We start from the raw sequence: 71,257 nt of genomic DNA, 5'->3' as shown, positions 1-71,257 counted from the left end.
ATTACACCTTGGTTTCCCAAACTGTTATTTTCTTAGAGCAGGAAAGCCCCATCTCCACGTGTTGCACACAGGGCAGGGCGTTGGAAGCTCAGAGAAGGGGAGGGGCTCACCCAAGGTCACACAGCAAGTCTCTTTTCCCTGCTCTAATAAGCTTTTCTATCCACAATACTGTATTAAGTGCCAAACTGTAGGCCACCCCCAAAGAAGAACTAAAGAACCAATCTCAAAGTCTGCATCTCAGCCATAGAACCTTCTGTGTTATGAGGCCCTAAGGAAATTCAGCCCCCTCCCTCCCAAGTTTGAAGTGAGGAGGCCCCCTCTTAAAAAATCAGTTAAAATGCCCTCCTTTATGCACATGCCAACTTTGACTTCAAAAAGACTTTATTCCCAAGGATAAACAACCCCATGTTTGTGTAATATAATTAAGTGAAGGCATCTTTAAATGTCATACTAGCTTGTGCCCATTTCAAATTGTTATGCATCAACAGAACTTAACGAGATAGCCAAGCCTTCTCCTTGCTGTGAGACTGAGATAAGCCACAGCACTGTGGGCCCTTTAATAGATTGCCAAAATAAAGCATTTTCTATGCAAATTATTCATGCAGTGGGACAGCTAATCGCTTGCCAAGAGCCCGCCCACCGCCTCTCTGCAATTAGTCGTGAAGTTGAAGGAGCTCCAAACTCCGCAGGCGCACTCAGGGCCTCCTGCTCTCGTGGCCTTTTTTCAGGTTAGCAAAAACTTTTTTCCCCCTAGAGATAGGGCCTGGGCACCCTCCCCCCCACTCCCCAAAGTAGGGATTGTTGGGTAATGAGGGGCAATAAGCAAAAAACTAATAGTAGAAGAGGAAGGGCTGTCCCTGTTATAGCTCACCTCCTGGTTCAATATAATAAACTATGTACTTGGGTAGTATAACCTGAGCCTCAGTTTTCTTATCTGTAAGACAGGTAGAGAGCAGAGTATTCTGGTATCTGCTTGTAATCTCGGCACCAGAATTAGTCTCCTGAGGGCTAATATACTCACACGGTAAGTGCATGTGGAGGAAAAAGGAAATGTTTTTGATGTCATGACACTTTCAAAGCTACTTGCTCACTTGCTAGGTTAGGGTTTGGCCTAACTCATGGGTTCTCAAGTCAGTGGTTCCCTCACCTAACAGAAAGCTCTATTTCTCATCAGAATTTAACATATCCAGATGTCTGTCCTTGAACCTAGCAGTGATGGCTGGTCGATATTTACCTTTCATATTCTTCATTCTGGGGAAGATCAGAAGTTCAAGTCATCCTGGGCTATAAAGGGAGTTTGAGGCCAGCCTAAACTACATAAGGAGAAACAGAACCAAAACCAAAACATTGAAGCGGACACTGAGCTGAGGACTCCAATAGCCTTGTGTTTTAAGAACTCGGGCCAAAGAGAATCGGGAGTCAGCTTAGCCTTTTCCCTACTCAAGGATCATTGGATCACTCGAAACTACTAGGTCCAGGTTAGGTCTTAAGAGTCAGGGCCCCAGCCCTTCATCACTTTCATCCTGGTAACTATTATTGTTGGTTTTGAAAGTCCCAGTGGCAGCTAAAGGAGAATCCCAGGTAATCTGAGCAATGATTGGAGCTCTTTGGTCTCTCATACAAGCCAGCCTGGTCTCTCCAGGCTTCTACTGTGTCTCTATCTCTTCAGTTTCCCAATACTCCCCCACCCCCTCTTTCCACAGCCATGTTCCATCATTACTTCTCACTTTCTTTCACCAGCAGCTAGCTCTGAGTGCCTTCTGGGACATAGCCAGAACAGATTGGTCCTGGGAGAAAAAGACTGACATATTTTGATCTCATACCAGGCTGTGTAGGGCAGTATCCATGAGCTGCTATCACATGCTCCTTCCCTCAAAGAGAATAGAGTCAAGACTCTAGCCCCAATGAGAACATCTTTGATGTCCAAACCCAAGTTGTCCAAAAAAGTAGCCTTGCTCAGTGAAGGGTACAGGAGTCCCATGAGGACTAAAGTCACATACGTGAGTATCTGTGGAACAAAGGGAACTTTTTTTTTTTTTGGTGACTGGTCAGCTTCAAAGTTAATTGCTCACTTGCTAGGTTAGAACATTAGCTAACACATGGATTTGAACAAAACCCAATGGTTTGCTTACTTAGCAGAAGGTTATATATTTCTCATTAGAATTTAACATGCCCAAATGGCAGTCATTGAACCTGGCAGAGTGATGCCTTTGATATTCTTCATCAGCTTGTGATACACCGAAAGCCCCAGGAATCATGAAAGGATGAAAGGCTCATTTGGTTAGGACCCATGACACCAGTTATGCTCTTCTCCAAGCTGATGGCTGGTAATTCTGACAGACCACACTCATCTGAGCATCATGTGGCTGATCCTCTGACGGTCTGGGGCAGCTCCAGAAGTTTCTATCAGTCCTATGCAGGGCTGAGGCATTGAAGGCCCTGCGCCTACAGAAGCAATAACCCAAGAGAAGCTTGTGCTTCTGCTTTGTGTTAGAGATGAAGGAACTCATCAGATGGGCTAGCATCGTTGGGATGTGCCCAGGGCATAGGAAAGAACTTCAGCAGTTCTAGCCTCTTATTTGAGCCTCATTTATGTCATATCTAGTGAGCTCTGGGACTTATAACTTTCTTTAATTGCTTAAAGACTCAAGGACTTGCTGGTCACATTCTTAGGATACTATTTCCCTCTGCTTAGAGCTGTTCTTGCTTAAACCAGCTTTGCCCTCCAGTGGCCTCTCTCTCATTCTCCCTGTAGCTGAGTCCTGTCAGCTGTTGATACTCAGACCTCTTTGCACCTGGCCCTGGCTCTAAGACAAGCCTGGCACTGAAGTCTTCACACTAGGCACCATGATCTGCAAAGTCTTCCTGTACTCTGTGTTGGATTGAATATACTGAGGATGAGCTGGGTTAGGCTTGGCATTTGCCCCTTACTTAGTGGTCCCCTGTTGTGGGATGAGGATGTGCTCTTCATACCCAGTTTCGGGCTATCTTGAGTCTAGATTCCCCTACAGCTCTTCTCTCTCCCTTTTCTACATACAGAGATGTGACCAAGCGGGTCCTCCAGTGCCTGCAGCTTTGTTCATGAAGGGCTGGGTTGAAGGGAGGCAGCATTGTGATACTCTGATCCCTCCCAGAGAGACCAGACAAGGGAGATATGGGTCACCACAGGAATATGGGCCATGGTGAAACTTCTTATTCAGAAAGTAGCGAAAGCCTGACCCTGTGCTTTGAGCCCAAAGGTAAGAGAACAGGGAAGCTTCTTTTCCTTTATTTGCTGGCTTTTTCTACTTCCATCTCCACTCCCTCTGACCCTATAGCCCCTCCTGTGAAAAATAAGTGCTCCGACTCAGCTTTGTGATGGGTCTCACGGTGACTGGAGACTAGCTTTGGAGCCTACCCTCTCACAGAGAACATCACTTATACAGAAAATGCATTATGGTTCCCAGTGGGTTTCTGGAGATGGAACTCTGTACTGCCAAAACTCATCTATACTCTTGGCCATGTGCTGTTTCATTCCACACTGGACAGAACCCTTGTGGGTATGATCATGCAGCCTCTTCTCTGCCTTTCTGCTAGCCATTCTCATGTTCCACGAGTGTCCTGTGTTCACTAGTGTTCACACACATTTCATGGCTGAGGGAAAAGGATCCTATTCTTCAGGACCCAGGAATGCGAGTAATCCTTACAACCCCAACCCTCATTCCATGGCCAAAGATAGAAACTCCAATCTTCTCAAATGCTTCTCTAGTACACATGTCTTCCAGAGAGTAGATAAAATGTAGACTCTTGCCCACCCCCTCCCCCCCCACAAACCCATAGGTTCAGGAGGTCTGAGACTCATATCCCGACCATGGAGTAACAAATGTCTGGTCCATCCTCTTGTTTTCCAGAGAGAGAGACAGAGACAGAGACAGAGGAACAGACAGATAGACAGACACAGAGACAGAGAGAGAGAAAGACGAGAAAGAGAGTAAACTAAGATCAAAGCAAGGCTGAGAGTGCTGACCAAATATCCAAGTCTGCTTGAGCTTAGGTACCCACGTTAGAAGGGCAACAAAAGTCATGCCAAACCCAGTGGGCCATGTTGCCACTTGTCAGGCCTCTGGCCTGGCTCAGATGGTTGGGACATAAAGAGTGTTAGCTACTGCCATTGGCTGATCCCTCATTGACAGGTTGTCATTGACGGGAGAAACTTGGCCAATGGCAATCAATCAGGGGGCCCGCACTGCCTTAAATACCAGCAGAGCAAACAGCCTCAGACAAAGCTGCACCATATATCAATTACCAAGAGGCTGCGTGCTCCTCTGGGTGGAGGCAGCCGGAGTGAGCGGCCAGGGCTGCTGCCCCAGCTGATAAGGGCCTGTATTGTTTGGGGACAGCTGGCAGCCCGATAAGGGCCTGTTCGCCTGAGATAATGGCAGTGGGCAGGCGCCTCACGGCAGTTTAGAATTTCTTGGGTCTCTAAGAAAGGTTCTATTAAGCCCACTGACCCCAATTGAATATTAATTAGCTAATTAACGGATTTATTGTTCCACGCCATTTCTGGAGAGGCCATTTTTTTTCGAGTGCCATTATTTTTGTAAATGATTTTTTTGCCTTGTGCATAATTGAATCTTTGCAGCTGCCAGCATCTTCTGCATGATTTGGCAAAAAAAAGGAAGCAGAAACACTTAGGGGCTTTTCTTTCTCCCCCACCCCTTCTCTGAACAAATGTTTTCAGCCCCTCCTGCTAATGCTGGAGGAGGGGGAGCAGAGGGCTGTCTCTGTTTCACAGGTTTGTTTTTTAAGCTCAGCTGCAATGTCCACACTCCTTTTGCCTGCCTTTTGTAGGCAGTCGAGGGCTGAGGTACTCCAGAAGGGCAGTCCTGCACCAGTCCTTTGTCTGCTTCTCTTCAAACTGGCCATGATTTAGCTTTGCACAGCCCCAACTTCTTAAAGAATTATGTCTTTTTTTGGGGGGGGGAGGGGTGTGTGTGTGTGTGTGTGTGTGTGTGTGTGTGTGTTTCAGTATTGGGACTTAGACTCTGCCTGGTCACTGTCCTTTAGCTTTTCCACTCAAGGCTGACTCTCTGTCACTTGAGCCACAGCTCCACTTCCAGCTTTTTGGTGATTAATTGGAGATAAGAGTCTCATGAACTTTCCTGCCTGGACTGGCTTCGAACCATGATCCAACGATTTTAGCTTTCTGAGTAACCAGGATTCCAGGAATGAGTCACTGGCATCCATCACTGCCTTCCATTAAGGGATGGAGAGAAGGAACAAGGCCTAAACCTATCCCATCTGGAGCTCTCAAGGGAGGAAGCCAACTCTGAAATGCCAGAGGAGGAAGCCCAAAGCAAAGCGTGGCCTGGGTGCTTGCCTCTATCTACCCCACCCTTCCTACTGGAGCCTACCTTGGTTCTGGCTGCTCTGAGGGAACAGAACCTCTATCCTTTCAGTGCCTCTCTGCTGCTCTTTAATAAGTCTTTGCTCCAAATTCTACACAAGGGTTGCCTGACTCCCCAGAGCTGGCCTCTGTCATAATAAGTTGACCCAGCTGGGTCCCACAGGCAAATGGGTGATTGAATGAAGTCCATTCTTCTGCAGAGGGTCTGGAGCTGGAGAGGGTGTGTGCCGGAGTAGGGTGGGTATGGTGTGGGCGGCTCAGCAATATTGTCACGCAGCATCAGGGAGTCCCATTGAACCTCTCGGCCCCTTCCGCATGGGTAATGAAGCCAGGGGCCGGCAGAGGCTCCAGGAATATTAGTCAGGGCCCCCCAGTGGGCGGGTCTAAGGAAGGCTTGTACCCAGGCTCTGCCCCTGGCCACCAGGGGCTGCAAAGCTTTATTGGGATTTTTTTATTAAGCCACCTCATCCTGCTCCCCCCCCCCCCCCACTTTCCCTGTCCTTTTCCTGCTGTTTGTGCACAGGAAGAGGAATTCTGAGGGCTTTGCTGAGAAGGGAAGAAAGTGAAGGAGTTCTTACGTCCTCTTGTACAGACAACATAGAAGACCACCCTACCCTTTTATTTTCCTTTGGACAGACAGACCAACAGACTGTCATGGGCATCCCCTACAGGTGTAAAAGTTGCCAAAGGAACAAGGTAAGGTAATACATATATTAATTAGCTAGATTTGGCCCTTCTACAATATACATGTGCTTCAAAATATGCCATATACAGTAAATGTATACCACCATATCTTTCATTAAAAAAATAGTTGTAGAAAGGACACAACATTGTCTAGGGAAGAACTGGTAGTGGCTCTGAGAGTTGCTGACAGGGTTTGATCACACCCAGGGCTGGGAAGCTCACTACCCACAAAGCAACTTGAGTATCGAAAAGGTTTATCTTTATATATTTATACAGAATATGCTTGCTCCTGTCTCTAGTTTCTCTCTCCCCTGAATAACAGTTAACAATCATAATAGTACCTAAATTAACTCAGTCACTATGTACACCACACACTGCACTAGGTACCTTCTAAGCATCCCCTCAAGTAGTCTTCTCAGAGATGCTGTGAGGCAGGGAGGTGCGGAGATACTGACACGTCATACAACTGACACGAAGCCATTGAGGATAGTAAGATCACTGGACATAACGTCAGCCCTGCCAGATACCACAGCTTCTGTTTGTGACCATTCTGCTCCATAGTGTGGAAAGCCATGAACCCAAGGCTACACTCCTGGGGCGGGGAGGGGGGTGAGGATGGGGATACAAGTTAGTAGATGTGCCTTATTTGGCACCTTTACTGTCTTGGACAGGCCTTGTCCAGAATGAAGTCCAAAGACCCAAGGTGGCTTTGACATAACAACAGAATATGTAGGCTGGGAATGTGGCTTAGGGGTAGAGTGCTTGCCTAGCATGCATGAAGCCCTGGGTTCGATTCCTCAGTACCACATACACAGAAAAGGCTGGAAGTAGTGCTGTGGTTCAAGTGGTAGAGTACTGGCCTTGAGTAAAAGAAGCTCAGGGATGGTACCCTGGTCCTGAGTTCAAACCCCAGGACTGGCAAAAAAAAAAAAAAAAAGAACAGAATATATCTGTCACCACCCAGTTTTGACCTTCTTAATTCACCTTGAATCAGCAATAAAGTTGTTAGCCAGCAGCCTCGCCCATCTTCACAATGTCCATACCTCCAAGATTCAGATGCAATGTTTTAAAAAAGGCCAAAAGATCATCTTTTTCAGTCCTATAAAATGTTTTGGTGCTAGTCCTGGGCCTTGAACCAGGGCCTGTGTACTGTCCCTGAACTGTTTTGCTCAAGGCTAGCACTCATAACACTTGAGCCACAGTCTCACTTTTGGCTTTTTGGTGGTTAATTAGAGATGAATCTAATGGACTTTCTTCCTGGCTGGTTTTGAACCATGATCCTCAGATCACAGCTTCCTAGAATTACAGGCCCAGCAGGGAAGAGCTTTGCAATGAGAAAGTCTAAATACTAAAGCCCCAGAATGGGGCATCAGGGGAAGGGAAAGAGACCAGATATGATGGCTCCTTCCATTTTGGCCAAGCCATGCTTTGAAGCTCAGGCAGGCTAGCAGCACATACTACCTCTAGAGCCTGCTTTTAAGAGCCTCAGCCCTAGAGAATGGTGCTTCTTGTTTTTACCTATCAGTGGTCCCCTTAGAACACTATGCTGGGGCCTTAGCTAGATTCTGGTCCTAGTTACAATCTGCAAGTTGCTGGCTTCTCTCTTCAAGCTATGGGATCAGGAGAGAGAGAATTAATGGAAATAAATACAGTGCCATGCAGAATTCTCTTTTCTGTCAGGTGAGGTAAGAACATGATACTAACATGGTTCTCTTGAGAGGAAATAAGGAAAATGGCTATAGGAGTTGCAGGTTTAGGGAGCTGTCCATGGTATGAGATCTATTCTGGATTGTGATGGCCAAAGGAAAGGCTAGAACATCACCCGTAGAAGGTCCTACCACATGCTGATTTTCCCCAGGTCTAATGCATGCTCAACTCCAGTGGATAGGGGTGCAAGAATCTCTTATATTGGGGCTTCAAGTATGAACAATGACTCAATCCAGAAGTTGGGAAGATCAAGGATGTAAGATTTTATGCATCCAAAAAGCTGGACTCCAACAAGGCACACAGTCTTCACCCCTGGAATCCTTTGTGGGTATAACGATGTTCAAGTAACACAACAGAACCCTCTGACATAAAGAGACTTAAACACGGAAGGCATCCAGAGGGAGGGCAAGCCACTAGCAGTTTAATCAAGCCACCATGGACATAGGTTTCCTGTCCCTCTGTTTTGCATTTCCTGGTGTCATCTTGATTCTAAGACTGGATATTTTGCAGGCGTGGATGACTGCCATTGAGGGCAACCTGTTTCCTTGTTCATATGAAATAAATCATAACATTTTTCTCCAGATATAGAGTATTAGTCCTTAGTCTGATCCTGGACCAATACTAGGTTCTAGGTACAGACTGGTCATTTAGGAGATGGAGGTCTGGAGTTACACAAATCTCCACCAGATGATGTCTCAGGTGGATGCTCCCTTATTCCTGTGCTTCAGCTCTGATTCAGCCTCCCAACCAGATATTGATGCCTTGATCTCAGGGACTTAGCTAACAAAAATTCACCACTTCCGCAAGCTTATTCTCATCAGAAGAATTCTTATTTCTCCTGGGTTTTTATTCCTATTTAATAATTATTACCTACAATTATTGTGCTAAGTATTTGCTTCACTTCCTCCTTCTCTCCCTTCCACCCTTTCAACTCCCCCCTCCACCTTTACCTCCACCTCCACCTCCTTCTTCCTTCTTTCTCCCTCTCTCTCTCACAGGTCAAGTCAGTCACACTAGGTAATGCAGGTTGGTGTTGAACTCATGATCCTCTTGCAGCTACCTTTCAAGTGCTGGGATTACAAGTCTACCACCACACCTACCTTTGCCTGTTTTATTGCAGTCAGGCCTTCCATTCAGAGAAAGTGCTCTCATTTGAGCTATTTGGGAATAGTGGCATCATTCTCAATTCATTGTTCAATGAGTTCCCAATGCCTTGATAGTAGAAGGCTGGGAAGATGACCACAGATACTTCCTCTGACAAGAAATTACTTTCCCCAATGCAAACATGTTTCCTTTAGCTGTTTTATCCTCTGGAATTAAAGGTTCCCTAGGAGCAGAAAGTGGGTAAATGTCCCCAGATAGAGATGTGAGAGCTGGGTTTTACGAAAAGGAAAAAGCAGACCCAGGAAGCTTTGATTGGATGAGAGCATTTTACTTCCATTTCTCCAAGTGAGAAATAGATACAAAAAATTTTGACTCATGAAGGGGGCTCATGAAGAGCAAATTGTGCAGAACTCATTCTTCATTTTGGGCAGCAGAAACTGCAGGGGCCCTCACCCTGCTGTCTTCCCTGTTCTACCCTGGGCCTCTGCTCCTGCTGATTCTCTATGTCACCCCACAGTGATCTTTCAAAAGGTGCATATCAGATCAGATTATATTCATATCCTGTCACTCACAAAGCCCTGACATTTCCCTGTTGCCTTAAGTATCAAGGCCCATCTCCATAGCCCCCATGAGAGTGCCTGTCAGTGGTCTTGCTGCTCTCCTCTAAGGCCTCTGTGTTCTGAGTAGCAGGACCTTGGAGGCCTGGCTCACCCTCCAACCAAACCCACTCTCCGCAAACCTCCCTGCCTTTAACCAATCCCTATGTGATCAGCTTCTGTGTTTGATGGCTCAGGCATCCTTTCCTTGGAAACTTCCTCCTCTCAAAGCTGTCAGTTCCCTTCAATCTCTTCTTTCTGTAGCCTCTGTTCAGAGTTCTTACACGGCACTGAGCATAATGAGCTATAAAGTGTGTGTATGTGTGTGTGTGAGAGAGAGACAGAGAGACAGAGAGACAGAGAGAGACAGAGAGAGAGAGAGGTGGGGAGGGAGAGAAGAGTACTAGGTGCTGTCACTTAGCTGGTCAAGGCTGGTGCTCTACCACTTAAACCACCACTCTACTTCTGACTTTTTGGTGGTTATTAGAGATCAGATATTCATGGACTTTCCTGGCTGGGCTGGTTTGAAATCATGATCTTCAGATCTCCTCTTGAGCAGCTAAGATTACAGGTATGAGCCACTGGTGCCTGGCTTGAGCTGGTGGTGTCCGACTCCCTTCCTCTCTGTGATAGACTTTGAATGCCGGGTCTTTGATTCATTTGTCTTTTGCCTTACATTAGACACTTGCTTCACTTCCTCCTTCTCTCCCTTCCACCCTTTCAACTTCATCGGATAATTAGAAACATGGATGGAAGGAGGGGTAGAGGGATGGGTAGATAGGTAGGTAGATGGATGAAATAAATCAACCTCACATGTTTTCTTCCATAGTCACTAGACTGATCTCAGGGCTGTTTTCCTACTTGTAGATGAAGGAATAAAGTGTGATGTAGATTGGTGGTGCATGGGAGAGAAAAGAAGTCAGTTCTCTGCTTCATGTGGCATCCCTAGTGTGGACCACTAAGGTACACAGTACATAGTGAGAGTGAAGAATATGGGAATTGTGCATTATAAGAGGTGATAGCCTATGTGGCAGAAAATATCTGAGAAGAGTGGGCAGATGTAGTGGTTCACACCATCAGCTACTCAGGAGAGTAGTAGAGATAAGGAGGATCACAGTTCAAGGCCAGCCAGGGCAAAAAGTTGGTAAGACTCCATTTCAACCAATAACTGAGTGGTGTGTGTGGCTTATGTTTGTCATCTCAGATACATGACAAGTGAAAACAGGGATGACCATGGTCCAGACTGACCTGGGGATGAACAAGAGGCTGCATCTCCAATATAGCTTTTTCGCAGAAATATTTAAAGATATGAGAGGAAGCCTTCCAGGTGAGGAGCAAATCTGTGATATTGACTGGTTTAAATAGAGGAGACATCTGGAAGTGGAATTTTTGTGTTTAGAGTTGCAGTGGGGTCAAGAGTAATGGGGATCTGGTCAACATCCAGGTTATGTCAGGAGACTGGAATGTATACCTGTTGGGGGGGTGTTAATAACTCTTCTTTCACATGGCATTTTTATACTTGCCCAGATACTTGCTCGCAAATATCTGCAGGAAGGTGCACAGACCAGGTCAAATGTAGTAAGGGGAGTTAGTGCCGTGTGTGTATGATACTGGAACTTGAATTCAGGGTCTCTTACTTGCTTGACTTTCTTGCATACAGCTGGTCCTCTACCATTTGAGTCATACCTCCAGCCCAAATTTTTGCTGGTTAATTGAAGTGGACTCTCTAGATTTTTGAGAGTACTGGGCTGGCTTCAAATTGTAATCATCTGGATCTCAGTCTCTTAAGTAGCCAGAATTACTGATGCAAGACACCAGTACCTAGTTAGCACTTCACTTTAAAAAAATTATATTGTAAACATATTGTACAGAAGGGTTACAGTTACATGAGTAAGGTAATAAGTACATTTCCTATGGAGCATTGTTACTCTCTCCTTTGTTTTCCCCTTACTATCCCTTTACTCCCCATCTCCTCAACTCCTCCCTGCCCCCCAAAATTATAAAGTTTGTTTTCAACATAGTGTCTTGTTGCATGCATGAGGACCTGGATTCAATTCCTCAGCACCATATAAGCAGAAAAAGTTGGAAGTGGAACTTTGGCTCAAGTGGTCGAGCGCTAGCCTTGAGCTGAAGAGCTGAGGGACAGTGCCCAGACCCAGAGTTCAGGCCCCACGACAAACCAAAAAAAAAAAAGAAAACCTAGTGTCTTGTATGTCTCGGTGTTATGATGGGTCAACCTGTATCCTTGCTTCAGCATTTTGTTTTTTCCCTTTCCCTCCCCAAATTAGAAAAATATATACTAGATGCAGGGAACTGTAAACAAATACAGTGACTATAAGGGTTATACCATGGGGGAAGAACATACAAAAGAAACAAAAAAATCACATAGTACATTAAAAACAACAGTGACAAAGAAAAAAAAAAACTCTTGTGTCCCTATCGTGGGGTTCATTTCACTTAGCATCATCTTATATGGTCATATGGACATCGCTTTTGACCTTTTCTGCTTGTCTGGTAAGATTATTCTAGACTTATACTAGTTATTGCAAATAAGGGAAACCATGGGACTTATGATTCTTTGGGCCTGGCTTACTTCACTTAATATAATTTTTCAAGTCTTTCCATTTCCTAACAAATAGGGCAATGTCATTCTTTCTGATGGAGGCATAGAATTCCAATGTGTATATATACCACATTTTCTTGATCCATTCATCTACTGAGGGGGATCTGAGTTGGTTCCATATCTTAGCTATGGTGAATAATGCTGAGATAAACACAGTTGTGCTGATAGCTTTAGTATGGTCTTGTTTGTTTGGATAAATGCCCAAAAGTGGGATTGCTGGGTCATAGGGGAGCTCTATGTAGAGTCTTTTGAGGAACCTCCATACTACTTTCCAAAGTGGTTGAACAAATTTACACTCCCACCAACAATGCAGTAGGGTTCCCTTCTGTCCACATTCCCTCCAGAATCTGTTGTTATTAGAGTTCTTGATTATAGCCATTCTAACTGGGGTGAGGTGGAATCTCAATGTTGTTTTGATTTGCATTTCTTTTCTGGCTAGAGAAGTTGAGTCTTCATTGTCTATTGGCCATTCTTATTTCCTCTTCAGAGAAGTTTCTCTTTAAGTCTTTAGCCCACTTAGTTATTGGGCAGTTGTTTCTTTGAGGATTTGTTGTTGGGGGATTTAATTTTTTGAGTTCCAGGTATATTTTAGATATGAGACCCTTGTCCGTTGTATGGCTAGTGAAGATTTTCTCCCAATCCGTGGGCTTTCTATTAATCTCGCCAGCTCTGTCCTTTTCCATGCAGAAGCTCTGCAGTTTCATGCAATCCCATTTGTCCAACCTTTCTTTGATTTGTTGTGTTTCTGTGTCTTTATTAAGAAAATTTCAGCCTAGCACTTCATTTTTTAAAGTACTGCTTGTGTTGAGGGTCACTAGAGGAAAAAACTAGTGGTGTAAGGCAGAGCCCCATCCCTGTTTAGCCCAGGCCTTATGCTGGCAAGGCTTTGAAGTTTCCAATGGAACAGATCTTGCCGCTTTTCTCCTTATGCTCTTCAACATGGCTTGATTATAAGCTAGACAGTGGGTATGTAAAGACAGATCACTCACACCACATTTCCCCTGTGAACTTCCAGAATGTGGGAGAAGGGTGGACCATAAGGACAGTGTATTCCAGCCTTCAATGAGTACAGAACCCGATGGAGTCCTGAGTCTAAGCTAGAAGCTCCAAGTTAAAGAAAAAAATGTTATAAAACAAACTTACATATAGGTTGAAACTAAGAATACACAGTCTTGTTCTTGTTGTTGTTGTTTTAATTCTCCCTCTCCCCCATTCTTCTAGTTCAAGTCAGGTGACAGAAAGGGAAAAGAAGATAAGGTTCACAGTAAGCAATAGTGTGGACACACTTTTCTGAAGTCAAAGGAGCCTGAGCAAGGGGCCTCCCTCCATGAGCTGAGCTGCCTCTGGAGATAGTGAACCCTTGTCTTCTAGGAGAAGGGCATGTCATCATTCTAGAAAGTTCTTTGAACCCCATCTTCTACTGTGTGCATGGGCTTAGGAGACAAAACAGTGCGGACTTGCAATTTTCAGGACCATGGAGAGCTCCAGGGACCCCTGCCACCATGATTACTGTAGTTCCCTTGACATTCAGCACAGTTTCAAGCATTGGATTTGGATGGGGAGAGTTATGGCAGCAGGAAGCCCTTGGAAAGATGTAAACCACCATTCTGATCTTTTTCCTTTTCAACACCTCTTCATCAGACCCTCTCAGCCTATCCTGCCTGTTTCTTCCAAGCTCAGCCTTTCTCACCAACCTGACATGGCTGACCTCTGCCTGGAGCGGGAGAACCCTTTGCTGTTGTCCAGGAAGGGTCTGTGGGGAGCTCCTGCCTGAGGTGGAGCTGAGTGGAGGACAAGAGCAAGGGCCAGCCCTCCTTGGATGGCAAGTATTAGTAATTAGCCTTAATGAGGAAGGAAGGGTGGCCCATTTTATTGCAGGAAAATGGGATTTTTAAATCATTTAAGGTCCTCATCAGCTCAAAATGGCCTGTAGTGGGGCCTCAGAGGGGCTGGTAATTAGCTCCCTTGTCTCTAATGAAAGCAGAGGGGCAGCAGGAGGGAGTTTCCTAATGAACATAGGGATTAACTTCCAAGTAGGCCCTAAATAAGAAAGCAGGTGCTATGGAGAGGGTGAAGAACAGATTGGGCCAGCTGAGCCCTGGCAGAAGGGCAGCCAGCTCATGGGAACGCAGAGAAAGGGTCCAAGTTCTACTGAGTCTCATGGAACCAGTGACTATACCCTAACTCCTCTTTGTGCAAAGTCAGCCTCATTCCTTCACATTCAGTGATCGCCTAGGAGTGAATGGTGGCCTCGTGGCTCCAGATCAAGAGTCTATTGTCACTTTGACTGGATTTTGGAAACTGGAGTTTGGATTTTTGCATGAAAGCCCAGGTAATGCAGGGATCCATGTTCATAGAAGATTGACCACACACCCTTCCTCAAGGGGACCTCCAGGGGGCGCCTGAGGAGGCAAGTTGTGGGCAGCAGAAAGAACCTGGTCACATATTCCAGTCTGTGGAACACAGCTAAGAGAAATCCAGCAAGTCTTTGCTCACCTCTGGACCCAGGTGCCAGGACCACTCAAGAGGAGTCCTCAGCTCAGGGTTCCTCCTCCATCAGAACAGATCATCCAGGCAGAGAGGGCCTGGAACAAAGCTGGTCCTGCCAGCTCCCAGTGTCCTGTGGCCCTCTGGGCATTGCAAATTCTTGCTTTTAAAGCAAATTGTCTTTTCCCCTAGAAAACTAGTCATGCAGAATCCTCAGAGAAACCTGCTTTCTGGATGCACCGCCGGTGCAGGGCAGTAATTCCAAGTGTTTAGAACAATCACATCAGAATCCCCACCCAGCAGCCACAGATCTAGTCAATGTGTCCCCAGCTGATGACACTTGGAGTCTGGAAGGCTTAATTCCTTGGTATTTTAAGGAAAAATATTACTTGTGAACCTGAAAAACTAAGGAAGAGAAGCACCAAGCAGGTGTCAGGACTGAGCAGAGCTTCTCCTCCAGCCTAATTGTGGGTCTAAATAGGATCCTAGACTGGAAAGCAAGTCACAGAGCCCTGGGCTAGGATGAGATCCAGGAGACCAGGACCCCAAGTCAGCCGGCTCCAGGATGGCCCTGAACATCAAGTCCTCTTTGGGTATCAGTTACCCCAAAGCAAATCCATCAGACAAAATGGTGCTAAGGGAGAATGAGTAGAGTCCCTCCCTGCCCACTCTATCTAAATAGGCTTCTCTTCTGTCACTCACTGCTATGGGCAACCTTGGTTTGCTATTAACTACTTATGGGTTTATTGTCTGACTTCCCTACTAGACTGTAGATCACCAAGGCACTGTCTTGCCCTGCTTACTGGCTTCCATTCCTTGATACACAACATCATGCCTAGCATGTGGCAAGCACTCGACTCCTGTTTGTTGACTGATTGATGGACTGGCAGGAAGAAATGTCCCGGGTCCTTCTTTATCCAAAGACCCAACCCTCAGCTGGGAGTGGGCTGTAGAGAGGAATAGGGATGAAGTGGGGAGTTCTAGGAGCTTTGTCAGGAGTAAAATCTATTTCTGGAGTTCCTGATCCTTCTATTGCCTGGAGCTGCCTTACAGGACAGTTTTTTTTTTTTTTCATAGCTACCTGCAAGGATTGTGGTTTGGAACCCATTCTGAGCTCAAGTCCAGATTTCTACTACTACGACAGTTCTCTGAGCCTCAGTTTCTCCCACTGGAAAATGAGGGATAGTCAATTCTGAAATGAAGACAGAATCAAGAGAGGCTTAAACTGAGTCAAATGTATTTTTTTAAATGAAATCCCAATTTACTAGTCTGAGATAATTTTCCTTCCTGGTCCAAGGTGTAGAGCCTTTCTCCAGAGAGTGCACAGGTGCCAAGAACAGCCTGCAGTAGTGAAGCTCCATGGTGAGGCCTGAGGCAGCCATGGTGAGGCAGGCCTCTGGCAGGAGGCTAGGCGCTGTTCCAGAAGTGCCGGTGGGCCTAGAGCAACGCCGCCTATGCAATGCGAGTGATCTCTGCATGTATGGGGCTCACCATGAGCCAGTATGGCTGAGTGCTGACTAGATCCTAATCTAACACTCGGGGCAGCATGGAGATGTAGGCAACATCATCATCCAAAGACACCCCTCCAGTCAGGTGCAAGACAAGTATCTGCCCAGGTTGCACAACTGCCAAGTTGGGGAGCTATGGCCCAAGCTCACAATACCTTGCCCCAGATCTGTGTACTTGAACTACCACCACAGGGCCCTTCCCACCATGGCCATCCTCTCCGCTTCCTGTCCCTGCCACTGAAAACTTTCCCCAGACCTTCCTCTTCCTCTTCTCTTCTCTTCCCTTCTCTTCCCTTCCCTTCCTTTCCCTTCCACTCTTTCTTTTCTTTCTCTTTTCTCTTCTCTTCTTCCCTCCCCCTCCTCTTCTTTCCTTTCCTTCCTCTTCTCTTCCTTCAGCACTCTTCCCTTCCCTTTCCATCTCCTTCTTTCCTTTTCTCCTCTTCCTTCCTTTCCCCTTCCCTTCCCTTTTCCCCTCTTCCTCTCTTCCCTTCTCCTATCCTCCTCTCCCTCTCCTCTTCCCTTCCCCTTCTTTTTCCATCTTTCACCTCCTCCCTGTTTCTCCCTCACCCCATATGCATTCTTATTTCTCCCTTTGTACCTCTCTGTGTTCTATGTGCCCTTTGTGTCTATCTCTGATCCCTGATCCGACCAACAGGGTGGCTGGGACAAGGGGTGAGGGGAGAGTCTGGGTTTCTGAGGAATCTTCTAACCCATGTGGGGTGAGCCCCGTTATTTCCCAAATGAAGAGAGGCGATCCACCAGAACCAGTAGCAGGACCCAGAACTACCTCTGTCCCCCATCTCCAGCCTCTGAGAGAAAACTTGAACTTGCTTGAGCAACAGGCAATTTCCACCCCTCAGCAGGTCCCCCACTCTGCTCACAGAGCAGATCAGGAAGCAAGAGTCTGTAACTAAGGTCTGGGAAGGATCTCTGCACCACAGCTTTCTGGAATCTGGTTGTGTGCAGACAAGATGAAGGAAATTGAGGTAGAGTGAGGAAAAGCCACACCAACCAATGCCTTAGGCAGCCAAAGGACTTCAGAACCCCTAAGGGCCTGGACTGCAAAGGCCACAATGCTTGAATATCCCAAGGTCAGCATCTGACTATTTGTTCTAGGCCCATAACAAATAAACTTGGTACATTGGGATCCAGGTAGCAGTAATAGGTAGACATCCTGGGATCTGAAGAGAGGGAGAAATTTGTTTGAGGTAGGGGGAAAGTACAGCAGCAAGGTTTCCACAGCTCTCATGAAGGAGACCAAACCCTTGGGAGAGACCAAATCCATCTGAGCCTGTCTCCCATCCATCCCATTAGAGACTCATTTTTTTTCAAGGCTTCCTCCTCCTGGGCTGCAGGAGTTCCCTCTCCCTGAGCCCGCCCTAGGCTCAGGCCCTTTCCCCCTTTCCTTTCACCTCTCTCCAGATCGTGGATGACTGCTCTGGGCAGAACTGCCTTCTCTCTTCCTGGTCCAAGAGGGAACAAAGGAATGACTCAAGTGTAAGGAGCTCCATCAAGGGCATACAGGTGGCAGAGGAGATTTTACAGGGTAGGAAGAGGTTTGACAGGACATTTATTTGAGCACTGGACTCAGTCAAGAGGAAAGATCTGTCTGTGCTGGTGACATGGGGCCTTTAAGGAAGCTAAACATAACAGTAAGAACCAAGAGATTCTGCCAAGTTGGAGACAGACCCATTGGTATGAACGGACTGACTCTTGCTAGGTAACAAAAATGACACCCAGAAGAGGAAGTTCAAGAGCAATCCATTTAACTGGGCTTGGTGTTGCATGTTTGTTAAAAAAAAAAAAAAAAAGATAGGAACAGCCTGGTACCTGTAATCCTAGCTACTCAGGAGGCTGAGATCTGAGGATTGCGGTTCAAAGCCAGCCCAGGAAAGAAAATCTGTGAGATTTTTATCTCCAATTAACTACCAGAAAACCGGAAGTGGCATTGTGGCTCAAGTGGTAGAGCACTCACCTTGAGCTGAAGAGCTTGGGGACAGCACCCAAACCCAGAGTTCAGGCCCAATGACCGACCAAAAAAAAAAAGGGGGGGGTGAGAAAGAAAGAGAGAGAGAGAGAGAGAGCGGCAGGGAGAGAGTGAGGGAGAGAGAGAGACAGAGGAGAGAGAGAGAGACAGAAAGAGAGGAGCTTCTCTGTTCGAGGCCAGTGTGAGTGAAGACCCCATTCAAAGAAGTGGACACAAAAGGGGTAGAGGTGTGGCTCAAGTCGGGGTAGGGCCCTTGTCTAGAAAGTGTGAGGACTGAGTCCAAACCCTAGAATGAAGGCAGGGGGGAGCAGCAACTACTCAGGTACCCAGGGTCTGAGAAGATCTGGGATACTATCCTTGTTGGGATAAAGCAATATGAAAGCCTGCCTCCAGGGCCAAGTGCAGAGATGAGGTTTTTGAGTAATAGCTCTTTTCTGCACACCCATCCCCGCTCTCTATGTGAACGTGTGTGTGTGTGTGTGTGTGTGTGTGTGCGTGTGTGTGTGTTTCATCAGAGTATTTTTTTTCATGATAAACCACGCTTGACCAAGTATTTTCCTGAACCAACCCATCTTCAATATCAGCTCATCTTTATTCATTCATTTTCAGGAAATTCTAGTCCTAGCAGTAACAGATAGCTAAATATTGACTCATGCGCTGACAGCAATCTCTCACTGGCATTTCTCTCCAAGGGTGACCCACAGCTACAGCTAGGAAGCATCCTTCTGGAGCCTTCTCTCCATGGTACCCACCCCACATGTGTTATGCTGGGGATCACTGAGTGCCAGAATATAGAAAGCTTGGTTACGAATGGTCTCCGACAGGATTAAGGGACAGAGCCGATTTGCACTTCACAAACATGATGTCTCACAGGCAGGCATATCACATGGCTGCTGGTGGCAGCCCATTCATGGGATGTAGGACAACATTTATGGGACCAGGCCTGGAAGGAGACAGGACCCCAGGACCCATGTGAAATTTCCCAATAAGCTTTGCAGCTTTTTGTGAAAACCAGGTTTCTCTCCATACTTTGGGAGTGTGTGGTCTAGTTTCAGACCAAGAGAAAAGCCAGATACTATATTCTGTGGAAGCCAGGAAGGGAGGGAGGAGAGATAGGTCCCGTGGGCTGGTTGTGAATAAAGAGGACTCCTTTGTGGCTGCAACATTTCACCAGCACCGATGTGTTCTGGGCTCAAGCTGCTGCAGCCTCTAATGGTTCCTGATCAGCTCTCTCTGGCCTCTTCCCCCTGAACCGCAGACCCACACAGAGTCAGGCCAGAACAAGGCACATCTTACCTTACACTGAACCAAGTTTCTCCTCACAGTGGCTGGAAGGATGGCCAGGCTTTACCGGGGCCATCCTTGAAGGGTTGACTCCTCTTCTGGTGTGTACCCTTCAGATCTTGGTAGCCATTCCAGCCTTGCCTCAGTTGCTTGGCTTAAAGGCAGAGTTTGGTGTCTGGTGCCCCTCTCCTATCTGCCTATTCATTTCATACCTGATGAGGCTAGGCCTGTGTAACTTCTTCAAAGCAGACAGAGAACTTTCTGCTGAGGGGTTTCCTACTCAGGCCACCATGATATCCACGGTGGGAGCTCTAGCTCAAGTCTACAGCACTTCACACTGTAGATGTGGGCCTCAGGGCTGACCTGGGAATCAGATTGTGCCCACTTCTTGGACAGAAGTAATTTGGTGCGTGTTGAACATTGGAAGCTCTCTGATGAGGTCTGGGGTGGACAGAGTGGCCAGCTCTGCTCCTGGGGACCTTTCAAACCCTGCCTGCTTGATTTTGAGTCTATCTCATTGTGAGTGAATTAATTGCACAACCTAGAGTGGTAAGACAAGTTAATTACATAATTACTGCAAAATGACATGTTATTTCATGGCTGCAATATGGTAACTCTGTTGGAAACAATTGTAATTGCTCAGAAACTGCATTCAAGTGGCTCTGTTATCTCTCCATAAGCATGTAATTAACTTGTGTTACAACTTTATCTGCAGCAAACTCTGAAGTTAGGATGGGGACCCTTTAGATAGACATAGGCATCCTCGGCCTAAGGGGTCAGAGAAGGTCTGGCTCTGGGGAACCTTCTACAATGCAGGAAATTAGGTCTGTGTTTGTGTGCACACGTGCACACGCACCTGAGTGGGTGCATCCGTATGTGTGCACTGGGGCTTGAACTCAGGGTTTTGTGTTCTTGCTTAGCTTTTTGCTCAAGGATGGCACTCTACCACTTGAGCTATACCGCTTTTTGCTGGTTAATTGGGATAAGAGTCTCAGGGAATCATCTGCCTGGGCTGGCTTTGAATGGCAGTCTTCAGATCTCAGCCTCCTGAATAGCAAGGATTACAGGTGGGAACCATCAGCACCCAGTAATAATTTGATTTTTCAAGTTGAATGAGAAAATTCCTTATTATGGATTGTCACCCTTCAGGTCTCTCTCTGTGCACTCAGACTTGTCCCCAGTCTGATGTCATCACACATGGCCTGCTCCACAGCCATGTAAACCACAGCAGCCACTGTAGCCAGACTGGCTGGTTCTCTGCCTTTTTTCTCTCACACATCTATGGGTGTGTCACCAAAGTGGAGAACTCTTGCCCCTAAGATCCTTAGGCCTAGCCATCCCTTCTCATGGACTGGGCCACTGGCCATACAAACTTGTCTGGGCTGGAGTCAGTCTACTGGAGGTCTGGCCGTCTCTGGCTTGGGATGAGTGCCTGCTGGCTTGCCTATCTGTTTCTCCTACTTTCTGGCATATGTGTCTGTCTGACCATGTGTCCATGGATGGTCTGTCCTGACTGTGTAAGCAGTCTGTGTCTGCTGAAAGGAACTGGCCTCTTAGTCCTCCCTACAGCATTCTGTCTTCACAGGATGTGCTTTTGTTTTCTTGGCTTCCTCCCTGACTGGCTTCTACCTTCCAGGTCCATGACAAATTCAACTTGCCAAGGGCAAAGACTATGTCTCATCTGGAATTCAGCCTCAGGTCTGGTTTGCTCTCCATCAGCTCCATTTACAGCATAGAATAGATAGAGGTTTACTGACAGACTCCGCCTGATTAGATGTCTCCAACCTGCATAGGCTGAGTTGAAGGGAAACTGGATTGTCCTTTTTTTTTTTTAACCAGGAAGATGGGCCCCGGGTCAGCCCCACAGACAACTAACACTGTCTGTCACTTTAAAAGCAAAGAGGTTTGGGGAGGGCACATCTAGGGTGAGGGGTCCAGGATGTGAGTCCCAGTGTGGAGAAGGTCAGAGCAAGGTCCCCAGCTCTGGGTAGGCAGCCTGGAATCCTAGTGAGGGGAATAGATCACAGGGAGACGGGGCTTCATCTTCCCCCTCTTCTGAGAGATCTTCTCAGAGCGAGGATGTGTGCTCTGCCCAGGAAAAGGGGCAATACTCCAGTCTTCACTTATGGTTCAGGGCCTCTGAATTGTTCCTTTCCTTCCAGCTTCTTCTCTCTAAAGCCAACCTGGCATGTCTGCTGGGCAACAGCATCTGCTGGAGGTCCCACCCACGGCTCCATGCTCTCCCATTGAGGGGCCGAGGTGTGGGGGGGTCCCCAAGTCTAGGTCAATCATGTGAACAACGCAGAGCAACATCCCCGGAAACATTCATAAGTTTAATCCACGCCAGTAATAAAATCGCATTACATTTCTCATAAAATAAATGTTCCCATTTATATACAGAAGACAGACTGTACAGGCCCAGCCTGGCCCCAGGAAGGGGTTACACACAGACAGGCGGTGGCGGTGGAGGAAGGGCCACCCTCCCATCGAGGATGGAGACGTTCTAACTTGGCAGGACAGCAGCTGGCCAGCCCACACGGGCAGAGTGGCTGGCTGGCCTGCCAGGTGGGTGGGCAGGCAGGGAGACGGATGGTTGGGCCTGGAGGCCAGGCACGGGGTGTTACTGAACCTGGGATTCGAAGGTGCCATTGAGCTGCCCCTCCTCATAGTCCATCTGGCACAAGATCATGTTGTTCTTCAGGAAGAATTTGTCTCCCACGCAAAACCTAGAAAATCCAAGTGAGAGAAAGAAGCGATGGGGTGAGCTTCCCAGTACGTGGCAGGACCCAGCCTGACCAAGGAGCTGCGACACAGGGGAGATGGTGGTGCAGAGAGATGTGCCTCTTGAACTTCCAGAAGGAGTTGTGAAAAGGTACAGCAAACCTGGGAAGTCACCCTCAGCCAGGCCCTGTAAACTGGCTTGGTAGGACAGACGGTCAAGCAGGGCCTCCCACCATCAACTCTCCTAGGGAGGTGTGAAAATGGAAACGAAACTACCCCGGTCTCACAGAGAGAGAGAAAGAGAAGAAAGATGGAGCATGGGGAATGAGGAATGAGAAAGCAAAGAAGAAGAGAATGGTTGGTTATTCTTCCATCCCACGCGCCTAACTTCAGAGGACGGCTGAGTGAAGGGGATACAGACTCTGTACGTAATCTAGACCGTCATCCTGGAAGCTGACCCTGGCCCATTTCTTCTCCTACCAAAGAAAGATCTTGTTTTGGCCTCCTAAACTTCTACAAGTATTGGATGGGGGAGTGTTCCAATACTTCCCTCTAAAAATGTTCCCTAAAGACCTTCCGTAACCCCGCAGGTCACTGGCTCAGTGTCACCATATCCAAGTTCAACCACCAGGTGGCGCTGTAACTTCACCGAGCCCTCCCCGTAGTGGGTCTGACAGGAGTGCACAACCAAATTGGAGTTCTTGCAAGTTGGTCCCTCGGGCCCTCACCCCTTGGAGACGTCTGTATAGGTTCATACCTGATGTGGGGACTCCTGAGGAAAAGTCCCTGTGTTCTCGGTGATGACAGGCCCTAGCCTGGGGTGAAAGACTGGCTCCTTAAATCCCCCTGGGTCTCCCACAGGACTGGGGCACTGAGTAGGGCCCGAAAGATCTCAGAAGAAGCTGCACTGGCACCAGATTCACAGAAATGGCATCAGGAGCGTGTGATATTCCCTAAAGAAATCTCACCCTGTGGGTTTGGGAACCTTTTCTCACTAGATAGAGGGATAGAGGGCCCACATACATCACCCCTTGGACAGGCATATTTAAAACATATATTCACATGCATACCCTGTAACACCCAGTATACACACCTTGCTCATGAACAGTTGAAAACCCCATGCACATGTGCACATTGATTTTATGCATGTGTACCCACTGGTAGAGACACACAGAAAACTCATGCATGGCACAGAAAAGTGCCACACAAATAAGCATATGCACACGCATGTTCACAATGTGAGCACTTAGCTATGTTCACACATAGACTGCACTTTTGCACTCATGCCTCTACAGGATTCCCGGCCCAGGCAGCAGGCCTCAGGCTGCAGTCTATGGAAAGGCACTGGGGCACTCCTGGGTCTGTACTCACCTCTGGTTGCAGAGCTGACAGGCAAAGCAGTCGAGGTGGTACACATTGTCTCGGGCCCGCATCACCATCTCAAATGCTGGGATCAGCTTGCTACAGGCTGCACAGTTCCCTGTGGTGCCGAAGAGCCTGCCAGGGGAGAACACAGAGGGCTCAGGGCCTGCCAGGGAGCTGCCTCCTCTCAGGCCTTGCTAATCCCCAGCCCTGTGAGCATGTCAGGAAGGCCTGGGCCAAAAGGTAAAAGGACTAATAGTCATCAGCTAGCTCCTGCCAAGATACCAGGCTTCAGGAAAATTCATTCCCAGATTCTTTAGGAGATTGGGTAGGGGAAAAGGGGTCAATTAACATTGCTTATCCCAACATCTTCCAGGTTCCTACTCGGGTCTCATAAGCATATGCAGCCCCCCATCACTGGCTGAGGTCTGAGCAAGGGCTCCACACATAAACAAGCCTACATTTTAGAGGCTGACTGCTCATCATAGGCTGTGTGTCCTCAGGCAATCACTGAGTCATTCTGAGCCTCTCTGAGCCCTATTTAACTCAATTGTCAGACACAAAGACCAAAATAATACACCCTGCATAGAGCTGTGAAGACTGTTGTAAACTTTTAGTCACAATGTATTTGGAAAACCACTGGGCAAGGTTCCTGTGGGTCAGGTGCTGTTCTAACCACTTACAACGATCACCTCCATTTGATCCCAATTTTTAAGTTAAGAAGAATGAGTCACAGGAGGTGAGCTGTGTCAAGGATTCAGACTGTTCCTCCAGAATGGAGGATGGGTGGGGTTCTATATCACCACACACCATGAAGCCTCTCAACTTCCACAGTGCTTTGTTAACTCCCCTTTGGCCTTTTATTAAACCCCTTTTCTATAAAATAGGGACAGTCCTGTCTGAAGATACTTCTTAAGCAGAACTGATGCTTAATAAGTTCCAAAGGCACCTGACACAACTGTCTCTCAGGTGGGCCTCTCTCCTCCAGCTGCTGCGGGGCTGGCTGCACAGCTCTAGGAAATGGCCAGAATGGCCAGTCCTTGGATGGGTGTTCCAATGGTTTCAGCCATCTATGCCCTGCCTTGTTTCTCTTCTGCACCCGGACCAAGCAAGCTCCTAGTAAGACACGAGGGCTGAGAGGCAGGTGGAAGGCCCCTCTAATCCCTGATTTGTCCAGCTCAGGCTCAGGCGCCCTGCAGATGAGCTTGGCTCCATTATTCATCAGCTTGAGCTGCCTGGTGGCTCAGATAAAGGCAGACAAAGGCTAGACCCCAGCATCTGCTACAGAGGGGAGCATTCTGAACAGCCACACCTCCAAACTGGTCCACTGGCCTAACCTGGCCTCCAAAGTTTGTCCTCTCCTCTGTCAGTGTACTGTGAAAAAACAAAACAAAAAACCAAAACAACTCTTTCCAGCCTCTAGTAGCTAACAGGCCCCAGAATGTCATGATCACTGTGGTCCTCCTTCCCGAGGCCCTGTGGGTTATCAGATGGCCTGACATCTCTCCCTCGCTTGGCAGGTTCAGGTGCCTGGGTAGATACCTTAAATCTTTGTCAGGCCCTGCACAGGTGAGTTCCCAGGAGCACTGCTAATCCCTCCTCCCTGCCTCTCTCCTCCACTCTCACACTGAGCGAAGCCCCAGATCCTGTTTTATTGTATCACTTAAAACGCCTACAAAGGGCGGAAGCTAAAAGGAAAAAACAACAACAACAAAAAAGGTACAGAAAGATAAATCTTAAGCTCTTCAGGAAAGTTGGGGGGCTTCCACTGATAACCCTGCCCCCTCCCATCTTGCCCTGACTTGAGCAGAGGGGGGGAAGCCCCACAAGGCCTGGCCCTGACCTGTTAATTAATGAGATGGGCCTTCTCTCCCCACAAGGCCCAACCACAATCCTGCAGCCTGCCGCAGACAGAGCCAAATGCAGGCGCTGGGTCTCAGCCAAGGCCCCTGCTTTGCGGCCTCCTTCCAGCCTTGCTGATGTCATAAATGGCCTCAGGGAGGGTTAATGTGGGGGGGGGGCAGCCCCAGGGGATGGGAGCCACGTTGTTGGGGGGGGGCAGGTGTGTCAGAACTCTGAGGAATGCAAAGCACGGAAGGGTGATTCTTTTTTTTTTTTTTCACTTTACAAGGGAGTAAAGCAAGCCTGAGAGATGAGAGCCAACGATGAGAGCTAGTTCAAACCCAAGTCTAAAGCATCTGTGCTCCTTGTCCTCAGCGATGGCTCTCTGCCAAGCTCCCAAGGCAAGTGGGAGCCTCAACCTTGACTGCCTAAAAAGGGAGGGAATTGGGGGATCTGGGAGAAAAGTGGGCAGGAAGGGGCGGGCAGGTCTGAACCTCTCCACTTGTTTCTCCAAGGCCCTCGGAGGTGTCCCCTCCCAGTATGTATGCAGGAAAGAGCTGGATCCGAACTCCTTGGAAAAAGCCGAAGCCAGGCTGGTCCCCAAGAGCTAATAAATGCCTGCCTGGCACGATGCTCCCTGAGTCCAAGGAGTTAAAGACACGGGCCTGCCCTGCGGTGGCTCCTGGGGCATCGAGGGCACCGGAGACCAGGGTGAGATGGTGAAGGAGGGCCATGTGACCATGCATGCAGGGTGCAGAGCCAGGGCGGAGTCTCATGGGCCTGCACAGATGCTGGAGATGGTGAGCAGGCCTGGGCTTCGAGGCTGGCAGTGGGGACCCACCTTAGGTAGTCACGCCGGCACAGGATGAGGTTGGCCTTGGTGTAGAGGGTGGAGCCCACCTCACCCAGGCGGCAGTCACAGCAGGCGCACTTCAGACAGTCCTCGTGCCAGTACTTGTCCAGTGCCTTCAGCAGGTAACGGTCCTTGATCTTGCGGTTACAGCCCGCACAGCCCTTCTGCTTCCCTTTGGGCTGGACGGAGAGCATCGGCACACCTGTGGATAGACAGACAGATGGATACAGGACTCTGGGCCTTGGGCTACACCCCTGTTCTGGGAATGGGGAGTTTGCTACTTTTCTCTACTGCTTCTAGTTTCAGGGCTCCCAGGAGCCATGATTGTCTACTTTCTCCCAAGGACCCTCCTCCTCTGACCGGGGATCCCCACCCTCTCCTATGGATGCATGATATGGCTTGTCCCTAATTCTGGGGAGATTCCTCCATAGGAGCCCTGAATCCACTCTGTTCTAGGGCACAGGACCAGCCTAGCAGCACAGTACCTCTGTCCCCTGTGCCATCTGACAGAGTGAGTCTCAAAGTCCTACCGACACAACCAGCATTCTGTGGATGAGGTCCACTAGAACTCGCACATTCTTGCCAACTTTTCACAGTGAGCAAGGAGTACTGGACAATCTCAGCCTAGTCCCGCAGAGCCTCTTGCCTGCAGAACAGCAGACGTGAGGAAGGAAGTGCGGGGCTCCTGGGAGACTCCTCGGAGGAAGCAGGAGGCTCTAGAGCTCCTAGCGTCATCGATGGACACACCGTGGTCTCCTCTGATCTGGGAAGCTACAGCCAACCCTGACTGGTACTTGGCTGGAAGGCTCTAGACACCTGTTAAAAGAGGCAGCTGAGTGGACTTGTTTCATATTCCCCTCAGCCAGAGTCCAACTTCAACTGCCCTGGACTAAGAGGCTCTGGTTCATCCAGTCAGGATAAGAATCTCTGAGCTACTGGCATTTGGGAGCTTTCGAAAATCTAAGAAAGAACCAAGCACAAAAGGTGGGGCTCTCAACATAAGCAGGGGGCTCCTGGCAGGTGAGCACCCTCTTCCCCAGGATACCAGGCAGGCACGGGCATGGATGAATTGTGCCTAGGTCCACCCTAGCTTAGGGCCATCTGGAAGGGCAGCTGGGGAGGACATGGGGACAGATGTTGTCTTGGAGCCTGGGCATCAACAGGGAGCTGTGATGATTCACTGAGTTGAAGGTGGAATTGGGAAGGAGCCACAGGTGGTCTCAGAAGCCAAACCTCTGCTTCACAAGCAACCCCTCGTGAAAGCACGGGTCAGGGGAGATTCCTTCCTCAAGCAGCTCTCTCCAGTTTTCCTGGCATCTAACCACCATCCCCAGCTTCTCCAAAAGCTTTCCAGAGCTGGAGCGAAGCTTCTATTCCCTGACCCCCCATTCTGTCCTCTCTCTCTCTCTCTCTCCTCTTCCCATCCCAGGGTGGACATTCTTCAAACTTCAGGGGAAAATCAGCAGCCAAGGGGTCTCAGTCTCAGGATGTATAGGTGTTAGGTCAATCTCCCCAGTTCTACAGATAGGAAAACTGAGGCATTTCCCCAGTTCTATAGATAGGGAAACTGAGGCCCAGATGGTCAACTAGATTAGTATATATCATCGATCAAGTGGCCTTGGGACTTCTTCCCCTTTCCTGTGCTGTCTCAGCCCAGATTTCCCCATCAGACTTCTGCTGGAGAAAGAGGGTATCCCCAGGACCAGGGGGCCAGGCTTGCAATGCCCAGGACCGAAGGGGACAAGGCAGGGATGTACTGCAGGCTGCAGTGTGAGGAGGTCATCTAGTTCCCTCCTCTCTCTCCCTCCTCCAGTCCCTGAGGGCCCCAGTCTGTTAGCTGGGAAGTTTGCTGCCTAATTTCCTTAATGCAGCTCTAAAGGTTAATTGGTCTGAGAGAGGGATGGAGCTCAGAATGATGCTGCCCCCGGCCTGCTTGTGTCTCATCTAACAGGGCTGGCCTGGTCACAGGGCTCTTGAGGAGCCCGTGAAGCCGGTCCTCTGAGAGCTGGGGTCTTGGGGAGGCAGCTTCCAAGATCTGGCCTACAGAGAGGAACCAGGGACAAAGAAACTAGGAGAGAAGTTCTAAAATAGCTGAATTTGGGAATACATTATATACACCCGTGGAAAAGTCACAGTGAAATCCCCCACTGTATCACTAATGTACGCTAATAATAATTTTTAAAAAAAAAAAAAAACAAGTAAACCAAATTGATGGGGGAAAAAAAAAGAATCTAAACCTGAGGGCAGCCTGGAGCTCCAAGAGTAGGACCATCACTTCCCAGGGCCTGGGGGTGGGGGACGGTGAATGAGCACCCAGCCACAGAGCTATGCAGTTAAAATACTGATGCATCTCTCAGGCCCTTACCAGGCCTCGGCTTGTGTGATTCCTGGCAGGGAGAAGTGGGGAAGAGAGCTGCAAAAACAAGAATACACAGGGGTGACCCCTAGCCCAATAAGTTAGACCTCAAGATGAAAGGGGAGAGACAGTGGAGACCCCCAGAAGTAGAAGTGTCTCTCAGATTCTCTCCTCTATCTGGATAGGCTGAGGCCAGCAGGCCAGGCCACAGGCCTGAATCCCATCACTGGTGTGGCCTGGCACCTGGAAGAAGAGTGATCACACAAGCTTTCCCTGGCTTTCTCTCCACCCCATGTGCAGGCTATCTACAAGGTCTGGGCACTTCTCATGTGGGAATGCGTAACTCTGATGCCTGACCTCTGCACAGAAGCTGCACGGTTTCTGTCCGTCAGGGAATGGAGCGCCAAGGCAAGAATAGAGACCAAAGAGAATCTTCCGCCTGGAAAGGCTAAGGTTGGGGGTGAAGCTTGCCCTACAGCATGCCTATAGCCTGGCCCCCAGATCTGTGCACCCCATGGCCACTGCCCTGGCCTCTTTGGGCCTCAGTTCTCCTACCTGTAGCAAGGAAAATGCAAACTATCCCTGTTTCTTCCTGAAAGGCCAAGAGTGGGGGGAGGGGCTCACAAGAGGGGGAGGGTGTGGCAAAGGGAGGCTCCCTTCTCCCTTTCCTTCCATCTAAGAAAGCACCAGCTGGTGTCACCTCTGCTGGCCTTGGCCAGGAGCCTTGACAGCACTCCTGGGAAGGCCAAGGAGCTATGAAACTAGCTGGGAGCCTTGTGCTCCCCAAATGGATGGAGATGTTTCCCAGAGAGCCCCCAGGTCCTCAACTCCCTGCCAGGCCTCCCCAGCCTGCCCCCTGCAGACCTGCTGGCCCTCCCCCTTGCCTGGCTCTGGGAGCCCAGCCTCAGGCCATGCACTTTCCATTAGGGAGATAGCATCCCTTTACTGAAGTCCATTTGGGATCCATTTTAGTGTTATCTAAAAATCAAATCTACATGGTAATCCTTTTAATGTACTCCTGACTTCAGAAAAGAAAAAAAAAAACAGCTTTGCACTCCTTCAGGAAAGGTTTTAAAGCATTACCCAGTAATTACTACTCACCCATGAAAACACTCCTATTTTACAATGGCAGTTGTTTGTACTGGCATATATACCCGCACCCCCCCCCCCCCCCGCCCCCAGCACATGCTCAGGCACAGCATACATACTAAGCTTGGTTTAAAGAACGAGTTCCCTAAACCCGTGTCACCCCCCAAATCTCAGGGTGGAGTGGAGATCAACATTTGAAAGGAGTCAAGCCAAAGTCCCAACAATCCCTCTCCACCAGGGTGGGATGTTGGAGGGAAGCAGACAGACTGTGGGAGAAGCCTCCAGGCCTGACTCATTGGTGGCCAGACACTCACCCTTGGTCCTGTAATCTGGGGCACAGCCAGGCAGTCCAGTGATGGGAAGGGACTGCCAGAGGTCATCACACCCCTCCTACCTCCCCCTCAGCCTGGAGAGAAGCCCTCTCTACATTGACCTCCACAGCATACAGCAGGCCAGCAACCTGCCTGCCTAGCCCAAGCCAGGCTGCCCGTCTGCTGGCACATGCTTTCCCGGAGGACAGAGCCTGACAGCCCCCAGGTAACGCTGTCTCCATGGTTTCTGCTCAGAGCATTCCCATTCCCCCTGGCCATGCCTACCTTGGCTCTAGGCATTCCAACCATGCCTATGGCCCCCTGCTGAAGACCACCTTGACCAGCACAGATGACTCCGACACCTAGAAGCCACAAGCTGATGCACCCCAGCTTGGCACAGTAGAGCCCTGAAATCCTAGGGCTCCTAGTCCATCCCTCTCTGGGCCTTGTTTGGTTCTCTCCCAGGGCCTGCCCTTGAGGAAGAAATGCCTTTGTTTTGTCTGTGCCCTCTGTACCCCAAAGATCAGAGTCAACCATGGGCCCATTGCTAAGGGCTCTGACTTTTGACTTGCATCTAAGAAACGGGGCTATTCATTCTCTTTCTCCTTAGGCTATGGAGAGACAAGGAGTTACAAACCTTAGGCCACAGAACAGACCCCGGTCATCGATACCCATCTCAGCTTCTCTGCCCAGCCATTGGTTAACTTTTTATTTTTGACATAATGTCGAAAAGTTGCAAGAAGAGTAGAAAGAATTCTTGTTCCTCCTCTGCCTAGACAATCTTTTTACCATTATTTGTCTGTCCTCCTCTTTCCACTCCCCCCCAACCACTGTCTGAGTTTATTTCAGACATGAAATCTCTATAACCAGGGATGATCTGGGTGTATAAATACTTTGTTATAAACAAGGATCTTCCCTATACAACCATACTATAATAAGCAAAGCCAAGAAAGTCATATTCTTATCAAATCTACAAGGCTTCGTTTAGATTTCATCAATTCTCCCAATAACATCTTTTATGGAAAATTCTCGGTCGTGCCTTGTGTTCAGTTTAAACCTGGAAGAATACCTGAGCTTTTTTTGTGCCTGAAGACATTGGTACTTTTGAAGTTCACAGGCCTGGCATTTTATGGAATCTTTCTGGATCTGGGTTTGTTAGGTAGTTTTATTTGTATGATGTTCATTTTTGGTGGTAGGACTAGGGTTTGAACTCAGTGCCTCAGGTTTGATAGGCAAGTGCTCTACCATGTGAGCCACTCTGCTAGTCCTTTCTGCATTCATTGTTTGACACAGGGTCATGAAGCTCTCCTATTTGTACCTCTCCAAGTAGTTTAGGATGACAAGTATGTGCCACTATACTCTACCATTGGTTGGTATGGAATCTTCAGAGTTCCCCAAGGCTGGTCTTGAACCTCAATCCCCTGATTTCCAACCAAGTAGCTAGGATTACAAGCTTGAGCCACCAAATCTGGCTTACCTCTATGAACTGAATTAACCCTGTGTCTCAGTTTTATTTTTTGTAACATTAATGAATATAAAACAGTACTCGGAGCTACCATGAGCTATAACATTTATATATGTGGTGTACTTAGGACCAACCTTAGCTCTGAGCAGGATTCTGGAAACTCATGAGTATAATCGTAGTTACTCAGAAAACTGAGATCTGAGGCTTGCCCTTCAATGCCAGTCCAGGCAGAGAAGTCTATGAGACCCTTATCTCCAATTAACCAGCAAAATGTTGGGCTGGAGGCAAGTGGTAGAGCACCAGCTCTGAGCAAGAAAGCTGAGCAGGACTACTTAGGAGGCTGAGACCTGAGAATTGTGGTTCAAAGCCAGCCAAGAGCAGGAAAGTCCATGAGTCTTATCTCCAATAAACTATTCAGAAAAAAATTGGAAGTGGTGCTGTGGCCCAAGTGGTAGAGTGCTAGCTATGAGCACAGAGAGGCTCAGGGATAGCACACAGGGCCCCAGGACTAGAAAAAACAAGCTGAGCGAGAGCTCAAGACCTTCAGTTTAAGCACCTTACCAGCATGCACACACATACACAGACAGAGACACACATGTATGCACACATCCTCTGATCAGTCACCTACTCAGCACACAGATCAGTCATAGCCCCAGATCCTTAAAACAGTCCCTTAAGAACAGTAAACTGAATGTGCCACTTTGACTAAAGTTACATGGGCAACTGGTTAGAACCCAGTAGCACCCAAAGGCCAGCAAGCAAATGCTGGAGGAAGTTGGCCCCGTCTATCTGACAGACTGTTCCAATGGCCATCCAGTGGATAGCCCCACTGTGGCAATTCAGGGACAGGTCCCTGGATGCTGTAGAGAGAGAGGCTTGGGGACATAGGCAGGTCCTTCAGTGAGCCTTCACTCTGGTTCTACAGCAGAGCCTAGGCCTTCCTGGCTTGGGCTGAGAAGATGCCTTTGTTGGCCCTGCCCAGAGAAGCCATTTAGCACAACACAGCTGCCCAGTACAGTTCAGCTCCCTTTCATCTTCAAAGCTGGCATGGTTTGGCTAGGGCTCAGCTTCTCTAAGGGCTTTCTTTACATTGCCTTATGAGGCAGATGCCATGATTATTCCCATCTGAACAATGGGATTCTGTAACACAAGCAAGGATCCTAACCTGCAAGAGTTAGGAGACAGAACTGGCAATCCATTTCTGGATTTGCACTTGACTCATCTGCTATGTGACAGGGCTGCATTGCTGAGCAACCCAAAGCAGGGGGGTTTGCAGGAATGAGGAATTGCTACAGGTGTAGATGTGGGCATAGAACACCTAAGGAGTTAGCTGGGCATCTGTGATTACACAGATGGAGGGACTTTGTGTTATTCTCCAAACATCACTTCTATCCTTGGTGCTTGCCTATAGCAGGTGTTCAGCATGCTGCGTGAAAACCTGTCCCATATATCTAAGTATGTGTGTGCATGAATGTACAATACCTTTTTGCTGTGGTCATGCAAATATCTGCCCAGGCCCGGGTATGGGTTATCACAGACACGATCACTGTTTTCTAAAAGACTTTGGAGCACAGCTCAAGATCAAGCTCTGCGTAGAACAAAACACACCAGGAAAAGATCTGGAAATTGACAGATACAACCCTTAGGTTCACCCAGGTAGATTCATGCAGAGCATTAGAAATCCAGAGTCTGGTTCTACAACCCCCTCTGTCCCCCATCCCCTGACTTCAGCTTCTGGGGTCTGGAGTTGTGGACCTCAGAGGTCTGTGTCTCTGCTACCTTGCAAGGTCCTTCACCAACCAGGGCTCACACACCAGCCTGGACCTGCAGAGTGGGGGCCCATCAATCCCTTTTAATAAGGAAATTTGAAAGTGTAATCTAATTCCGCAGAACCTTTCTAAATCTCGTTTCCTCAGAAGCCACTTCATCGCATGCGGACACATCCAGCCTTGTGAGAAGGCCTCCATTTCCCTCCAGTTTTATCTCTGCAATTTCTCGTCTCACTGCACTCCTCTCCCAGGGCCTGGCCGCGCCGCAGGCCAGGCTTGAACTAATAGCATGTCCTGCTCATGTGGAATCAAAAGCCAACGCGGGCAACTATCGGAACGCGTGGCCACAGTCACCTGGCACGCACTCATTACCGCCCCTTCTGCAGCTCCATCCTCATTCACAGGAGGCTGTTCACTAGGTCAGGTGAGGGAAAGAGTGGGAGCTACCCATTGGGGCAGAGAGAGGAAGATTGGGAGTCTGGACTGGGCGCATGGGCTGGTAGTCAACTCAGTGGAGGGACTGGCACTTTTGACTTCCTCTCTAGGGAATCTGAGCGAAGAGGCTGGTGGCTGGTTACACTTGTGGATATATGGCCTCAGCTTGAATTCTGGTTCTGTTACCAACAGTTCCGCCTTTGTTAACTCACCTATTTGAAAGTCTTATCCTGAGGATTAATTCTGATAATAAACACAAAGGACTTATAACAATGCTTGAAACAACTGTGTAAATCCATCAGCTAAGAAACCTTAATTAGAAAACAGGAATGAGAGTTTATAGCCACCAACACAGACACACTAGAATATTCACAGACGTCTTCTTTACCGTAGCTCCAACCTAAAGATAATATAATTGTCCATTAACAGCAAAACAGATAATGAATTATGGTATATTTATGTAATGGAAGAGTATGCAGTAATGAAAAAGAATGAGTCACTGCTACATACTACCCGACAGAAGCAGGCAGCATAATCCTGGATGAAAAAAGCCAGAGGCAAAAGGTAAAGTCTATCAGTGCCACTTACAAGTAGCTTCCTGACAGGTAAGAACCACATGACGTGAGCATACTGGTCTCCAGTAGGAAGGGAGCTGCATTAGCCATTCACAGGAAGCATGGAAGTCAGCTAAAGTATTGGAAGATCTGAAAGCGTTGGATAAATGTTTAAAAGGGTATGTACACATAAAAAAACTTCACTGAATGAATCATCTAAGACTTGTGCATTTTGTAGTATAGACTTCAAGCAGGAGTACAAAAAGAAGGCAAAGGACCAAATATGGTGGTGCATGTCTATAATCCTAGTTAGTTTGGAGGTACTGATAGGAGGATCAAAGTTTTGAGGCCCCACCAGACAAAAAAGTACCATACCCATCTCAGCTCATAGGCTGCATAGGAGTATGGCTCAAGGCTGGTGCAGACAAAAGCAGAGGACTTACCTAAACACAAGCTAAGGCCAAAAGGACTAGAGTCCTGGTGTAACTGATAGAGTACTTACCTAGCGAGCACAAAGGCCAAGTATAAACCCCAGTACGGCCAAAAAACAAAGCCCTGAAGACTCTGAGTCAGAATTCTATATACCTCTTCAAAAAACTCATTTACTCAGCAGTCAAGCCGCTAAGTTATCTTTGAAACTTCATATGGAGGCCCCATTCCACAGATGAGAACACAGAGGCCTGGGAACAGGTCTGCAGGGCAAAGATTAGAATCCAGGACCTTTGACTCCAGAGTTCAAATTCTCATCTATGTATGCCCTCAGCCTTCTTCTATTAAGAAAGGCAGCAGCTGGGGTGGAGTGGGTACATGCTTACAGCAGGGCGGGGCTGGGGCTGGGAACAGGTAGAAAGGCTGCATGTGCAGGTCACTGTCGCTATGCTCTGGGGGAGGCACAAGCTATTTCACTTAACTTTGGTTCTTCAAAAATAAGGTGGCTTCAGGATCTTGAAAAGGGTTCTGTGTGGGCCCAGACACTAAATACAAAATGGGCACAGGTATGGTTAGGAGGCAGAAAGGCTTCATGGAAGCAAAATTGAGAGGCTAGCACTGCAGCCCAAAGGCTGAGGTATCAGGAGAGAACTGGGGGGTCTGGACTCAGGATAGTGGGGGACTCTCCATCAACATTCAGGGGCTTGTGAAGGGATGATGGGGTGGGAGAGCCAAGGAGGTCTTGAGGGGGGGGTGCCTGGCACAGTGCTAGACATTTAAAGGAAGCCAGTCCAGCCACGTTCACCTTTTCTAAAATGCCAGGTGTTCCTCCTGGTCTCTACCAGTCACTGCAGGGAGAGAGGTGTGAGGCAAGGCCTGCCCCGCTGGTGGTGCCCCCAGCACCAGAAGTGGCAGCAGTGGCCACTGCCCTCACATTCCATCAGATGGTGGTTCAACACCTCATCCTGCTTAGTGACCTTAGGTGTGAGTCCTGCACTTGTTAATACACCCATCAGGACCCAGCAGTCACACAACCCAAAGCTGAGGATGAATGGAGCCAGAGACCCAGGCGGAAGATCAGATCTTGCCATACCCACCTGCCCTGTCCCATCCTGAAGCCAGAAACACATCACAGTCTCTCTCTCCAGAGCGATGAGAAAAGGGAACTTGACTTGGATCCAATTTTGGATCCTGCCAAAACAAGAAAGCTCTGGAATAGCCTTTTAGGGACACTTCAGGGGCAGGGCAGGCTATTAGGAATGGGCCAGAGTTGCAGGACATATTTCTGCAGTGGGCTGTGGTGGCGATAAACCTTCCCACAGAGATCTTGCATGAAGATCGGAGTCCCTGGGGCCTGAAAGGAAGCTGAGCCCAGTACGGCCCAGAATGGGGACCATCTCAGGCCACTGTCACAGGATACTACAGATGTCAAAAGCAACAGATCTAAAACAAGACTCCCATTTTTCTTCCCCAGATCCAGCCTCTGTACTCTTACATACCTACCCTCTCCCTCATGGTACCCACACTATCATCCACCCAAGTGCTCAGTAGAAACTGTTAACCGTGCCCTCTCCTTCTGCCACTGCATTCTACCTATTTCTTTGCATGTCTGCCATCTTCTACCATCAACACAGTATCCCTGCCAGACTCTGGTGTCTAGTGACAACAATCCGTTCTTCACATAGGGAAGAAGAATCTTTCCAACTAAATCCAGGCACCTCACCGCTCAGCTTGGAAGCTCTTCCGTAGATTACGGTGGGCCAAGCATAGCATCCTTGCTCTTCATCTAACCTTAGGATAGTCTCCTGATCTGGCCCCTGCTCCTCCTCCCACACTGAACTCCAGCTACACACCGGGTCTCTTTCCTGCCTAACATCTTCCCAGCCTCGTTACTGGTTGGCACTTATCTTCAAGCTTCTACTTAGATGCCACCTCATTTCCTTACATACATGACCACTCCCCACTCTGATCATTTTCTTCTGGATTTTTAATCAAAAATTGTGATTATTTTGCTTTTTGGTCAGTGAATCTACAAGGGAAATGACTGGCTTTCTCCCTAGAAATCCCAGGGAAATTTGCTCTTGGGGCTCTGTTTTGTTCACCATAGGTATCCCTACACTGAGCCTCACAGCACTTAAAACATCAGTTCAGGGCTGAGAAGGTGACTCAGTGGTAAAGTGCTTGCCTTGCATGCATGAGGCCCTGGGCACCACATAAGCAGAAAAAGCTGGAAGTGGCACTGTGGCTCAAGTGGTAGAGCACTAGCCTGGAGCTGAAGAGCTGAGGGACAGTGCCCAGGCCCAGAGTTCAAGCCACACGACCGACCAAAAACAAAAGAATAAAAATCAGTTCAGATGGGTGTTGGTAGCTCATGCCTATAATCCTAGCTGCTCTGGAAGCTGAGAGATGAGGATCATGGTTCAAAGCCAGCCTGGGCAAGAAGTCTATGAGTCTCTTGAGACTCTTATTTCCAATTAAGCACCAGGGAAAAAAGCCAAAAGTAGAGCTGTGGCTGAAGTAGTAATATGCTAGCCTTGAGCAAAACAGCTCAGTGACAGTGCCCAAGTTCTGAGTTCAAGCCCCAGGACTGGAGGAGGAGAAAAAAAAAAAAGACCAAACAAAATCAGTTCAATGAATGCATGAAGAGACTGAATGGAATCTACCTCGATCTCGCCGGCAAGTGAAGATAGACAAGCAGGCTCAGACAAACAGGCTCCCCAGAGACAGGGGTCTTAATCAGGCTTGTTCCTGTCCCTGAGTCCCACATCCTAAGGCTACCTGTGGCTATGAGGCCTTGACAAAAAAAAAAAATGCAGATCCACAAATGTGCAACCACATTTGTGAGAGGGGTAGCCCAGGGCTCCAATTAAAAACGTGAAAGCACTAGTGAGAACAAACTCGTGATACAGGAACCACAAAGCAGTCCAGTCCTTCAGTACTGTGGACCCTTAAGAAGGAGACCTCTGCTCTAGGACTCTTCTACTGCCTCCCCATTTCCAAAGAGCAGAGTCCAGGCACCTGTGTAAGAAGAGCAGCAGCTCTGTCTTCCTCTGCAGGAAGACAGAGGGCCTAGCTGGGCCTAGCTCTTCCCCAGCACAGACCCAGACTCCCTCACTTTTACTTGAAGACCCTTTGGGATTATAAATACAATCACTTCCTTCCCAGCGAGGCTGAGCTTCTGGGAACCAGAAGTACCTCTGGAGTTTGCTATAGAAAACACTAGGCCCAAGGTTTCCTGTGTCTGGAGCTCCTCACCTGCTCAATTCCATTATGGGCTACTGGAGCCAGGCCCTGGTTCTTTGGCAGGATGCTTCCTAGAGCCACACAACTGTAGGGACCAGAGGAGATGGGATGTATCTGGAAGCTCTATTCCCCCAGACAGCAACTCATCTGTTCCCTAGACACCACCAAAGCTCACGTCACCCATTTAATGAATCAGGGCTCCCAAAAGACATGCAATCTCCACAAAGGAGGAGGAGGACACAGAATCTCAAGACGACTCTCAATTTCACAGCATCAGGGACCTGAGCACCAATGCACTGAACCAGAAAACGAGAGTCTGGCAGGAGCTGCAGACACACCGTGAGCGTCAGGGGAGCAGAGATTAGGGCCCTTCAAAATCAATTTTGAATTCAAACTTTTAAATGTGTTCTCCAGGCGCAAAGAGGGGACCCTCCAGGCAGGCTCAGCCCAGACAGCTGCTGGGTCTTGCTTCAAAGCAGCCAGGGCCATCTGCTAGCCACTGTGGCTGGATGAGAAGGAGGGTGGAGGGAGACTGAGCCTTGCCCCCAGGACAGCAGGCACAGGGGTTCCAGGAGCTCCTGCTGAGGTCCTGAGGGCTGCCAGCCTCCTGGATAATACGAGTTGAAGGCAAGGCCCATGGAGTCCCTGGCCTGACCAAGAAGGCGGGTGGATCACAGTGGATAAAGCCATTTAAAATAGGGGAGTTAGACCAATAGGAAGTTGCATCCTAGCCCAGCCTTAAGAAAGTAGGGAGAAAAACCTTTGCTTAGAAGTAAACTCCCTTTCCGAAAGCTGGAGGGAGAAAGCCCACTGTGAGTACAGTGAGAAAGTCCACTTCCTAGAGTGCAGCCTCTGAGAAGTAAGAGGTCACTGGAGCCCCCAAGTGGACTCAGCGGGGCAGCCTGCCTGCTGGTGTGGCCGCAAGTCATATCATCCACCCAGCGGTGCCTGGAGCCGGGAGCTGAGGATCACGCTGTCATCTGCCAGGCTGTACGTGGGTACTGAGAACTATGTTGGGCCGTGTTCTGTGAGGCTACAGAAATGTACAGGGCACTGGGCCTCATCAGAAGCTGAGCAGAAAAGACTTTTCCAAGCCAAACCCCGAAAGGGCTTCAGGGTCTACAGGAGGAAGCCCTCAGAGGTTTGGCCTGACCAGTCTGCACAGGGTGGCCCAACGGTGGCTTCTGGTCCCTGCAAAGCCGTATTTATTCCTCTCAGCCTACCATCAGCCCACAGGTGATGCTTTCCCAGACTCTGGATTATAACAAGTTTTCTCTGCTCCTCGTGTCACCTCAGCCTGGAGCCGCCCTCCTGAGATAGAAATGCAAGCGGCTAGAGAATGCTTTGTAGGTGACAGAGAAAGGAAGGGGACAGAGTCCTTGGGCCTCTGGGGAGCCCCTTACAGAACAAGGAGCACTTTGGAAAGAAGGCTGCCCTCACCCCCCCCCCCGCCCCCCCCCCCCACATCTGACCACAAAGGGAGAGGAAGTAGGGACGCCCTAGCATGGGAGTGGGCTGTGGCTTTACAAGGAACTGACAGCCCAGGCCTGGGTAATACTCCTTTTAGTTACAGCATAAACTGCGGCAATAAAGCGTACCTGGGGAATGCTTAGAGAAAGCACTAATGATTTCTTCCCCAGTGGTTAATAAATTCACTTCCAGATCAATTTGTTCACGATAGAGCCCGGCGAGCGGAACCGCACGGCGGGCACAGTCGAGTGTGTCTTTTTTTTTTTCTTCAGTATAAATGATTTATTACAATGATTAGCGGCACATAAACAATTTAAAATACAACGCTAATTAGTTTGGGGAAGAAAGGAGGGGAAAAAGCCACCCTGCCTCTCTCCCCATTATGTTCTACTTCCCTAAGTGTGTACTTTTTAATTAAAACCAAATGTCACAATAAATTTAAAGTGTTTTATTACCACTTGGGCAGACTGAGGCAGTCAGGCAAGGCCTTCCTCAGCATCTGCACGCAGGGCCCGGTGAGAATCCAGGCACCAGTGGGGGCGGCCCATAAACTCCCCTGTAGAGGGAGGTCTCTCAAGACTTCTGCAAAGCCCTCCTGGTTTTTGGCTGCCAAATGCAGAGGCTGCCCAGAGGGGTTCCTACCTTCCTGACCACCCCAACTAAGAGCTTCCCCCTTCCAGCTTGCCCTGAGCAGCCCTGAACCCAGCTCCTTCTCCATGCTGGTTGCACAGAGCCTCTTCACCCTCCTTGCAAGCCTCCGCCATTTCTGTGCGCGTGCCAACAATAGAAGTTCTGTTCTAGCGCTGGTTCTAGGGCTGGGAGTTGTAATTGCTGCTTCTATATTTTGCCTGGGGGAATGCAAGATAGAGAGGAGAAGCAACTCAGCCAAAGTCTCCCAGCTAAAAAGAGAGGACTTAGTTAAGTCCGGTTCAAAGAGACAAAGGATGCATGCTTCCACTCATACGTGGAAGTTAGGGCTAAATTATAAATATGTATGGACCTGTACACTGGGTCATATGTATATATGTACAATCATCAGTGAAAGTATGACATATGCAGGAGAGGATTCCAACGGTGCAACTCCTTTGGACAATGAATTTACAGTTTAACAACATGAATACCTAGAAGCTGGAACTTATGGTGTCAAGGTGAAGGGTTCAAAGGTTGGGGGTGGGGCGGGTAGACCAATGGAGAGAGGAAGGGCGAGCAAATGCAGTCATAATATTCAAGGCACAAATGTGAAAATGGAACTAGGAAATGTAGAGGGTTGGGAAAAAATGATGGAAAGGGTAACATGGTTGATCATTGTACTCACTGTACTCATACACTGACATTGAAATGAAACCCTCTTAAACTACTTAAAGATAATAATTTTTAATTTAAAAAAAACCAATGTTCCTGTTTAAAAAGAAAGAGAGAGGACTTTACAAAATCCTGTTTCTCTTCCTCTAGCACACGCAGCCTGAAGCCCATGCATGGCCGTGTCTGATTTCCAGTGCCTGGATTGGACAGAGAACAGTATAGCTGCCTGGTGTTGCTCCGAGACATAGCCAAGGCAGGGGTTTGGTCAGGGACTTAAGAGTCTGATATGTCTGCCATTGACCAACAAGGTGAAGAAATGTGGCCAAGTCCTGTAGCACTTTGTGCTTCAGTTTCCTGGTCAACAAAACTGGTTTTAACAGGGTAAAAGAACCAAAAACTCCAACTTGCAGGGTGAAAGAATGCAAAGAAGTTATCTGGATCTTTGACTTGCTAGTAACTTTTAAAAACCCTGGTGAGGGGGGCTGCTGAGGGAGCAGATAGCAGTACTAACACCATTTCAGAGATGAGAAACTTACAGCAGGCAAGAAAAAGGACTTACCCCCGGTTCTACTGAACCCCAGGAGCCCAGTAGGGGCCAAGCTGCAGGTAATGCAGGTAACTTCCCTTCCAGAAACTCAGATTCTCTCCTGAAACATTCTTGTGTTGTTCATTTGAACTTAAAAGTAAATATCCTCAGAGTTTTCCCATGATGTGCTAATTCTACTCAGGTTCATGAGAAATAAAATAAAAGCATAGATCTATTTTTAAAAAAAATCTTGTACACAAATGTGTGTAACAGCACTACTCTCAACTGCTAAAAAAAATCAAAATGATTCAAATGCTCATTGATTGACAAAGAAAATACGATATGAATCTATAAAAAAAGGATTAAAGTGTGTGACCATAAAAAGAAATAAAGGACCAGCATATACAACACAGATCACCTTGAAAACATGCCAGGAAAGATACCAGCTACAGAACCCAAGAACTATATGATTCAATTTATGTGAAAGGTCCAGCATGGGCAAAACTAGGGTTAGGGAGCAGATTCGTGGTTATGAAAGAAAGGGAATTGCAGAATGACTATCAATGGATACCTAGTTCCTTTTCAAAGTAATGAGAATGTCTGCAAATTAGATAATAATCATACAACTCTATGAATATACTAAAAGCTGCTGGATTGTACATTTTTTAAAAGTTAATTTTGTGGTGCAAATTATACCTCAATAAAGCTGTTATAAAACAAAGCAATGATAAAAATAAATATTCCTTTGAGAAGAGGAGAGAGCAGTTATTTAAAATATAAAGTCTGCCGGGTCTAGCTAGTGGCTTACGTCTACAATCCTAGCTATTCAGGAGGCTAAGATCTGAGGATCAAAGTTCTAAGTCAGCCCAGGCAGAAAAATCCATGAGACGTTTATCTCCAAATAAGCACCAAAAAGCTGCAAGTGGAGGTATCGCTCAAGCGGTAGAACACCAGCCTTGATCAAAAAGGCCAAAAGCACAAAGGCCCTGAGTTCAAGATTTCGTATTGGTAAACAAAGCAAAACAAAACCTACCAAATTCTAGCTAAGTGCTGGCAACCCAAATCTAAAATCCTAATAGTTAGAAGGCTGAGATCCAGAAGATCATGGTTTAAAGCCAGCCAAAGCAGAAAAGTCCTTGAGACTCCATCTCCAGAATAATCAACAAAGTTCTGGGCTAGAGGTATGGCTCAAGTGGCAGAGTGCCAGCCTAGCAGACAAGTTGAGCAAGCATGAGGCCCTGAGTTCAAGCCCCAGGACTGCCCTATCTGTAAAACGGGCATGACTGTGGGGAAGGGGGTCCCTCTTTCAGGACTTTAAGCCAGTAAGGATGCTTTTGGAGAGAGAGCACTAGGGACAAATTAATTCCCTTATGTGGGTAATCCCAGAGGGTGACTTAAAGAGACAAAGCATCATGGCCAGCAGGGGGAGTAAGGCACACGCTATGGCAGAGCTGGTCTGCCTGCCCTGGCTGGGGTCAGAATGAGCAGGTGTTAGGCCAAGACTAGTATGGCCTTCAGACCTCATAAATAAGGGTCCGGGGACAAGCCAGCCTCTTACATGTGAAAAGAGCCCTGTGGAGAGGGAAAACAGCTTTGATCATTTGAGAGGCATATTGAGCTTTGAGGCTAATAGTCACGACTGGGCACAATTCTGGCTCCATGGATTCATCATAGGTGCTGTCTCACAAAGATGCCCCTTCAGGAAACTCCTCCCTCACCCACTAAACTTCTCTAAGCTTCTCTCCCAAAGTCCTAGGAAGACTAGTCTGAGATGACTCCTGGGAGTCAGGAAAGCCCTGCTCAGGAAAGCCCAGTGCCCACCAGCTGGTGAAAACAAAAAACAAACCAAAAACATTAAAGCATCATCATTCATTTGAACTCTGGGTAGGGGACTTGAGGGGGCGGGGAGATACTCTGGGTCCCAATTTATGTGAAGTTCAGAAAGGAGAAGCAGTTTGCCCTGTATCACACAGGAGTAGGGGGTGGTAAAAATAACACTGTGTGAGATCTCACAGTCAGCAGAGCAGGATGAGAATCAAATCCATACTTATTACCTCCCAAGCCAAAAACAAGCCACGACTGTGGCAATCAGTCTCACCCTCATGGAGCTCCTGCTTCTTTAAAGACTTCAAATCTGCCAGCCTCTAGGTCAGAGAAAGACCTTGGGGGTCTTTCTCCCCTGTAGAGGAGACTTCAACAGACCAGCTCTTCTCTGACCACCCCATCCATGCCTTCCTCTGTCAGAAGCCCACACTGCAAGCTCAGAAGGAAACTGAAGGAAAGAGGGATAGAACATGGGCAAAGCTTGAGCTGGAGGAGGTAGGGAGCCATCACCTGTAAGGCTGGAAAGGGGACGAACCCCACCTTCACCTCATACACTTGCTCTGCTGCGAGCTTCGTCTCTTCTGATTTCGTCTTCAGAGAGCAGTGAGCTTAATAAAATCTGCATCTGACCAGGAGTCTCCATTCGGCCTAAAGCCCTTCGAAGACTTCCCATTGACCATAGCACAAAATCTCTACTCGTAACCAGGGTCTACAGAGCTCTTCCTGGCGATGCCAACAACCCTGACCACAGCCGCAGTCCCATCATGACAGGCTGAGCTCTGGCCCACCTTGTCTACTCTCTCTCTGGAACAAAGGAATCCTTAGGACTCCCTCTGCTCCTCTCCTGACCTCCCTCACCTGTTAACCCAATCAGTTACTGTTCATTCAACAAAGACTCACTAAATGTGGGGCTGGTCCCTGATACTTGTACTTTGATAAAAAGTAGACCAACACTTATGAATTTTCACCAAAAAATTCTACGGTATGGGGTTTCAGTTCAGGGCCTTGTGCTTGTTAGACAAGTGCTACATCAATTGAGTTCCCTCTGCCTCCCCCTTCTTACATACTTTTTTTTTGCTTTTAGGCTAGGTTTTGCAGTTTGGGCTCAGGCCAACCTCAGACTAGTGAGCCTCCTATTTATGCATAGCTAAGATTAGAAGCCTGTACTGCCATGCCTAGCCTGTTTTTGAGACAGTCTTGCTGATTTTTTTTTTTTTTTAATCTGAGCTGGCCTTGAACAGTGATCCCCCTGTCTCTACCTCCTGAGTAGCTGGGATTACAAGAAAGTAGTTCTTAATTAGCTTCATTAAGTAAATTAAGCTTCTTGATAAATTTTCTGTTTAATAGTATGAAGCCATTTCTTCTCCTACTCCTATTTTTATTTTATTGGGGTTATTTTCATTGGGATTAATTATTTTTAAATTTGTAAATGACTATTTCATTCATGATCAGTTTTGGGGCTTATATCAAATCTCACAAATGAGAGCTTTTGCTACTGTTGAGATCTCTTTTGTGGCAATTATTTCTACCAAAAAAAAATGTGTCTGGAGCCAACTTGTGCAGATTTAAATTTGACTTGATTCTTCTATCAATTTTTAGTCAATAACATTTTTCCAGGTGCAGTCTTAGCAGTTGCCAGCTTCACTTTTGTGTTAATTATGTTCAACAATTTTAACTTTTTTCCTGGATTCTCTTTTCGTTTTGTTTTGCATTCTCAATAATACTAATGAGATCGTATACTCCTGGATAAGGCACAGTTTCCCCTGATCTGATAAAGTAGGCCAAGCAGGCTGAGGATCAGAGTAGTATGGAAACATCCTAGGGGCAAAGAGGCAAGTGAAAACATTGTTCTCTGTGCTTGGGCAGAAAGCCAGGTTAGAACGGGGTGCCCCAGGGAGCCCTGCCCACTGCTCCCCAGAGCACTGGCCTTGCCAAGAAGAGGTCCTGCAGATGGGGATCAGCTTCTGGCTGGGGAGGGCAGTTGCCTGGAAGAGACAGCCTCCGAATAGAGTTGGGATACAGCGCTGACACCCCAAGCCGGGCTTCATGCAATATATGCTAGGTTCTTCCATGTGCCCACCTGAGAGGGTGGACAAACTGACCACTGAGCTCTGACAGCCTGTTGCTATAACCTCTCGTTCCTGGCCTAATAGTTTTGGTCCTGCTCCAGGGAAATCCCCCTTTGGCTCCTGGCTGAGACTTTCCCTGCGAAAGTCTCAGAGGCAGACCTTCTGTCTGGACTCAAATCTGGCAAGACCAAGAATAGAGGGCCAGGAGCCATGAATGCTCTTCCCTGGGGACTCGTGTCTGAACACCAGGAAGACAAGAAAAGAAAAAGAAACTTCCACAGGGTCCCTTACTGTTACCTTGCGGCACTCTGGCTTCCAGCTTTCAAGCCACCCTGCTCGTATAAATGGGGAAACTGAGACCCAGCAAAGAGACAGGACCTGCTCAAAAATACCCTCCAAGGCTGTGACAAGCTGGGGTGTGGGTTCAGGAGTGGCCCTCAGCTCCGTGCCCCTGGGCAGCTGTGAGAGGGCTCCAGGGCACTGTGTAGGGCAGCTGCATTTCTTCACAGGGAACTGTAGAGCCACCTCAGCCCACGCTGCCTCTCAGGCCTGGCTCCACTTCACCTGACAACGCCTAGCAACAGACAGAAGGGACCAACCCATCTCTACCGAGGGTCCTGTCATCATTGAGAGAAGAGAGGCAGGCCTTGGAAGAGTGTGTCCGACTGGATGGTGTGCTGCCTACCTCTATTGGCCAATGCCATTTGCCTTCTATGAAAAAAAGGAATCCAGAAGCTCAAATCCGTGTGTGTGTGTGTGTGTGTGTGTGTGTGTGAGAGAGAGAGAGGGAGAGAGAGAGAGAGAGAGAGAGAGAGTAGTACCAGCCCCTCTGTAAAGGCATGGAGGAATTTAAAGTATTACCATCTCTCCACCCCTAGGCTCAAGGCAGGCAAGACTGTTCCTTGTCAACTTGATGGAATTTCCCAGGCAAGTGTGTCTTTCCCTCTCTGGGCACAACTTACTCCTTTGAAAAATGGGGCTAGGATTTGTCTTCCCAGCTTCTCCCTTTGTGACGATAAAACAAAAAGAATTTGAGACATCCGGGGTTTTCCTGGCAGGAGGCAGTGACCTGGGAATGGGAGAGAGCTTGTCATTTATGCTCTCTGGGGGATGGACACCTGGGGCCCACGGCACTCCTCCAGAGCTGACCTGTCATGGCAGGCTAAGGTGGTCCCCAACATTTCTGTCTCTTGATATTTATACCTTTACCAGTTCCATCTGCTCCAATCTCTCCCTGAGTGTGGATGGGACTGAGTGATTTACTCCCACGGAGGAAAACACACAACAGTGATAGAACATCACACCTCTGTCTAGGTTATAAAACTGTAGCTTCCTTCTTGTGAGCAGACACTCTCTTGATGGCTTTAAGGAAGCAAACTGCCATGCTGGAGAGGCCCATGAGGCATGGAACAGCGGGCAGGCTGCAGTCAGCAGTCAGCAACCAGCTAGGAGCGGAGCCCCCAGTGCCACAGCCATGAGGAACTGAATCCTGACAGCAGTCAGACGTGGGGCTCTTTCCCCAGATGGATGGTGAGAGGACACTGCGGGCCTGAGACACCTTGATTACAGTCTCTGAAAAGCTCCAACGACCCAACTGAGCTGCTGCTGGCTTCCTGTCCCACAGAAATGAGAAGAATAGACGTGTGTTGTGTGAGGCTGCTAAGTTCTGAAGCAATCTGTCATACCACAATAACTAATGCACCACCACACAGGGCAGAAGGGACCCTCTCTTGGGCCATCAAGGAGCCCTTGGGACAGATCCCTGGCCCCATAGCCTGGGTGTCATGAGTCTCCTCTGGTCTTGCCACACAGTGTTATGAAGATGAGAACCTAGGGGACAGAGCTGTGTACAGTAGGCCATGAAAGTGGGTGGAGCTGGCCTACCTCTCCAGGGAGCTGTATCTCTGGGCCCTTCCCTACTTGGAACCCCAGCTGGCTGGAAGCAGGGAAAGCTTGCCAAGGACATCTGCTTCCACTTCCTTCTAAGCAGCAGAAGCAGGATTTGAACCCAGTCTACCTGACTAAAAACCCATGCTAGTTCTGATTTGTTTTACAAATGGGAAAATCAGGAATCAGAAAGTTGGTTCTCAAGGCACTCACAGGCAACCCCCACCCCCACCCCCCATGGGTCTATCAGCTGACCTGGAGGCTCTTAAAGGAGACAGGGAAGTGGGGATGGATCAGGTTGCCAGCTGTGGATCACAGGAGTCCAGGCCAATGCTGCTCCCACTTGTCTGGTAAGTAGGGGGGGTGGGGGAGATCTCCCTCCTTTCTGCATCCAGCCATTGTGCCGGTGAGCAAAGTTGAATTATTAAAACACCCTTCTGGAGTACCATGTGGATTTCTCTCCGCTGAGACTCAGAGGAGAGGGGTAGCCAATGCCACCACACAATATTAAAATGTCAGGAGTTTAAGGCCTACCTTGGTTGAGTCATAAGTTATCAGCACACAGTGAGGGCCGACAGAATGCCTCCCTTAAATTATTAAGCAGAAAGCGTCAGACTGTAATATTTTGCTAAACCAAAGTACAGACACAGACAAAGATGTCATTTCAATATTTGAAACCAGCAAGTTTAATTTAAAATAAGAGCAAACCAATAAGCTCAGAACATAGCAGCGTATGAGAGGAAAATTATACTGTGAGAGGGGGGGAAAAAAGTGGAAGGACTTAAGAAATTTATAAAAGTAATCTCCAAGTGGAAATTAGAAATCAAGGCCTAGAAACAGAATAACACAAAAGAAATATTACTGTCCACTTTCTAAATCAATATAACACTGCTCCACGCTGGAATTACCATGGTAACTCAAGTAAAAAGAATCAAGCAATTCTTATTATTTCAAAATAAAATCACAGCCTGAAGCCTGGGTTTTATTACAACCACTGATAGATCGCTGGCTTGTATTTATCTGAAATATTGCTTTTCAATCAGCTGGTTTATGAATGTACACAGGCCTCTCACCATCCCACTTACTGCCCCGTTTTGAGGCGAGGGGCCAACCAATGGATTGATTCCCTCCTGACTGCATTTGCATATATGCCTGCTTTAAGTCAGTTCTGCTAACCACAGAGCTTCATCCCCTGTCAGACTGCCCGGTGCCTTTTCAGGACCCTCAGGAAAGGCTGAGAGAGGGGGAAGAAGAGGGTCCTGCAGGTTATCCTCAGCCACCAGTGTCCTTCCTAGTCCCAATTCTGACAGCTAGCAAAAGTAGCTGGCAGAACACAGCAAGCATAGGACTGTGCAAACAGACCCCCTGGGTTTACAGCCCAGCTCTGGCACAAGAGGGCCATGGGGCCTGGGACCAATCATTCAAGCTCTTTGTAGCACAGTTTTCTCACTGGAAAATGAAAATGGTAGGAGCTTCTTCCTAAGGTTGTTTTTAAGTATTAAATGAGATCCTACTGAAGGAACCCCGTGTACTGATTATAAAAAGGGCTCCATATCTCCACACCTCCCAGCCTTCACGATCTTTGAGATACAGCTCTTACCTCCTTCAAGAGTAGAATCTGTTTCCCCACTCTTCATGTGCTGTTGGCCTTGTGATTGATTTTGGCTGATGGGATGGGGAAGAAGTGACATTTCCCATGCCAAATAATGGCTTCAGGAAGCCCAGTTTGCTTCCACTGTGTCTAGACCTGACTCAGCCGGGACAGCAGGTGAACTGATGGACCTGGCTGGATGAGGAGAGACATGGGATCCTGTTACCTCAGCACCAGCTGGGCAGCCATCCTTCTTCCTGGAGTCCAGCTGAGATCAGCCTAAATCACCTGCCCACAGATGTGCCAGCTAAAGAAATGCTTAGTGGTTAGAGCCTCTGAATTTTGAGTGTTCAGTGTTGGTGGCAGAGCAATGACTGATAGAACTAAGGGGCTCAACCTTAGTTTTGGATCCAGTCAAGTGAAAGCTACTGTGTTTTTATGACCCCTAAAGCTGAGAGGCTAAGCCAAAAAGAGGACACTGTAATTCAGGGAGTTATGTCAATTCACTTAGCCATGAGACTTCCCAGTGTACCATGTGTGTATATGGATGGTAGATGCTAGTTAGTTACTGCTCCCATTGTAAAGATGGAAAAATAGAGGCCTAGAAAATTGTCTGAAATTACATAGCACTGAGCTGGGGCAAGAACGCAGGTCTTCTGATTATGCTAGCAAACAGCTCCTAAAGACAGAAGGGCTCTCAAGAAAGCTCAATTGGCCTCATGGGGAAGGAACAGGAGGGAAGAGTTAGTGACAAGACCCAGTAGACCTTCACACTAGGCATCTACCCTGAAGACTGGTCCAGTCTGCTCACTCCTCACACCTGCTTTTAACTTGTCTCCAATTGTATCAATTACTGTGGGCTCCAGCCTTAGAACATAAAAAACACAAAGCCAACCAATAAGAGATATGCTTGCTGTTCAGTGGATATCTCGGAGCATGACCAACAAAAGGAAAAATGGTATGTCAGATAAGGTGGACAACAGGAACAAAGATTTAGAAGGAAATACTGGGAATGCATGGCCCAAAAACCAGTGTGGGCACATTAGACCCACATAGCTTACTGTGATGTTAGGAGAGGTAGTCTGTCTCCTACAGAATGAGTGCCAGGGTGGCAGAGATCTGGCTGTAATGAGAACCAGGAGACAGATGGTAGGTGGGATGTAGGAATGGTGGTGGCAGAACAGAAAGGGGGAGGGCCAGAGTCCCAGCTGAATACAATCCAGTGGTGAGCATAGAAATGTTTAACTAGCAGCTGTCCAGGAAAGAGCTTTGATTTGTAGCTTTTGCCAGTTTCCTGGGTAAAAATATTCCTATCATGGCTAATTTCAAGCTGCTGATGTGATGTGATGTCACTGAACTCAGAGATGGAAGAGATCACAACATCAGCTCCTTTTTCTTCCTTTTCTTTCCTTTCCTTTCCTTTTTTCTTTCCTTCTTTCTTTTCTGGTACCAGTCCTAGAACTTGAACTCAAGAGCCTGGGTGTGATCTCTGAGCTTTTGGGCTCAACACCAGCATTCTATCACTTGAGCCACAGCTCCACTTCTGGCTTTTTGGTGGTTAACTGGGGAATCACAGGCTTCCTGCCTGGGCTAGCTTCAAACCATGATCCTCAGGTCTCAGCCTCCTGAATAGCTAGGATTACAGGCATGAGCCACCAGTGCCTGGTACATTAGCTCTTGCAAGCCACAGGAGTCGACTGCATGGTACAGTCCTATCCTGAATATGGATCTGACAGGAAGACTCTAGCAGGAGCTTGAGGAACTAGGCCTAGGATGGGAGGATTCCTGCATGCCTCAGTGTCCTTCAAATTTATGTGGGCCAGAGCTTGGCAGGCAGGATAGGCTACATACCACATGCACACCTAGGGCTTCTCCAGTTCACAGGACAGACAGGTTCTGGGCCTGAGGACAGAACCACATCCCCTGGGATGTCAGTAGGTCAGCGAAGGCCATGACTGGGACACCTAGACATACTGTCCCCGTCTAACTGTTGTTCCCTCTCATTAGAGTTTTCTAGAGCCCAGCTTCATAATGCCTTGGGGCCAGAGCAAGACAGCATCTGAAGCTCGGAGATCAAACTCTCCACATAAAACCAGGCAACTCTCTTGTCCTCTGAGTATTAACCTTCCCACAATAAAAATGGAGGGATTTGCAAAGGGTGATCTTGGAGGCCTTTCCCATGATGCTCCCCACCTTGGGGATATGAACAGTGGTGAGAAGTAAAGCCCATCAGTCTGTCAGCCTCTCCAAGGGCAATGAATTAACTGGATGAGGAAGTGCAAAGGCCCAAGACGCATCAGGGAACAAAGTACTGAACTGGACCTAGGATTATTTCAGAGCATATGGAATCAGTACACAAAACAATGTTGTTCACACAGCGACTAGGATGCTTCCTGTTGATCAAGTGTGTGCAGTATCTCATTTAGTCCTGTTAACAACCTAGATTTTAGGTTTTGTAAGGTTTTTTTTTTCTTGATATGTAACTTAGGCTGGCCTTGAACTTGAATTCCTTCTGCCTCAGACTCCTGAGTGCTGGGACTCCAGGCATGTATCCCCACAGCCCTTGTTTTTAAGATGGAGTTTTCACTCACTTTTGCCTGGTCTGATCTTGAACCATGAGCCTCCTGTTTCCACCTCCCTAGCAGCTGGTGTTACCAGCATGCGCTACCATATCCAGCTCCTTTTTAATCTTAATGTCCCCAACCAGGGCTTTCTGGGGTCACTAGAGACAGATACAAACAACAGCTTTGGCCTCCCTGCTTCAAGGAGACGCTCTGTCCTGTGTGAGGAACAGCTCTAATAACAAGTTTCTAACTCTCTGGGCCTACATCCCCTGAGGACCCCAACATAGCATCCCCTATCTACACCCCCACAGCTCCGTGTTCTGTTCATCCATCCACAGACATTTCCTAACTCAGGCAGCCTGGAGCTGGCAGCCCAACTGGGGCTACAGCAGAACCTCCTGTCTCTTTCACCCACAGCCACAGAGGATCGGCTACCAAAAATGCTCACTGGCAATCATCCATCTGTTCCAAGGGTGAGAAGCCAAAATAATCCCCTTCTAGACCCTGCTGACAAATGAAGCCTGACCACAGGCTCCTTAACTCAGAGAAAGTGTGACTGGACTGTTACCTGGTCCAATTCAGGGACAATGGTTGGGGCAAGGATTCAAGTCCCAGGAGGATGAGGGACAGGACCAGCTCTAGGAAAATGCACATTTTCATGTGCTAAAAGCATCTTTGTGGGACGCATTCAGAGGGAGATAGCAAGATAGTAAGGCTGTTCTTGCAGGCACAGAGGGTAAGTGAGTGGCCACATCAGCACTGAGCCCCGGCAAGCAAAGGGTGAAGCTTTTAGGCCAGCAGCGGCCAGTGATCTCAGCTTTCCCCAGTCCTAATGCTCCTGAAAGGCTCTCTCCCGCTCCCTGTAATTGGGCATCAGTAGTTAATGCAGTATTGACTGCATTACACGCTCCCGTGCCTCCCCTCGCTAATGCCAATTGCATCACCTTGTACAGTCACCGGCTTGCTTAGCCAATAGCCGTTAAAAGCAATCCAAATCATGAATCATACGGGAAACTTTTAGCAAGACACCGCCATCCAAGGAGACAATTTACAGTTGAGTTAATCTGGGTACATTAGCGAGACATGGATTCTGGACGACAGACCAATTTATGTTGTTTCCTTGTCCCCCCCACCCCCTGTTAGTGCTCTGTGTGGGCAAATGAATGAAAGAGCAGGGAATTGAGAAAAACATCTGCCTCTTTACCCAGGGCTCCAAGGGAGATGGGGCAGGCCCGGGGGGGGGGGGGGGGGAGCAGGAGCCCCATCTTCACAGACTGCCTGGCTGAGTTTGGGCAGGAAGAAGATGTGGCTGTTCTTCTGCTCAAGATCTGTGTTGCCTCATTTCTAACATTGAGGAGGCGCTGCTGCTAGGGCTGAATAGGGTAAGTGCAGGTGGAGGCAGCCTGCCTTATAGGCACTGGGTGAGTGCCAGGTCTGGTCCCCCACCCTGCCATCCATACAAGGACTTGACTAGCTCCCAGCAGGCAGCAGTGCACACTGGGCCCCGCCTCCTCGTTTCTGGCATGGTACAGCATCAGGACCAGCTCCCTGCTTCCAAGGGAGACCCAGGGACACATCTAGCAGAAGAGGCCACCCAGCACTCTGTAGTCTAGAACATGATGAGATGGGCCAGAGGTCCTACCAGTGAAGACGCAAAGGCTGATCGAGTCACGCATAGCCAAATGAACCCATTCAGCTGCAGATGCCATGCTTCTACTGGTCATTAACAATTGAAGACTTCACCGCCTGGTCCTCCTCAGCCCAGCTTTAATCTCCTTAAGCATTTTTTTCACTTATTACAAAATGCCCTACGAATTATGTATGGTGTTGAGTGCCGCGATCTGCCCTCTGCTTCCTGTGGTCACTCCAGCCGTCCCACAGGGCCGTGACAGAGATGGTTTATACCCAAAGCATCCCTGCCCCAGCATGTACATAGGACCATGTCAGCACCTCAGCCCTCAGCATCCTCTCATTTCAGACCCCAGTCTTGCTGTTCTGTCTCTACTCAGAAGCTTCTTCCTCAACAGCCCTAATTTGACTTTCAGGGTTCAGGTAGCAGCCTCCTTTGCCCCCCACCAGCAGCCCCACAGCTCACAGGTGCCAGGAGAAGGGCTGTTTCTCCGGGAAAGTTGGAGCTCAGCTCCCCTTTCGCTGACAGGCAGACCCGGCAGCATTTAGAAAGCTCAGACCCTGAGTTCCAGTAAAGGGAAGATGGCTAGGCCAAGAACAAGCATCCAAATGAAAGCAATTAATCTTAAAACCCGAAGTTTAACCGTTTGCAAAACAGATCTTTCTGTCTCTGTGGTGACCCTTCACTACTCGACCTAATGGATTACTTTATTAATAATGCACTGTGCTTAAAAGCAAAAAAGAAAAAAAAATTCTGACGATTCAATACTTCAGAAAGTCTCTTAAACCCGTTGCTACGGCAAAACGATTGATATTTTATTATCTTTCAGAAGTGCAACATGAAAGCCCTGCAGCCCAGCCGAGCGGGAGCTTTGGTCCTCAGCAGCTGGCAGACGCGACTTCAACCAGAGGGGCCCCTGCCTCTCCTGACAAGATGCTGTCAGGTGGAGAAAGGGTATTGGGGGTAGCTAATAGGAGCCCTGAGTCCCTGCTACAGCCAGACAAAGAGTGTTGAGAGAATCCTGAAGGATACATCCCTTAGGACCTTCAGGACTGAGGCTGCCACCCAACTTAGATGGCCACCTGCTGAGAGGGCACAGTGCACAGGAAGTTAGGTAGTATGTGTGGAGGGGCAGGTGAGTAGACCAGAGCTTTTCTTCATCTCCCAATGAAAGTACCATCTTCAAGGTTTCCGGTAACCGAGGGAGGCCAGATTCTTATTAAGAAGCAAGGGGTAGATTTGTTTTTTTGTTGTTTTATTGGGGTTGTTTTCATTTTTGTTTTAGCAGAAAAGTTGCTTTTGAAGGGCAGCTCTAGGCTGGACAGGACAAGAATGTGCCCAAGCAATTGTCACTGCTCAATAGTGTCAAAAGTGGGTGTCGTATTGTTTAGATTGAACCCCTGGAGCATACGGGGCCTCTTGAAGTCTCCTCTGCAGTTCTGATAGGAACAAGGGGTAAAGTAACATACATTCTAGGAGGTCGAGGTACACTGCAGCGTGGACTTAAGTGCAACCTTTAGCATTATCATGGAGCCCAATGAACTTTGGGGTATCTGGACAGAGATCTAGCTCCAGACCCTGGATGGAGAAAAGGGTACCATACCTCCAGAAAGACACCCATCTTCTTGAGGGCTCCCAACTACACAACTCAGGGTAGCTCATTCCTAGCCTAGGCCCAGGGAGCCAAGCATACCAAAAAATCTTAAAGAAGGAAGCACACTGATTTTTAAGGTCCCTACCACCCCCAAGACACCAGAGAAGGACCTTACATACTGACTTCTGCAAGCTCTTCATTTTTATAGAGAAGGGAAGTCCAGAGATAAGCATGGTTGGCCAGAGGTAACACAGACAGTTAGAAATTAAAGAAGCCAAAGCCAGGCACCAGTGGCTCACGCCTGTCATCCTAGCTACTCATGAGGCTGAGCTCTGCGGATCATGGTTTGAAGTCAGCCTGGAGAGATAAATCTGAGAGACTCTTATCCCCAATTAATCACCAAAAAGCTGCAAATGGTGCTGTGGCTTAAGTGGTAGAACACCAGCCTTAAGTGAAAAAGCTAAAGGACAGCACCCAGGCCCTGAGTTCAAGCTCCAGTACTAACACACACACACACACACACACACACACACACACACACACACACACACACACACACACACACACACACACACACACACACACACACCAAAAAAAACACATTTTTTTTCAGGAGCTAAGTCAAATCCTCTTCCCTCCCTGTTTGGCTTGACCCCAGACTTCTTCTCATTTTTATTCTATTAAAAAATGTCACTAACCCAGTCCTCTGATGACCCATTCTGGGCTCCAGGGAAGGGTCCGTGAATGTAGAAGAACATGTTGAACATGGATGTCTCATCCCAGCCAGCCCAGATGCATTTACTTCTCTTTCTTCCTCTCTTCTGACACATGGGCCAGGAGTTGGCCATCGTGGGCTACCAAACTCAGGCCTCCTCTGCATGTCGCCTGCAGCCCGCAGGCTAGAGGCTTTTGAGGATTGCCGCCCCACTGATGCTTCAGAAGGAAGGAATAGGTAAGCTGAGGCATCACACAGCTAAGTGAACCCTGCATGACCTTGAACAAGCCACTTAACCAATGACCACATCAATAACACCAGGGCTCTGGTAAGCAAACGGTACCCCCATCTAGGGAAGGACAGCCGCCACAGTTAGCCCTGGGCATGCTGCATGACTCCCAGCCACCATAACCTTTTGGGTCTGCATCAGAGAAAAATGCCAGCAGCAGTGTGGCTGCCAGCGCTCACTTCCAGCCCTTCCTACAGCACCCACAGACCACACACGCCTCACCTACAGGTACCAGGAGCCTGGGACTGCCAGAGAACCTGCCACTCTAGACTCTGGGATCCTCTCTTAGGTCACAGGACACACACCATTTTACCCCCAAGGGGACTTGGATCCCCACTTTCTAGGTCACGTACTGCAAGATTCTTCCCCAAGAGAGGACGATTTTGGGGTCTCTGGGGCCACCTGCTAGTATCTCCCCGCAGCCATAGATAGATTCCTGTGTTCTGACCACTCGGTCCTGTGGTCTTCTAAGGATGCGCAGAGACTGAACTACAGTAGGTCCACACCACTCTCCCCAGAGGACCGCCCCCCCCCCCCTCCTGCTGGGGTGGCTACTAGCCTGTGATGGGACACTTTCTTCTGTTGGGCCAAACTCCCACCTCCACACACAGGGAAGCACAGAGGCAGTGGGGCCAGCACAGGAAGGTGTGGCTCTCACCGAGTCACACTCGTGGGCAGCGGCCCCCTGGACGACCCAGATGGCCTTCCCTTCTCCTGCGGGGCGGGGCGAGGGGGGGGCATCCTGGCTTCCTGCGCCAGTCCTCCCGCGCTCAGGCCGGGCCCCTGGGCTCTTGGAACCCGGATTCCCCTTCCAAAGCTGATTTGCTGTGGCGCTCAGCGCCTCTCGGGTTCCGCGGCCGGCTGGAGGGTGACGGCTGCGGGGAGAGGAGCAGCCGCAGAGCCCACACGCTCCACGCCAGGCGCCACGGCGCGAGATCGGAGAGCAGCTCGGAGCCTGCACGCGGCCCCGCGGCGGCGCAGCACACGCCTCCCCCGCCCTGCGCGCACCGCTTCCCCAGCTCGCTTCCCCAGCTCCCCGGGGCCCCCAGGGCGCGGAGAGGGGGGTGGGGGGAAGGATTGCGCGCGGCCTCGGGGAGCTCGATCCACGATCCACCCAGCCCGTTCCTCCCCCCGGGGGGGCCTGTAGCGGGGACACCCCCCCTCCCCCGCGGGGGAGCTCCGCTAACCACCGGACACAGCCCCGCACACCCGCGCGCGCGCGCGCGTGCGCCCCGTGTGCGTTCCCGCGCGCCGCGGCGGGGGGCGAGAGCGTGGGGAGGGGGCGCCGGTTCTCCCCCCCCTCCACCTCCCCGCCCGCCACCTACCGTCCTCCTTGTCCAGCACCATCATCTCGGGCGCTCCGTGTCCAGCCGCAGCTCTCGGCTCGGCCCGGGAAGGGAAAAAGGCGCCGACTCCCGGGCGCGCTTCAGCGGGGCGGGCGGCCGGTCCTCGGGCAGCGAGCGGGGCTCTAATTACCCGCTTGTCCGGCTCTTAACCTAGATTGCACTCAGCTAGAATTACATTCAGGAGTGAAGCACTTCGCAGATACAAAAGCAGTCTCACCTACTTTTGTGCCTCAGAATTGCAAGGAACTACGAACTGCAATTTAGAGAGAAGGGAGAGGGAGAGAGAAGGGGGAAGAGAGAGGATCAGAGCCGTTTCTTTGATTCTCACCTTCTAAATGGCTCAATTTGCCCAGTATAATCTGTCTTAATGTAATTGCATTTGATAGCTCATAACCCTGGCTCTGGCAACGACACAGCTTTCAGCCTCATAAAGTGTTTTCCCCTCGGATTTAATCTGAATCTCAATCTAAAATTATATTCAAAGAGATGAGGGGGGGGGATCTCGGCGGCCGTCTCCCGCTGCCTTTCTCCCTCAATGTATGAGGTTTTCACTCCTGCTACTGAATAAATGCACGCATTTCCCGAGCCGCCCCCCCCCCTCCCTCTCCCTCCCGGGTTAATGGGGAGTGGAGACGCGCCGCTGGTCGGCTCCGCAGCGCCATCTGGAGGCCTCGCAGCCACAGTTCAGCTCGGGACTCCATTCCCGTCCCAGGACCCAGAGTCCCGGTACTCCCAGCCCCTCAGGCTAGATTTCTGCTTCCTCACGGGAGAGAGGTTTCTCAGATCTCGCCCCCCCCCCCCCCTACAAGCTGGGCCTGGGGTTTCTGGTGGAGTTCAGGACTGTTGAGCCAAAGTTAACCCTCTGTGGAACACGAAGCCTCCCACCGTGAGTCTTAAGGCACTACCTCTGAAGGCTCCTGGCTAGAACACCTATATTTCGTGGAAAGGGACGGGAGGAGGAGGGGAGGGCACTGTCTCAGTTTCTCTCTAAGTAAGTATAGCATGGTATTCAAGGCTTTTCTTCCACAAGTATTTATTGAGCACATATTACATGCCAAGCATTATTCTGATGGGCTGAGAACAGAATAAAGATTCTTTTGCGGAAAGTGATCGTTCTTGTTCTGTAGCTCATAAGGCAGGAAGGGAGACAGCGTCCATCTTCTTTTCTCCTGGACCCTGCTTCTCCGCTCTAAGTTTGGTGCCGAGGCTGTCTCCTCCAGGAAAGCCACTTACTTTAAATACAAGTGCTTGTATTTTCCCCTAGACAGCGCAGAACTTCAAGGAGGAGTGGAAATAATGGTTTGTGGGGTTTTTTTCCCTCCAGCCCAAGGTGGTCTCCTGAGGGATATGTCCTGATCTTGGTCCTGGTAGTTGTCTTTGAAGTCAAGACCCAGGCAAGAAGAAAATGGAGGTCTCTGGAGGGCTACCAGATAGGATTCTGTCCTTTCATTGCCAATTAATAAACATCAAACCCTAGCAAGTCCCCTTTTCTCTCTGAGCCTCAGTTTCCCTATTTGTGAAATAGGAAACCTATTCTTTCAGTGTCTAAGGTTGCTATGGGGATCTGATAAGATAAGGCGTAAGACTGTGCTTTGTCAACTGTGGTGCTCTGGACAAAAGGGAATGGGAGTTATCTGGTACAAAGAAGACCTGGAGGTGAGGTCTTGCCCCTTATATCCTAGGAGGCTCCAGTTCTTGACAGGAGTGGAGAAGAAGGGGCTGCGGCCCATCTTCCTCTCTCCAAAGTCTAGCTTTGAGGAAATACAACTGTAGCTGCTTTTAATGAGATGCCTCATCCGCTGCTCAGAGGGTTTCACTTTCCCCTTCATCTTAAATACTTAATCCTAATAGTCCTTGAGTATATTTGATGTTAAATATATCATTTTGTTCCGACTCGCCATCCCTTAGGACTGCAAGCTTGATCTCTCCCCGGCCACTGCAGCCACTGCAACCAGAGTTCTGCCCCCCCCCCCAGGCCTGAGGGAGGCTTTTGCATTGCTGCCACATTTGATGCCCATGTTGGCCTGTGCTGGGGGCCAGTCAGTGTAGCAAGTATGGGGCCTGGCAAGGGCAGCTTCTTGCTGCAGAAGCCTTTCTAACCTATTTGTTCCAATCGAGGCTGCAACCTGACACCTGACCCCCCAAGGACCATTTCTTATCCTCAGGACCCACAAAGCAAGATTGGGACCACTTTCCTACTCTCTTGTCCATGTACTGTGTCTGGACATTTTTTTGTCCTAGCACTAATTCACTCCATTCTCCAATGTACCCAATTAACAGCCACATGGCTGGCATGCGTGAATTGCAACTTCTGTGCCCCAAGTGAGGAATACTAAGGTATGGGTTGCAGAAGTAGGTGGGGCATGCCAGTAGGGGCCTGGTGCTCTCTGCCTCCCAGCTGAGTGCATGGAGCAACAAGCTGACCTAGAGGGAGGTCTGCTCAGCTACCCAGCCAGCTCGACGCTGAGGGTTTGAGTTGCTTGAGTGCTCAGCTAGGAAGGGTTGCCAGAGCCAGACATGAGCCTCCTCCCCAGCTCTTAGGGAAGTCCCATCCCCATGCTCACCCCCACCCAGGTGAGGCTCAGGACACACCCACAGCCTGGGAGTGGAATCCTCAGTTCCCCTGAGGCTGAAGAAGCAGCTTTCACTGAGCACATTCCACAAGTGAAGGGCCTGTCCTCTGATTTCAACATGCCAAGAGTGTTCCAAAATGCCCTTGAAATGCCTCTGGGGACAGCAGGGTGACACCAGTGGATCAGCCCCCAAAATTACTTCGAGGAGAAAGCGGGTGCTATTCACAGCCTCACAAATTTCTGGGCAGGTCCCAGTAGCTTGGAAGAAAGGTCCAGAGAACAGGTTCCTGCATTTGAGGGTAGGAGTGAGAGAAAGAAAGACCCCAGTGCCGGAAGGCCCAGAAGACTAGCTATTCCAGAACTCTTCTATGGAGGCTGTTGGGAAGCGACTCAATCTGAAGGCCCTGCTCTCAGCACAAGGAAGCCCTCTCCAAGAGAAGGTGTTAGGTGGGCCTCACAGGTGATGTCTGGAGACAGAATCAGGGTGCCAAATGTCCCTTCCCTGAGGCCACTAAAAGCTTACAAGTGAAAATGAACCTGCAGTCCTTGATCTTTGCGGTGGGACCAGCATGCCTACTAGCCAAGTTCACACGCCCTGCCTGCTTTGTACACCGAAAGCAGCACCACATAGGAATCTGCAGCCAGCTAGGGTGAAGAAGCACACAGTTGGCAAACTCCCTCTAGGTTTCTAGAGTGCACAGTCTTCAGAAGCTGCTATTACAGACGGTTAGGCCTTGCTGAGTGAGGCCTAAGTTAAATCTGCATCCCAGAAAATAAATCTATTGTACTCCTTGATGAAGGCCAAGGCACCCCTGCTCTGAGACAACTGTTGACTGTAGACTGATCCAGGCCTGCCCTGGGACTGAAAAATTACCTATGCTGCAGGACCGTCAGTATTAAAACCCACAGTACTAGGCAAAGCAGGATAATCTATGTAAGGAAACTGAGTCACGAGGGTATCCAAGTAAGGAAAGGGCAGAAAGTGAACTAAACAGCCCAGTAGACTTTTATTTCAGGTAAAAGCCTGAGAGGGAGGCCAGAGTCTCATTTCCTAACGGTAGACAACCACAAGACTGTTAATAGGGTCGACACGGGACAATGCCAGAGAAGAAGGCCTGGCAGCTAGATCCTTTCCACAACACCAAATCTCCCAGCCTCTTGTCCACCACATATATACTCCAGGCACTAAGGGACTGTCCCAGCTCCCGAGGCCCATTCCAGGCCAGCCGGAACTGAGTTTTCACAGACTCTAGCAATGGAAATAACATTAATTGGAAACAATTTTGTGAAGACCGAAGCTTACTGCAGTTTTGGGGGTGGTGGCTCTTTAAGAAGAGAGAGATGAGATTATTAATACTAATTTACCACTAGGGAACCTCTCAATGGAAGGACCTTGAGAACCTCCAACTTCACTGGCTTCAAGGGAAATTGCCTCTGTCTGACCTGGTATTTGGACCTTTTACGTGGTCTACCCACTACGCTAGTGAGCCAGACACCTCCCAGCACAAGCTGGGTGAAGGGGTGGCATGTTTCCTCCTCACCCCTGCAAGAGCGGAGTCTCACAGCTACATGGCCCTAGACCTGAGGGACCCCCCAGGATCATGTAGCTTGACTGCACCCTCACCGCAAGCTCCCGGCCATCCCCTGGAGGACCCCTAAAGGGGGAGGGGGTGCAGGCAAACAGTCAGAAGGGCCCAAAGACTGGATGGGAATGCCAACGGGTTCTCCCAGGAAGCCCACAGCATAGCGCGGGTCGTAGAGATGCGCAGAATGCCTGCAAAGCCGCAAGAGCCAGAAAGAAAGTTCCCGGCCAGAGGGTGGGGGTGCGGATGCGGGGTTGGCGGGCTCCAGGGTGCGGGTGGCACTTCCTCCTCCGGGGGAGGGTCGCCAGGGCCCGAGCCTGGCACCCACGACCTGACCCCACACACCAGCGCACACACAGCCGGACGCCGAGCTTCCGGGAAGCGGCCAGAGCAGGCGCCGGGGGCGGCCGGCGGGGCGGGGCGGGGCGGGGGGCGCCGCCGCCGCCGCCGCGGGGACGCGAGCGCTGTGAGCGGAGCCCGCGCCGCCGCCCACCGCGCGCCTGTGCGTCCCCGGGCGTGGGCACCGCGCGGGCCGGGCACCTACCGTCCTCCTGGTCCAACACCATGGTTCCCCCGAGGTCCCTGCCAGACGCGGGCAGAGGATGCAGAGACGTGCGGGGCAGTTCCTCCCCGCCGCCGCCCGCTCAGGCTGCTCCCGCCGGCCCCGCGTGGGCTCCGAGCCCCCGCGTGCCGCGGCCGCCGACGGGGGCGGACGGACCGGCGCCCGCCTGGAGCGCGGCCCCGCGGGCAGGAGCGCGGGAGCGGGGAGCGAGGGCGCGGCGCGGCCTGGGAGCGGAGGGCGGGCGCCGGGGCGCCGGGAGGGGGCGGTGCGGCCGGTGGGGCTGGGACCCAAGAGCCTCGGGAGCGGCCGCTGCCCCGGGCCGGAGCCGAAGCCACTGCCGCCGCAGCCGCCGCACCGGTTCTCCCGCAGCCGGCCGCACCGGCTTCAGCAGAGTGCAGGCAGCATTTCCCAGGGCCCCTCAGATTCCCCTGTTAATTAAATCAATTCATTATGCTCAGATCTGATTAGCGGCCCTTCCCCCCCTTTGAATCAATTATTCAATACACAAACATAATTGCTTGGGCCAGAGGTGCCCGCCATTAGCTTATTTAACTCCAAGGACACTAATTACCCGCAGGGCACGGGAACTTTTCTCATTAATTCTGACAAAACACAAAAGCACAGCCAGAGTGTGTGCGTGTGAGGGACTGTGTGTGTGTGTGTGTGTGTGCTCGCGTGCGTGTGTGCGTGTGTGTGCCCGCATGCCAGAGTGGGGGGGGGGGGGACGGGCAGGCCACCGTGTGAACTCAAGACGGGAGACCAGGGTTGGCCTGTGTGCGCGATCGCGGGTGGGAGTGGGTGGCCAGCAGCCAGGGATGGTTCCACCGTGAGTTTGGGACTCCCTGCCTTGAGATTAAGAAGCACCCAGTGGAAGGCTCCCATAGGGCATCCGGCCGGGTGTAGCCCTGGGGCCTTAGGACGCAGCACAGGAATGTGTGGCCTTTGCCAGTGTGACTCTAGATAGCGCCACAGACAGGCCATGCTTTCTTCTTGCACTACTGCCCCAGCCATGGCACTGTACACACAGACCCACGGGGAAAGTACAGGCTGTTAGAAGAGGTACAGGAGAGATGGAGAGCGATGCTGGACCCAGGCTGGGCTACGGGACCCACCATTACTCCAGGCACCTGCTCCTGCACTGGCTGAGCTTTGATTGACCACCTCTCCCCCCCCCCCCCATTCCACCTCCCCCACACACACCCATCTTCTCTTCACTGCCCAGTTCTAAACCCTGAGTACCCAGTCCCTCCCTTTCCACTCTCAATACTGCCTCCACACTCCACCTTTATCTTAAAGCTCCCACTTCCTTTTCCACATATGTTTGACACTCAGGCACAACGCCCCCCCCCCCCCCAACTCCACCCACCTCAGGCCTAGCCTAGTTTTCGCCTGTGACTCAAGGCTGTACAGAGGGTGTGCCTATGGTTGACCAACTTCTCCACATTTTACCTCCCAGGAAATCTCTATTTAGAGAGCTGGAGAGAGAGAGCCCATAGAGGCTGGGACACAGAGGGTAATTGATTCCCCCAAATTAGGTTTCTGCTTTCTAAAGACCGGTATTGTTCCTGTTCTCAATGTGCACAGAGGTATTGAAGATTTCCTTTTTGTTTCCTCGGGCAATGAATGAGCTTAATCCATTTGGCTTTATAAATCAGGAAACTAATATTCGCTCTTTCCATAGTGGCTTTTTAAAAAAAATTTAATTGGTTGGGGAGGAGCAGTTAGTCCCCCTTATGCTGTCCCCGGGCCCCCGCTTATCAAAACACATTCTGATTGAGAGGTGGGAGTGCTTGTGATCCTTGCACGGGGACCCTCAGAGGATCTGGGAACGTTTGTGAAATGATTGCACGAATTATGCTCAGTTTAGGGAAGAGATGGGGCATGCTCTCCTGTGTTGCTCTTCGTGCCCCACTAACAGCTACTGAACTTGCTGTGTCATCCTGGGGATTGGCTTTGGGGTCTTCCTCCTTTACCATCCTGCCCAGCCACTAGTCATGTTCCTGGTGCTAAGATCTACCCTGCTCCTACTATCTTTATTGGTAAGATAAAGTCAGAAGCACTTATCTGACCCATCAAGGCTCCTTGTGATCTGGGGATGCCTCAGCTACCACCGCTAGCCAATGCTTCAGCTCAGCTGATAGCTTGCTTCTGTCTACTTTAGCTCCTGCCCCTATGGAATGCTGTGCTATAATGAACACGCCCGCTGCCTCTTGCCCCAGTGACTTCTCACACCTCTCTCCAGAGAGAGCCCCTCCTTGCTTTTGCAGTCCTTCTTCTAAGGGAACAGCCTCTCCTTTATCTCCCCAAATAGCCATCTGCATGAAGGTTGAGGTTTCTGAGTGATGGGTACATTATTCCACTGAGGCCAGAGGGGGAAGCTCAGTCTAAAGAGCAGGGTTACAGGTCTCCCTTGTAGGGGGTGGGGAGAGACACATGGGGTACAAAGCCTGTATTTTGGCTCTCTGAAGAACATGGGAGCTGAGGACAGGGGACATTGCTTCTCTGAGCTTTCAATTTTAAAAAGTAAAGGCTCAAAAAGAAAGCCTTCTGACCCCCTAGGATTTCAGAGAGATGGCCTGGGAACAGAGCCCAGCATCATGCTTGCTCAGCAGGCTCAATGTTTGAATCCCCAAGATCTCTCTGTGTAGCCAGGCAAGGCCAATGCCCAGATTGGTTTTAGCTGGATCCTGCACTAGGTTATCTGCTCAAGGGGGCAAGTGAGACCTGAAATTCTTCCTTCTCTCCATTTTTTAAGCCATGTGTCTGGCACAGGCTGCATCCACTCAGGGAGGGCACCTTTTGCTCATTTACATGAAAGCACCATATGGCCTAGCGTGGCTCTCAGCAACTGAGCGTCTCTGCTTGGCCAGAGTTCACACTCAGAGGAGTCAGCCTGAGGTGTGAGTCCCCAGCCTCTGTCTTGCCCTGGTGACTGGCAAGTGCCTGGGTGAGCACTTAAGAAACCAACCTTTTGCCCAGTCCTGGTAGCTCAGACCTGTAATCCTAACTACTCAGGAAGCTCAGATATGAGGATCATAATTTGAAGTCGGTGAGCCTCTTATCTCCAATTAACCATTCAAGCTGTAGAATGCCAGCCTTGAGTGTAAAAGCTAAGGAACAGTGCTCATGTCCTGAGTTCAAACTGCAATACCTGCATATACCCCCAGTAACTGCGTACACACAAGCACACACATACACAGAAGAATAAAAGAAACCAACTTCCTGATTATCATATGGAGAAGAGAGGGTATTCAGAGAGCTCAGCCATCATGGAGTGGTCAGGTACTACAACAAACACCTAGCCCCATCTGTGAATCTGTATAAGACCCAAATCTCTGGTGAAAGATGATGAACTCAGCAGCTGGGGCTGAGACATAGACAGACCTGCCATAAGGACTGAGGTTCCCATAGCACAGAGGGGCCATGCTGGGGAGATGTAGATCTTCTGGGCAGATTAGACTGGGAGGCTAAGCAATGGTTCTAGGGGTACAAGCTGGGCCTGACCCAATGCAGAGCTGAACTCAAATAACAGCAGTGCATGTGAGGATCTGCTACTAGGAGCCCTGCGGCTTTCTATGGGAGCTCTCTGTAAAGGAGCTGGTCACTAGAAGGTAAGAGATCACCTTGCTGGGCCAAGCAGGAAATGTGCAGGCAGAGTCAGCATCGTAATGGCATTGACAGCAGCTTGAGCAAGATGGCAAGAACAGCAGGCACCTGCTGTAATTATAAAGGAGGCATCAATTCCCTCAACGCCCAACTCTCAACCCTGGGATTGTTAGAAAATGACTCTCTTGAACTTACGTAAGTAAGCATTCTTATAAAGTCTCATTTAGTACTCATGCTAGTACTGGAGCTTGAACTCAGGGCCCGGGTGTTGTCCCTTCGCTTTTTACTCAAGGCTGTCACTCAACCACTTGAGCCACAGCTCCACTTCTAGTTTTTGGCTGGTTAGTTGGAGATAGGAATCTCACAGGCTTTCCTGCCCATGGCTTGAACCATGGTCCTCAGATCTCAACTGCCTGAGTAGCTAGGATAACAGGTGTGAGCCACTAGAGTTTGGCAGGTCTCCTGTGTTGGCAAGGAGAATTCTGATAAGGAGTCTTGGGCATCAGAATCTAAGGCTAATTGTTATAAATGTGTAAGATCTGGTACTTGGTATCTGTATAACCTTAATGTTCCAATATGCTTTAGTTGTATAACAAGCATGATGGGAAAGGCCATCTGAGTAACAGTAGCAGGGGAAGAGGCCACTGCAACCACTGGCCTCCCTGATGGCATGGGGCTGGGTACACCTGTATATTAAACTAAATAGGAAGAGATTTCCCTAGCACAAAACAGATTGTCTGGGCAGGAAAAAAAAACATAATACAGCCAAATGCTGTTTACAAAAAAATACTCCCAAACAAGGTGGCAAAAAAAAAAAGACAGAAAATAAAGCAAAAGGCAAAAAAATATACCAAGCAGCTGTAAGCAGAGAGGGAATAAGAACAGCAATGTCAATGTCAAAGCTAACTTCAAGGATAAAACACAAACTGACTCTTAAATTACTTCATGATTAAAAAAAGTGAGATCAAAACCGAAATTTAAACTCATCCAATAATGAAAAAGAGAAGGCAGCATACCATGCAGAACTCATGAGAGCCCAGCTGTACTCAGAGGATAAAAACATAGCCTTACATTCTTTTAATGTTTTCAAAAGACCAAAAGTCAATGAATTCGATATGTAACCTAAGAAAACAGAAAAAGGAACAAGTAAACCAAAAAGAAGAAAATTAATCAAGTTAAAGTTAGATACCAATGAAATAGGAAATAAATGTCAAACAAAATAGCTAAAAGAAAAAATTAGGGGCTGGGAAGGTGGCTCAGTGGTAGAATGCTTGCCTTGCATGCTTGAGGCCCTGGGTTCGATTCCTCAGCACCACATAAGCAGAAAAAAAAAGCCAGAAGTGGTGCTGTGGTCAAGTGGTATAGCACTAGCCTTGAGCTGAAGAGCTGAGGGATAGCACCCAGCCCCAGAGTTCAGACCCCATGACCGGACCCAAAAAAGAAAAAAAAAAAAGAAAAAATTAGTACCAAAATCTGCTTTTCTAATATGATCAACAAAATCAGAAAAATCTTATCAGGCAACCTGGTTAAGGAAATAAAGAAAGCAAAAAATGCACAATATTATATGCAAAAAGAAACATTATAAGTATAGAAAAGATTAAGCGATTATAACTACAGCATGCATAACTATAAAAATAAGTAAAATCACCAAAACTTAGCATAACAGTTGAAATCCTGACTACGCCAATAAATGGAAGAGACTTAAAAAGAAATTAACACTTTGGCATATATGCTTCAGAATTCCACTTCTGGATATATGCCCAGAGCTCAAACAAGTTCTCAAAGAGCTATTGATTCATCCAGGATCACAGCAGCATCATACACAATAGCCACAAGGTAGAAGTAGTTCAAGAATCCATCAATGGCTGAATGAATTAGAAAATGTGGTATATCTATACAATGGAACATTATTCAGCCTTAAAAAAGGAACATGTTTCTGGGTGCCAGTAGCTCACGCCTGTAATCCTAACTACTATGGAGGCTAAGATTTGAGGATAACAGTTCAAAGCTAGCCTAGAAAGGAGAGTCTGGGAGATGCTCATGTCTAAATAATCAGCAAAAAGCTAGAATTGCAGCTGTGGTAAGAGCACTAGTCTTGAGTAAAAAAGCTAAGAGACTGTACCCAGGATCTGAGTTCAAGCTCCAGTACCAGCACATATGTGCGCACACCTATACACACACACACACACACACACACACACAAAAGAACATGCTATAACATGGATGACCTTGAAGATGTGATGCTAAGTGAAATGAGCTAGACATAAGCAGTCACTGCATGAGTTCACTTACATGGGACACCTGGAATATTTGTATTTGAATCCATGGGAAGTAGAGCAGTAGTTGTCAGAGGCTGGGAGGAGAGCCTTTCAGGTTTTCAAGATGAAAAAGATTGGTTGCAGAAATGTGATGCTGAATATTACTGAGCCCTTAAACATGATTAGAATGGTGAATTATATGTTACATGTATTTTATCATTATTAAAATTTAAAAACCACAAGGCATAGATTACTTTAAAACAAGTTCTTAGAATCTTTAAAAACACAACTTAATTTAATTTAAACTATTCCAGACAAGAGAAAAAGTTAGGATTCTTGGTTTCTCTTTTCTTAAGTCACAAATCTTATTAAAGATTGAGTTTTGAAAAGAAGAAAACCATCACAGAATAGGCTGGACATGAGTATTAAGTTCATAGGACCTTTAAAAACACAACTTAATTTAAACTATTCCAGTCAAGAGAAAAAGTTAGAAGGACTTTTGGTTTCTCTTTTCTTAAGTCACAAATCTTAAAAAGATTGAGTTTTGAAAGGAAGAAAACCATCACAGAATAGGCTGAATATGAGTATTAAGTTTGAAATAAGATATCAACTAACCAGATATAGGAAAAGTATCAAAATAATAATGTCCTGTGACTGAGATGAGTTTAACTCTATAAACATGATTCAGTTATTAGGAGACTTATCTGCATTAAACCACTACATCATCCAGTAAACTGAACAAATTATAATAACATCAAAATCATTTGATGCAATTCAGAACACATCACTAGTAAGAAGCAAAACATACATAAAACGATCTCAGTTTATTAAGACTATTTACCAAAACTCAATAGGAAATCATAAACAATGACATTCTGAACTTATTTCCAAAGACGGCTGTTTACAATCAGTGCTGTTTTAAAAACTTAGTTATTTTTTGCAATGCTGGGGATGAAACCTAGGACCTCACAGGTGCATAGAAAGAGCTTTTCCCAAGAGCTATACCACTAGCCTCCCTTTGCAAGAACTACTATTCAACACTTTTGGAGACTTTAAATTCAATAAGACAAGAAATTGTTCTAACCAGAACAAATTAGCTGGGTTTAGGAAGGACAAAATAGATTTACTTAGAAATTATGTGATTATATCTCAAGAAAGTCCAATACATTTAGACTAATATCACCTAGAATTATTTGGAAAATGGGGAAGATAGCTAAATATTAGAAATGGATAGAAATGTGTAGTTTTTTTCTGAATACAACTGTATATTAGAAATTAAAGTGGAGAAATAGATTATCTACAAAGTCATAAAATATCCAGGAATAATATGACATGAAGAACTATTATGCTAGGTGCTAATGGCTCAGACCTAGCTACTCAGGAGGCTAAGACCTGGAGGATCATGGTTCAAAGCCAGACCAGGAAGAAAAATTCATGAAACTCCAAAATAACCAGCAAAATTCTGGGTTGGAGGTGTGGCTCAAGTAATAGAGCACCAGCCAACCAACGAAGCCAAGACAAAACACGATGCCCTGAGTTCAAACACTAGTACCAACAAAAATAACCAGTATAATATTAAAATCTTCCTTTGAAGCAAGTCATAAAATTATAGCATAGGACACAGAATAGGATCTGAATATACAAAAAAGCAGCAATGTTTCCTAAAGAGATTTTTTTAAAGCACATCTTTTCAAAATTTATATATATAAACAAAAAACCAAAAAAAATCCAAAATATATAGACTTCATGTGATTTATATTAGAGCCTTAAATTTTAAAACTTTAAGACTTTAACTTGTAATACATTTGAGGCTAATTGAAAAAACAGATCATGACAGGATCCTACATCATCAGACAATAAAACTTACCACTAAGCTACCATAATCTAACAATACGGAATAAGCAGAGAGAGATAAATAGATCAGAGGAACAGAGTACCAATTAACAGATCCAATTACAGAAAGAAATTTAATATATGAAAAAAACTTTTATTTCAATTCATCAGAGAAAATAATGAACACGTGGCATTGCCATCTGTAAACATTTCTCCAAGGAAGCTATACAAAATATGCCAATAAGCACCTGAAAGATGTTTGACATCATTGGTCATCAGGGAAATGCATGGAAAACCACAGTAACACATACTGCACACCTGCTAGGAAGCCAAAAAAAAGAATTCTCAGAATAAAAGGGTTGCTGAGGAGCTGGAGGGATCAGAACCTTCACTCACTTCTGGTAGAAAGTTAGGATGGACAGCCTGACATTACTCAAAAGATCAAGTATAGAGTCACTCTGTAACCAGGAAAAAGACATATATCCAAAAGGACTAAAAACATATGCCCAAAGGAAAACATTACTGTGTATTGCAACATTGTTCACAATAGCCAAAAGATAGAAAGAAAACAAATGTCCATTGACTAAAACTAGATATTATTTACCCATAAAAAAGGAATAAAATACTGACATGTGCCCTGAAAGCATTAGGCTAAATGAAAGGAGTTACAAAAACCACATGATATATAATTCCATTGGTATGAGATGCCCTAGTTGGCCAGTCTACACAGACAGAAGGCAGATTAGTGATTGCCAGGGACTGGGCATAGTAGTGGAGTGATAACAAAAGGGTATGGGCTTCTTTCTGAGGTAATAGGAATGTCCTAAAGTTGGCTCTGGTGATTCACATACTTGTGCCTCTACTGACACATACTCTAAATGGATAAATATATGGTATGTGAATGACACCGCAGTAAAGTTGTTTTAAAAACTTGTTCTATCGGGGCTAGGAAGGTGGCTCAGTGGTAGAGCGCTTGCCTTGCATGCCTGATGCCCTGGGTTCGATTCCTCAGCACCACATAAGCAAAAAGAAAAAAGCCAGACGTGGCGCTGTGGCTCAAGTGGTAGAGCGCTAGCCTTGAGCTGAAGAGCTGAGGGACAGTGCCCAGGCCCAGACCGGACCCCCCCACAAAACAAACAAACAAACTTGTTCTATCATAGCTGATTGTTCATATAAAAGAAGCAAATAGGCTGGTGTGATGGCTGATGCCTGTAGTCCTAGATACTTGCCAGGTTAGAGAAAAATCTAATAGATTTGAATAATAATAACCTAAATAAATTTGGTGGAAGTAACACAGGAAAAGAAAGAGATACTATAAGCAATTGCTTTTAAAGACCTGAATGGCAAAAGACACCACAAACAATGAAAAAGTACAAATAATCTACTGAGAAAACACTTGCAAACGTTGTGGGAATTAAAAGGACAAATATGCTGTATATACAAAGACTTTCTGAAAATTGCAAAGACACAAAGCCCAAAAGACAAAAATTAGGAAAGGGCCAGGAGCTGGTGGCTCATACCTGCAATCCTAGCTATTCAGGAGGCAGAGATCTAAGGATCTAAGGCCCTGGCAGGAAAGTCCATGAGACTTTTATCTCCAATTAATCACCAGAAAACTGAAAGTGGAACTACCACTTTGAAGTGGTGGAGCGCTAGCCTTGAGTGCCAAAGCTTAAGGACAGCACCCAGGCCATGAGTTCAAGCCCCATAACCCCTTACAAAAAACTGGAAAGGGATATGAACAGTCCATTTAGAGCAGGGAGGTTTTTTTAATGGTTAATAAAATGTGTATCTTTATTATATAATTGAAAGATGCAAGGTAAGTTTTCATTATGTAAAATTCATCAGATTTGCAAAAGGAGATGCAAAAGAGTCAAATTACATTTATTAAATAGTCAAGAAAAAGGGTAATCTCCTTTGTTACTGAGGAGGCCATTTGACATCATCTATTAAAATTAAATACACAGATGCCTTTGACCTTAAATTCTTCCTTTTGGGAATCCATCTCATAGAAGAAAATCATCTACCTGTAAGAATAACCTTAGCATGTCAGTTGTGTGCATAAAGGCCACAGAAAACAGGAAACCATTCCAGGACTCCAGGACCAGTGTCAATCAATGATGGATGCAATGCATTGATGGATGACCGGATGCATTGTATGAGGAATAGTATGCAACTAGTAATAGTTACTCACAGAGCATGTCTATGAGGCAATGCTGGTGCGAAACCAGCTGGCAGAG

At 48.2% G+C, this 71,257-nt stretch overlaps 1 protein-coding gene across 2 annotated transcripts; it reads right to left on the bottom strand.

The window, feature by feature from the left end:
• Positions 1 to 21,680: 21,680 nt before the first annotated feature.
• Lmo1 (LIM domain only 1) lies at positions 21,681 to 61,360 on the bottom strand. 2 transcript variants are annotated; one of them, XM_042691586.1, is made up of 4 exons: positions 61,303 to 61,360; positions 26,133 to 26,346; positions 23,459 to 23,584; positions 21,681 to 22,092 (listed from the first exon to the last, which is right to left on the bottom strand). In XM_042691586.1, the coding sequence occupies exons 1-4, from the start codon at positions 61,322 to 61,324 to the stop codon at positions 21,987 to 21,989; spliced, it is 468 nt and encodes a 155-aa protein (XP_042547520.1). In that variant the 5' UTR covers positions 61,325 to 61,360; the 3' UTR covers positions 21,681 to 21,986. The 2 variants fall into 2 exon arrangements, with proteins under 2 accessions (XP_042547520.1, XP_042547519.1); XM_042691585.1 differs by lacking the exon at positions 61,303 to 61,360 and adding an exon at positions 56,582 to 57,130.
• Between the last annotated feature and the right edge of the window lie 9,897 nt (positions 61,361 to 71,257).

The sequence above is a fragment of the Dipodomys spectabilis genome, unplaced genomic scaffold (assembly GCF_019054845.1).
Source record: "Dipodomys spectabilis isolate Male_0828 unplaced genomic scaffold, ASM1905484v1 ptg000145l, whole genome shotgun sequence".
Classification (NCBI taxonomy): Eukaryota; Metazoa; Chordata; class Mammalia; order Rodentia; family Heteromyidae; genus Dipodomys; species Dipodomys spectabilis.
This window is presented reverse-complemented; position numbering and strand designations above follow the sequence as displayed.

What these genes read in the sequence shown, in the direction of transcription:
- Lmo1 (XM_042691585.1), bottom strand. Translation starts at nt 56,606, where the DNA reads ATGATGGTGCTGGACAAGGAGGACG. An exon ending in TGCCGGCGTGACTACCTAAG is followed by an intron (nt 23,585 to 26,132) that starts GTGGGTCCCCAC and finishes CTCCCCTGGCAG; the next exon opens with GCTCTTCGGCACCACAGGGA. An exon ending in TGTCAGCTCTGCAACCAGAG is followed by an intron (nt 22,093 to 23,458) that starts GTGAGTACAGAC and finishes TGGATTTTCTAG; the next exon opens with GTTTTGCGTGGGAGACAAAT.